The sequence below is a fragment of the Apium graveolens genome, chromosome 5, assembly GCF_009905375.1.
Source record: "Apium graveolens cultivar Ventura chromosome 5, ASM990537v1, whole genome shotgun sequence".
In the NCBI taxonomy this organism is placed as follows: domain Eukaryota; kingdom Viridiplantae; phylum Streptophyta; class Magnoliopsida; order Apiales; family Apiaceae; genus Apium; species Apium graveolens.
In genome coordinates, this window is record NC_133651.1 from 50,845,798 (window position 1) to 50,917,886 (window position 72,089).

The 72,089-nt window shown below is 37.7% G+C and overlaps 3 protein-coding genes across 4 annotated transcripts; all 3 read right to left on the reverse strand.

Moving 5' to 3' along the window:
* Nucleotides 1-26,181: 26,181 nt before the first annotated feature.
* LOC141723994 (FBD-associated F-box protein At4g10400-like) lies at nucleotides 26,182-31,658 on the reverse strand. The gene is made up of 3 exons (XM_074525978.1): nucleotides 30,431-31,658; nucleotides 29,828-29,996; nucleotides 26,182-26,316 (listed from the first exon to the last, which is right to left on the reverse strand). Exons 1-2 carry the CDS (start codon nucleotides 31,553-31,555, stop codon nucleotides 29,943-29,945), a joined length of 1,179 nt encoding a protein of 392 aa, XP_074382079.1. The 5' UTR covers nucleotides 31,556-31,658; the 3' UTR covers nucleotides 26,182-26,316; nucleotides 29,828-29,942.
* Nucleotides 31,659-37,564: 5,906 nt separating this feature from the next.
* Nucleotides 37,565-40,045, reverse strand: LOC141723995 (uncharacterized). Its single transcript, XM_074525979.1, has 2 exons — nucleotides 39,143-40,045; nucleotides 37,565-38,133 (listed from the first exon to the last, which is right to left on the reverse strand). Exons 1-2 carry the CDS (start codon nucleotides 39,968-39,970, stop codon nucleotides 37,720-37,722), a joined length of 1,242 nt encoding a protein of 413 aa, XP_074382080.1. The 5' UTR covers nucleotides 39,971-40,045; the 3' UTR covers nucleotides 37,565-37,719.
* Nucleotides 40,046-58,682: 18,637 nt separating this feature from the next.
* Nucleotides 58,683-63,662, reverse strand: LOC141723997 (telomere repeat-binding protein 4-like). Of its 2 annotated transcripts, none has more exons than XM_074525980.1 (10): nucleotides 63,449-63,662; nucleotides 62,576-62,718; nucleotides 61,642-62,494; nucleotides 61,320-61,541; nucleotides 61,172-61,237; nucleotides 61,009-61,088; nucleotides 60,229-60,470; nucleotides 59,783-60,091; nucleotides 59,507-59,570; nucleotides 58,683-59,204 (listed from the first exon to the last, which is right to left on the reverse strand). In XM_074525980.1, exons 2-10 carry the CDS (start codon nucleotides 62,654-62,656, stop codon nucleotides 59,019-59,021), a joined length of 2,103 nt encoding a protein of 700 aa, XP_074382081.1. In that variant the 5' UTR covers nucleotides 62,657-62,718; nucleotides 63,449-63,662; the 3' UTR covers nucleotides 58,683-59,018. The 2 variants fall into 2 exon arrangements, with proteins under 2 accessions (XP_074382081.1, XP_074382082.1); XM_074525981.1 differs by having other exon boundaries at nucleotides 61,175-61,237; nucleotides 63,449-63,660.
* Nucleotides 63,663-72,089: the final 8,427 nt, after the last annotated feature.

The following is a 72,089-nucleotide window of genomic DNA, read 5'->3' on the forward strand; positions in this document are numbered from 1 at the left end:
AGAGAAAAGCTCGGTCCGGAATGTTAAGCATAAGGCTCGCCGCCTCAAGGTCTCTCAACGTAGCTGGAAGGGCTATGGTCCTCAAAAAAGGTTGATTCACGAGTTTGATGACATAGCAACTGAGACCAAGCAGAAGAAAGAGGCATCACTAGAAGAGGAAGAGATACCTCAGGATCGGGTTGAGCAGGAAAGCCAGATCTCTAAGAGATCGGGGCAGAAGCCAACTTCATCCGAGGCAAGGTCGACTAGTGTGCTAGACCGTGTGGGTAAGAAGCTAAGTGAGCATGACCTCAGACTCAAGTTAGAGAATTGCAAGAAAGAGAGAGAAGAGAAGGAGCCTGAAGATCAGTAGAACCCCAAAAAAAGGGCGTGCAGCGACCCCTCCAGAAAGATATCAGCGCACCCCGCCCAGGAGGAAGGAGTGATGTAGACGCAGAGACAATCATGAAGAGGAGTCGCAATTGTGAGCTGAAGGAGGGGGATGCCATGAGCAACCTCAGGGCTCTCACCACTCGAGTAACATGAATGGTGATAGGGAAAGAGAAGTTGTTAGAGTGGGAGACCTAAGGATGAACTTAGACGAGATGGAGCGGGAGAAGAGGGGACCCCCAACCTCGAAGACCCCTTCTCCGTTCATAACTGCTATTCGATCATCCCCCCTACCTCGAGTATTCAAGCACAACCCTGATATTCTATTCAACGGTGAAGCTGACCCGGTGGAATATCTTATACAGTTTAACACTGAGATGGAAGTCTATCAGGTGTCGGAGCCAACCCGCTAAGACTCTTCGCATCGTCACTCAGAGGGAGCGCCCAAAAATGGTTCTCCAAGTTGGGACCTGCTAGCATAAGGACATGGCGGCAATTGGAGGACCTTTTCATCAGGAAATTTCAGTCCACCCTCCGATACTCACCTCATGTGGCTACGCTAGCCAATATAGAGCAAAGGGAGTAAGAGCCCCTGGCGGAATACTTTCGCAGGTTCAATACCGAAGTTCCTAAGGTGAGAGGCGTCAGCGATCATCAAGAAAGTCTTGATTGCAGGGTTGAAAGAAGGGTCAAAATTTTGGAAAGTCTCCAGGCTAGTGAGCCGAGAAACTTGACTGAATTCTATGAGCAATCTGAACCCTTTAAGAGGGTGGAGAAGTCGATGAGGGAGCTGAAAATCAGCGAGAACTATCGAGACAAGAGAGATCGGTCCTCGAGCCCTGATGAGAGGAGGAAGACGTATCGGCGTAGTTCAAGCCCCAAGAGGTCTTCCCGGAGCAAAGAGACAAATAAAGATTTGGGGAGGCCCTATACAAGCAAATGGAAGACACACACCCCTCTAGTAGCCTCCATCGACCACATATATGCTACCTATGCTAGGAAGGGGGTGTTCAGGAAGGCAGCCCCTCTCACAGACTACAACAAGAGGGATACTTCGAAGTATTGTGCATACCACTAGGCCACGGGGCATGATACAGCTGATTACAAAAAATTGAAGGATGAAATTGAGACGCTGATAAGACAAGGGAAGCTTATAGAGTAGGTTGTCAAGGAGGTTCGAAAACACAGGACGGATTATCATACCGTCCCTCCTCCTCCCCCAGAAGACAAAGAGAGGGTACCCCGGGCCGGCAGCATTCATATTATTATAGGCGGATCTCACATTGGTGGAGACAGCCAGAAGGCGATGGAAAGATATGCCCGGGAAGAAAAGGACAAGCCCCTCACCAACGTCAACCATATGAGTCAAAATCCCCTAGAGCTCTTTGAAAAGGAGGCTGATGACATTGTGTTTAGGGAGAATGATGCAAAATGGGTGCACTACCCCCATACTGATGCCCTGGTCATAAAAATGAAGATTGGGACAGTGAATGTCCATCGAGCATTGGTGGATACCGGGAGCTCGGTAGACTATCTAACCTATGATGCCTACAAAAAACTAGGGCTGCTGTATAGAGAGCTGACCTCGACAGGTGGGCACTTGTACGGGTTCATGGGAAACTCAATCGGAGTAAAAGGGACAATTCGGCTCCCGGTGACCTTAGGAGAAGAACCTTATGTGGCCACGCAGATCGTTATGTTTATAGTTGTAGATCAGCCTTCTGCCTATAATGTTATAGTGGGCAGGCCCCTTATGAGGGGAATGAGGATGGTGAGCTCGATCTATCACATGACAATAAAATTCCAAACCCCCACGGGGGTAGGCTTCTTGAAGAGATGTCAATACGAATCGAGGGTCTGTTACAACCAAGCACTCAGGGCAGCAGAGTTAGGAAATGCATCGAAAGAGACGGTCAAACCGGGTGAAGGTGATGTCCTCATGGAAGAGGCAGAGGGCAGGAAGAGAGTACGTCCTGAGGGACACGAGAATTGTTACATGATTTCAATCAAGGAATTGCCCGAGAACTATTTCGAGCACATGGGGATTCAGGTGGAACCACGCCCAGGGGCCCTGCTGATGGAGGCCTCTCAGCCCATCATGTTGGTACATGAGGGGATTGTAGAAGAGGCAAGTGATGAAGAAGAGAGCCCATAACAAATCGCTACAAGACTCAGGAAAGGGAAGTGGGCACGCGAAGAAACAACAACTACGGATCTGCCCAACGGAATCACTCGCACGGTCACCATGACCTCTGAACGCTTGGTAAATCCGGTTCGAGCTCACCAGCCCGAGCTCGAGGACACGAAAGGTAGGACAATCACGGAAGTGAGAGAAACCAATGAGGCTCGAGCAAACTTGGACCCGAGAATGCCCCCAATGGATGAGAGGGCTGGGGTCGCAGAGGACACAATCCCGATCTTGGTAGACCTAAATGATCCTTCTAAAATACTCAGAATAGGCTCTAACTTAAGCCCTGACCTAAGGGAAAACCTGGCCCAATTCTTGAGGAGAAATTTGGATGTCTTTACGTGGTGACACTGTGATATGATAGGGATTGACCAGAATGGCATATGCCACCGGCTCAACTTGGACCCAAAAAAGAAGGGGGTCAGACAGAAGAGGTGGTCGATTAGTGGAGAGAGAGCAGAGGCCCTCAAAGAAGAAGTGGATAGACTGATGGAGGCAGGGCTTGTAATAGAAGCCTTCTACCCATGTGGTTAGCCAACCCAGTGCTTGTCAAGAAACCAAATGGAAAATTGAGGACATGTGTGGACTTTACCTGTGATGCCCTCAATCTCGGGGTTAGGAAATGAGGACCCACACACCTTTAAACTATGAATTAAATAAGCATAAGCCCCGATTAGCTACTAACAGGATCAAACAAGATAAAGTATGAGACAAGATTACAACTACCAACCATAGAATATAATTTACAACCCAAAATATAATCAAATTTACATAGTCGATTCCGACTTGGAACCGACAGATAACCCATTGTATCTTAACAACCTTTCGGCTAAGCGCTTGCTCACTCAAAACCTGTACTACCTGCTCTGGCAACCGGAAGCCCTCAACACGATAGGGACCACTAGGTACGCTCTTACGAGCAATGCGCCTAAGCCTGGCCATCTTCTTGCTTAACTGCCATGGTTAGATTAAAACAAAACATATGAGTATAAAACTCAGCAAGTAACTATAAAACAGTTCTACGATACAAAATCCACAATATACCATTTCTGAACTCAGAGTATTCTACTTTATCATTTCTAGGTGGCTGATTTCTATCTTTTGGGCTATGAAAGGGTTACGAAGAAAAGCTTTGGGCTTTCAAGGAACAAGGCTCAAGATAGGGTGAAAGCCGACATTCATCACAAATCATTAATAGGATCACAAATGATCTTTCAAATGGAAAGCGATAATCTTTTCATCATTGGGAATCAATTATATGATTGTTAATATCAACAGAATCAAAAATCAGGGTTCACAAGATGTAAGTTATACAATATCACAGTCAACTCTTTACAAAACAATATAAGCCTTTTAATTTTTCAAAGAATCAATTACTGAATAGGAAATTCTATTCCTTTTTAAATAGTCATGGAACCCTTGATTGGATTTCTTTAACTTTCAATTCATAATAATACGGGTGATCAGCCCGTACCGACCTCCATCCGATCTTTAAGGTACCAATGGCATAATTTCAGCCTTAAACTGTACTAGCCCCGCTAGCCTCTTAACATGACTGGACTAGCCCCGCTAGTCTCTTACATCTCAATCCAATCCATCAGGAATTCATTTGGAAAACCTTGTGTTGGAAAAAGAAAGGTTTACAAAATCCATTTTATCATTACCAAGAATATGAAATAATTCAGACTCTTTCAAGTCGAAACTCATTGTTAAGTTCAATTTCAAGAATTCAAAGGAAGTGAGTAAACCAAAGGTAAGCAAGGTTCAATGCTAAAGATCTTGATAAAATGATAACAGGGTACGCAAGTTAGGGAATCAAAACTGTTTCAAGGATCAATAGGGTATAAGGTAAACAAAGGAGTAAAGGATTATTACACAAGAGGTTTGTAAAGGTTCTTATAGGGTTTGCAACAGTTCATGGTATTTACAAGTAATCAGGATAAGAAAAGATTACCCAAGGGTTTGAACAATAGTCTTATCAATAACAAATTCACAAGAACAAAAATAGGGTATCTCAAGAATCAATAACAGGGGTACATTACTATAAAGGTTCAATACTCTACATGGTATGAACAGTATCCTCTTTATACCCATTTACACAAGTAAGTAGAGTTACTTGCCTGAATTCGCTTTCCTGTTTCACAAAGGTTGAACTACTGCCACCTAGTATACTTTCCCCTTCCTAGCCTGAATTCCCTCACGCTCCGAATCTACAATCAAGAACCATAACCTTAATTAGATTCCCACTTGACGTTCCCAGAACGCTTAACATTTCCCTTAATCACAATACCCTAAGCATATATACATATACTCAATTATAATCACACATAACGTCTATACCATAACTCGTATACTTTAACCATATAGACTTTGAATCACGCATTACGATGCAAATATGACATATAGCACTTATCCTTGCATTTTTCACTCTATACTTGAGTCATCATATCAATTATATACCCTTGTAAGTAGACGACTCAATTCTTCATTTTTCAACACTTAATTTGAACCAAAACAATCAAACAAATCTAATATCTCTTAGAAATTGCACATACATTCACTTAGCATCAAATCAACCACTTTTATATCTATATTCCATTAGGCTATAACCACAAAACACAATCCAAGAATTCAACACTAACATGCAAGTATCAAAATCGTATAAAAACTTGATATCAAGTCACCACTATTCCTTTAAATCATCTTTTAGCCTAAACGCTTACATGCAAAACTCTATCTCGACATGCATCCAAATTTTCATGTCGATTCTTGCTAGTAACTAATGCAATTAGCACATAAACTCACAAAAATCCACTTAATCTATTTTAACTATAGGATTCATTCGGATTTTTTTAAAAGAAACACACATGCATAGATAAATTTTGACATGCACTTACTAGAACCAAATTGAAATCACACCTTTAGTTCGTTTAAACACATAAATCAACTTTAATCCCTTAAGATCAAACAAGAACACCCGAATTTCCAACAATAAAGACATGCATGCATCATTTGGAGTTCTTAAACCACAACTCAACCTACTTATTCAAGAATTTTTATAATCAATCAACAATAAATCATTTATATCATCAAAATCAACGTAATAAACAAGAACCACTCAGTTTTCAAGCAAAAAAACATATGCAACTCTTAATTTGATTCTTTAAACCATCAATTAATCAAATCTCTCAATTACTACTAAGAATATACATTAAAAAATCATTTTCATCAAAGAACAATAAATTTTATTTTGTCAAAATCAAGGACCCATTCGGGTATTTATGAAATCACCACATGCAAACTTTGAAAATAGGTTTTATGATTAGTAGAGTTCAGTTTACACATCATGATTCACCACCGGTTCATCGGAGTTCATCACCGGTAGCGGTGGTTCCACGGTGGTGCCCCCATTTGGGGGTTTCCAACCTTGAACCTCCGATTTCTCTCCAAAAATCACAGCAACAAATACATGCAAGATATAATCATCATAAATCACATCATCTCGAGTTTATTAAGACAAGAACTCGGAAAAACCTAACTCAAACACACACACATACTCGCATGCAAGTACAAACACACACATGCAAGTGAATCAAAGCTCATATATGGAACAAGGGTGAAGTTTCATGAAGGTTTCCAAAGAAATAGACAGGAAGAGAGATCATATACCGAGAGATAGGTAGCGAGAGAGAGAGAGAGAGAGAGAGAGAGAGAGAGAGAGAGCTTCGAGTGAGAGAGAGAAAGAGAGAGAAATGAGAGAATGTGAGAGAAGAGAGAGTGAGGCCGGGTGAATAAAAGAAAAGGGGGAGGGAAGGGAGTATTTATATTGACTTGGAAGGGTAGTGTGGTCATTGTACCACACTTTTACATTTCTTTTCTCTTTTCTCTTATTTTCAATCCAAAAACGAATTTAATCAAGAAATAGCTCTCTCGGAAAAGATGAGAATGAAACGAATAATAATTTTAGAGAATAGATCGCAAAATTAGCTTTTCGGCCATATTTTCAGAATAATTTTTGAGCGAGCGGTTGATTAAATACGGATTTTTCAAGATTATGCTGAAAATAGCATTTTAGCTCCATAAAATCATTTTAAAATGCAACGATCACGAAATAAATCCATCTATCACTTTTAGAAAGTCTTTAAGACTATTTTGAAGATAACATAACAAATCTCATGCCTTGACCTTACTTGAATAATTTTATAAAAAAAACATAAAGGTCCAATAATCCTTATTTTAAATCAAACAATTCCCTTAAATCTTTTTAAAAATTAACAGATCACGTAATCATGCATATAGACAAGCAAACACATATATCCACACATCACAACTCGTATTCAATCATAGATTTTCCCTTTTTTATTATTATTCCTCTTTTTGTGTATCGGGTCATGTTCCGCTTGACGGCCCAACGCTCAGCGTTTCAATTACGCTTCACAATCGATTATCTTTACTAACCGACACATTACTAGATCATAATTCTCACTTAAATATTTCATTCCACATAACAACACATATTTCACATTTAAACACTTCAACCCCTTTTTATGACGGGTTCCGTTCTACCTGGCGGCCCGACAACACAGCTTAACCTCTAAGCTGACTCCTTAGATTGAAACGCATCTATCTACGCTCCCAGATACTAATATACAACAAAGACAATTAACCATCACTTAATCACATAATTTATAATCACACCACAAAAATCATACTTTATCCACTTAATTACGTCGCGAAATTTCCAGTCGTTACAATCTACCCTCCTTAAAAGAATTATGTCCCCAGAATCTAGTCTAAGCAAATAGATGGGGATACTTTTCTTGCATTTCACTTTCTAATTCCCAAATTGACCCTTCCACTAATGGATTTCTCTATAATACTCTAACTAGAGGTACAACTTTATTTCTAAGTGTCCTCTCCTTTCGATCCAAGATTCGAACTAGTTGTTCCACATAAGACAAATCTGGTTGAATTTCCACTGGTTCCAATTCGATCACATGGCTTGCATCAGCATTATACTTATTTAGAAGAGATACATGGAATACATTGTGAAGATGTTGAATTTGCGGAGGTAGCGCTAATTCATAAGCCACATTTCCATATTATCGCAGTACTTCGAATGGTCCAATATACCTAGGACTCAACTTCCCTTTCTTTCCAAATCTGGTTAAATCTTTCCAAGGAGATATCTTTAACAAGACTTTGTCTCCAGGCTCGAATTACACATCTTTTTCTTCTCGATTCGCATACTTCATTTATCGATCTTGAGCAGCAATTAATCTTTTTCGAATCATTTCTAACTTTTCTTTCGTTTGTTGAACTAGCTCTGGGCCAATTAATTTGCGCTCACCAACTTCATCCCAATAAGTAGGGGATCTGCACTTTCTTCCGTACAACGCTTTATAAGGCGGCATGCCAATACTTGCGTGATAACTGTTGTTGTAGGAAAACTCAATCAATGGCAAGTGTTCGTCCCAATTTCCTTTGAAATCTATTGCACAGGTTCGCAACATATCCTCGATCGTTTGAATAGTCCTTTCACTTTGTCCGTTAGTCTGCGGATGATATGCCATACTCATTTTCAGCTTAGTTCCCAAATGATCATAAAATTGTCGCCAAAATCTTGAGTTAAACCTCAGGTTTCTATCAGATACGATAGATACTGGAACTCCGTGACGCATCACAATCTCGTCCAAATATAATTTGACCAATTTTTCTAATGAAAACCTTTCGTTTATCGGAAAGAAATGCGCTGATTTCATCAATCGATCGATTACTATCCAAATTGCATCATGATTAGACTTGGTCTTTGGTAATCCTACCACGAAATTTATCGCAATATGTTCCCATTTCCATTCTGGTATGTCCAGTGGTGAAGCAATCCACTTGGTCTCTGATGTTCCGCTTTTACTCGTTGACACGTATAACACTTACTTATCCATTCCGCAATTTCCTTTTTCATGTTTGGCCACCAATAACTCTCTTTTAAAATCTTGTATATTTTCAAACTTCCAGGGTGAATTGAAAATCTCGAGTTATGCGCTTCATGCAAAATCTCGTGTTTTAGTTCCACAATGTTAGGTATCCGGATACGTGAGTTAACACGATATATTCCCTTTTTATCCTTTTGAGCTTTGATTTCCTCTCCTGCCAACTTATCATTTTCGCAATTCATCACTTGCTCTTGACAACATTGAATCTTTTCCAAAATTTCAGGTTGAAATGACATTGCATATATTGCTTCACCTCCAAATTCTGAAGTCTACACTTCTATTTCCATCTTTTCGAAATCCTTGATCAATTTCTCTGATGACGTTAACATATTCAATCTTTCCTTGTGACTTAAAGCGTCTGCTACGACATTTGCCTTTCCAGGATGATAATTTATTTCACAGTCGTAATCTTTGATCAATTCTAACCATCTTCTTTGTCTCATATTCAACTCCTTCCGAGTGAAAACATACTTTAAACTCTTATGATCCATATAGATCTCACACTTTTCCCATCCAAATAATGCCACCAAATCTTAAGGGCAAACACAATTGCTACCAACTCCAAATCATGCGTGGGATACTTCTATTCATGCGGCTTGAGTTGCCTTGACGCATATGCTATTACCTTCCCGTGTTGCATTAACACACATCCAAGTCCTTTATATGAAGCATCGCTGAAAATCACAAATTCTCTTTTCTCATCTGGTAGCACCAACATTGGGGCGGTTACCAACTCTTCTTCAATACTTAAAAGCTTTCCTCGCACTTATCTGTCCACACAAACTTCTCGTTCTTCCTTGTCAACTTAGTCATTGGAACAGAAATCTTAGAGAAATCTTGCACAAACCTTCTATAATATCCGGCTAATCCCAGAAAACTTCTGACATCCGTAGGAGTCTTGGGCCTTTCCCAATTCATCACAACTTCTATCTTGGCTGGATCTACTTTGATTCCTTCTTTATTGACTACATGACCAAGAAATTGCACTTCCTTTAGCCAAAACTCACACTTCGAAAACTTGGCGTACAACTTTTTTTCTCAAAATTTCCAAGAAAATCCTCAAATGCTCCTTATGATCTTCTTCCATCTTGGAATATATCAATATATTATCGATAAACACTATAACGAACTTATCCAAATATTGTTTGAACACTCTGTTCATAAGATCCATAAATGTGGCTGGCGCGTTCGTCAAACCAAATGCCATTACCAAAAACTCGTAGTGTTCATATCTCATTTGAAACGCCATCTTGGGTATATCCTCTTTTTTAATCTTTAGCTGATGATACCCAGATCTTAATTCAATCTTGGAGAAACACGAAGCTCTGTTTAGATGATCAAATAAGTCATCGATTCACGGTAGCTTGTACTTATTCTTAATCGTCAACTTATTTAATTCGCGATAATTAATTTACAACCTCATATTTCCATTCTTCTTCTTTACAAACAATACCGGTGCACCCCACGGGGATACACTGGGGCGAATCACTCCTTTATCCAATAATTCTTACAACTACGCTGCCAATTCCTTCATCTCTATTGGCGCCATACGATAGGGAGCCTTCGATACTGGTTCCATTCCAGGAGCCAAATCAATCGTAAACTCGATCTCTCTATCTGGAGTTAGTCCAGGTAATTCATCTGGAAACACGTCAGGAAAATCTCTTACTACCGGAATATCTTTAATCGTTACGGATTCTTTCACCACGTTCTTGACATGAGCCAAATAAACTTTGCATCCTTGACGTAATAATCTCCTCGTCTCGATAGCCGTTAGAAATTTCTTCTCTTGTCTTTTCCCTTTGAATATCACTTCAACACCATCCTTGATTCTTAACTTCACCTTCTTACTGTTACACTCTATTTGCGTCTCGTGGTTTGACAACCAATCTATTCCTAATATAACATCGAATTCTCCTAACTTAAAAGGAATTAAGTCAGCAGAAAAGTGCCAACCTTCTATAATCACATCACAATCAGGACAAACCTTATTAACAATGACTTTCTCTTGATTTTCTACCTCTATAATTAAGACAAAAACTCGGCAAAATCAAACCCAAACATACACACATACTCGTATGCAAGTACAAACACACACATGCAAGTGAATCAAAGCTCATATATGGAACAAGGATGAAGTTTCATGAAGGTTTCCAAAGAAATAGAGAGGAAGAGAGATCATATACTGAGAGATAGGTAGAGAGAGAGAGAGAGAGCTTCGAGTGAGAGAGAGAAAGAGAGAAAAAGAGAAAAATGAGAGAATGTGAGATAAGAGAGAGTGATGTCGGGTGAAGAAAAGAAGAGGGAGAGGGAAGGGAGTATTTATATTGACTTAGAAGGGTAGTGTGGTCATTGTACCACACTTTAACATTTCTTTTCTCTTTTTTCTTATTTTCAATCCAAAAACGAATTTAATCAAGAAAGAGCTCTCTCGGAAAAGATGAGAATGAAACGAATAATAATTTTAGAGCATAGATCTCAAAATTAGCTTTTCGGCCATATTTTCGGAATAATTTTTGAGCGAGCGGTTGATTAAATACGGATTTTTTAAGATTATGCTGAAAATAGCATTTTAGCTCCATAAAATCATTTTAAAATGCAATGATCACGAAATAAATCCATCTATCACTTTTAGAAAGTCTCTAAGACTATTTTGAAGATAACACAACAAATCTCATGCCTTGACCTTACTCGAATAAATTTAGAAAAAAAAGCATAAAGGTCCAATAATCCTTATTTTAAATCAAATAATTCCCTTAAATCCTTTTAAAAATTAACAGATCACGTAATCATGCATATAGAAAAGCAAGCACATATATCCACATATCACAACTCATATTCAATCATAGATTTTCCCTTTTTTCATTATTATTCCTCTTTTTGCGTATCGGGTCACGTTCCACTTGACGACCCAACGCTCAGCGTTTCAATTACGCTTCACAATCGATTATCTTTACTAACTGACACATTACTAGATCATAATTCTCATTTAAACATTCCATTTCACATATCAACACATATTTCACATTTAAACATTTTAACCCCTTTTTAAGACGGGTTCCGTTTTACCTGACGGCCCGACAATACAGCTTAACCTCTAAGCTGACTTTTTAGATTGGAACGCATCTATCTACGCTCCCAGATACTAATATACAATAAAGACAATTAACCATCACTTAATCACATTATTTATAATCACACCACAGAAATTATACTTTATTCACTTAATTATGTCACGATATTCCCAGTCGTTACATCACCGACCTAAACAAAGCTTGCCCGAAGAATAGTTTTCCTCTACCCTGAATCGACCAACTGGTTGATTTCACAGCTGAGCACGCACTATTTAGCTTTATGGATGCTTATTCGGGATATAACCAAATCCCAATGTATGGGCTAGATCAGGAGCACACCTCCTTTATTACTTATCGGGGTCTCTATTGTTATATCGGGATGCCCCTCGGGCTCCTTAACGCCGGGGTAACCTATCAAAGGTTGGTGAACAAGATGTTCAAACATCAGTTGGGGAAAACCATGGAGTCCTATGTAGATGATATACTTGTAAAGTCAAAGGAAGCAAATGATCATGTCTGCCACCTATCAGAAATGTTCCAGATCCTAAGGGAGTATATGATGAAGCTCAACCCCCAGAAATGTGTGTTAGGGGTCGAATCGGGGAAGTTCTTGGGATTTATTGTCAACCATAGAGGCATTGAGGCCAACCCCGCCAAGATACGAGCCCTACTCGAGATGAGATCCCCACGACGGGTGAAGGATGTTCAAAGCTTAACGGGGCGAGTGGTTGCCTTAAACCGCTTCATCTCAAAGTCCTCCGATAAATGCCAGGAGTTCTTCAAAGCAATTAAAGGAGTGGGGAGGAATTTTGAGTGGAAAGAAAAGTGTGAGGAAGCCTTTCAGAACATAAAGAAGCATCTCAGCAGTCCTCCAATGTTGTCCAAACCAAAGGCAGCTGAGACTCTGGTCTCATACTTGGTCGTTTCGAACTTTGCAGTAAGTGCGGTATTGGTCCGAGAGAAGGATGGTATCCAGCTCCCAGTATACTATATGAGTAAAAGGCTAGTCGATGCAGAAACTCGGTACACAAGTCTCAAAAAATTAGCATATGCTCTGATCCTGGCCTCCCGAGTTAGGCCCTATTTTCAGGTGCACAAAATAGAAGTATGAACCTCCTATTCCCTCAGGAAAGTGATGCATAAACCGGAGTCTTCTGGTCGAATGCTGAATTGGACGGTTGTGCTCGGCCAGTTCGAGGTGGATTATAAACCAAGGACCGCAATCAAAGGCCAATCCCTGGCCGATTTTGTGCTGAAACTTCCTCCAGATCAAGAAGTGGAGTAGGGAGCCCTTGTTATCATACCTAGTGCGGAAGAAGTCGGGCAGGAAAGCCAAAATAGTGCCCCCATAGTGGAGCCTATTTGTGGATGGAGCATTTAATAGGGATGAGGAAGGAGCTGGAATTGAGCTAATCAGCCCAGAGGACCACAAGATCAGACGCGCGACCCATCTGGCCTTTCATGCAACCAACAACGATGCTGAGTATGAGGCCCTAACCAAGTCTCAAGCTAGCTTTGGAAATAAAGGTGGAAAATTTTAATGTGTTCAGTGACTCCATGATCGTGGTCTATCAGATAAACGGGGGGTACCAATCTAAGGGGCCAAGAACATAGGTTTACCTGAAGTGTGTGCAGAAGATAATTGCAAGGTTCAATGAGGTGAGATTGTAACTGATTCTGCGCGGGAAAAATGAAGGCGCGGATGAGCTGGCCAAGCCCGGCTCACGCTGTGAGGCCACTCTGTTAGGAGTCGTGCCCCTTGATATACAGAGGCATCCTAGTGTGCCCGAACACGAGGTGAGCATCATTGATAGTGACCTCAGTCCCACGTGGATGACACCTATTTTATCTTACATGGATCATTCCCAGATGAAAAGAACGAGGTGAGAAGAATAAAGTACAAGGCAGCCCGTTATGTGATATATGATGGGGTCTTATACAGAAGAGGGTTCAGTGTGCCCCTCCTCAAGTGTGTAGAGGGGGATGAATGCAATTATATCCTAAGGGAGGTGCACGAGGGCATTTGTGGCAATCACTTGGGGGTAACTCCCTAGCTTAGAAAATCCTCCGTCAGGGTTACTATTGGCCAACGCTGAAAAAAGATGCCTTTGAATTCTCTCAAGATTGTGATAAGTGTCAGTGATATGCCAATTATTACAACAGCCCCGTAGCTCCTCTCACATCCCTTATGAGCCCTTGGCCTTTTGCTATGTGGGGAATTGATCTGATTGGATAACTCCCGAAGGCCAAGGGGGGTGTCAAGTACGCAGTTATTGCGGTGGATTACTTCACTAAATGGGCAGAGGTCGAGCCTTTGGCCACCATCACGGTAAAGAAGCTCAAGGAATTTGTGTACGGAACCATTGTATGCCGCTATAGCATCCCTTACAAGTTGGTATCTGATAACGGGAAGCAGTTCGATAGCAAGAAGAAGCGGGAGTTCTGTGAGCAGCTGGGAATTCAGAAGAATTTTAGCGCCATTTGCCACCCCCAAAGCAATGGGCAAACGGAGGTTGTTAATAAAATCATTAAGCACACCTTGAAGACAAAGCTTGAGGAGAAGAAAGGAACATGGCCAGAGGAGCTCGCACAGGTCCTGTGGTCTTACAACACGACCCCTCGGACTACAACTGGAGAGACCTCTTTTTCTTTGGTGTATGGGTGTGAAGCCATGGTGCCCGTTGAAGTAGGGGCGGGATCTTTTCAAAGGGATAACTATGACTCATAGGTGAATGAGGTCAACCATCGACTCTACTTGGACATGATTGAAGAAACACGGAAAGATGCTCAGATCAGGATAGCAGTATATCAACGAAGGACAGCAAGGCACTACAACAGTAAGGTTCGAGCTCAAACTTTTAAGGTGGGAGATTTGGTTTTGCGCCGGGTCATGCCAAACACCAAGGTAGTGAGCCACGGAGTCTTTGAGGCAAATTGGGAAGACCCTACAAGATAAAATCAGTACTGTGGGAGGGAACCTACCACCTCAATGATATGCAGGACAAGTTAATCCCGAGAACCTGGAATGCGGAACACCTCCACAAGTATTCTGCAAGTATTATAAGTAATATTATTCTTCTCAGACTTAGTATTATCTTAATATATTCCTAAGTCTCGGGGGGTAGTGCCATATAGGTGCCTCCCTGAGACCACAAGCATGTAATCTTTTTACTTTCCATTATCTATGAATGAATGATTGATATTTATATGTGCCTTGATATCTTAACACCTGTTAATAGATTAAAATACCAGCAGGGGAGCCCATCCTTGGGAGCCCTTGTGAGGACAAAACAGTTGCTTCGTTAACATGTTAAAATCATAAGTTAAGCCGGGCCTCGGCCCGCTTTATAAACAAGTCTATAAACCGAGCTGGGCCTCAGTCCGCTTGGAAAAATAGTGAGCATGAAACGAATTAAAGATGAATATAATACTATAAAAGTAGAAGGAGGTGCCCACGAGATCACCTAGAAGCATGCCTTGTGAGTTTAGAACTGACTCTAAATCTAAGGATAGCCGCGAGGCGAGCCTGTATCCTTGACTTGCATCTTCTTTATTAAAGCATATAGTCCCAACCCGCTTCTAGGGAAACAAACCAGCCATACGTGTCCAGACAACAATAATAGGCCAGTAGGGATGCGAGTTTGTTTTTGAGTTTATTTCAAGTTTAAAAGGGCAACATGAGCTCGAGGGTGCGAGCCGAGAAGCCCAGCCCTCTACCAAATAAACATATTTGCCATAAGCGGCTAGGGTTGTGATAACCTTAGACCTGCAGTGGCAAAAGTTCATTTCTGACAAAGGAAGAAGGGGGCGAGCAAATCTTATTTGAATTGTATGGCTCGCAATATACGAAGAGAAGACACAGGAACGAGATGCGATCCCATGGGCCCGGCTCGCTAATGCAAGTATACGTGCAAAATCTGTGAGTTAGCATGGATGTGAGCCTATTTTACTTAAAATTATTATTGATTTTACTTATTTTACCCGAAAAGTAGACAATGATGCGAGCTGGTGAGCTCGGCTCGCTGTCAAGGTGTAGCACCCGCCATATGCGGCCAGGGTTATGATAACCCTTGGTCAATAGGGGCACATTAAGTTTACACAAAATAGAAAAAGTTAATAAGGAAAATCAGCTAGCACGATAAAAGTAAATACAGGCACAAAAGACTTGACAATTTATACAAACAAAGTTATAAATAGTTAAGCTCAAAGGCGAGAAATTTCAAATACATACGTGAGGCGAGTAGGGTGCCCTCTTACCCATTCAAAAGTCTATCTTCAAATTAAATTAAATTAAGGCTTGTCAGCCTCTGCCTCCTTTCGAGCTTGCTCATCTGCGAGCCGGGCCTGCTCTGCTGCGAGCCGGGCCTGCTCTGCTGCGAGCCGGGCCTCCTCAGCAATCTGAGCATCCCTCTCCTTCTCCAGCTTCCAGCATGCCTAGCTGTACCAGCATCCAGAGCACCCCAATCGAAGTCAGGAACCTTGTTGATAAAAACTTTCATGAAGTTCCTAGCCCCCAGGTTCCTGGCATCCGCAAGGGTGGCCTCACGGCCTGCGGTCAAGGCAGAAACTGACCCCTCCAGCTCGAGTACCTTCTCCTCAAAGGCCTCTTTCTCCTTCTTCCACTCATTTGCGGCCAGTTCATGGGCCTTCTTCTGGTCCCTTAGCGCCTTCTCATGGACAGAGGATAGATCGAGCATCTTCTGGTTGTAATTATTCACAAGCTTGACTATATCCTGCCCATGCTCGTTGACCTTGCTTTAAAGGGACTTTACCTTGGAGCCGAGCTTTATATTGGCCTGGTTGATGGCTCACATTTCTCGAGCCCTAGACAGCTAGCGGTAATACACCTCAGCCGCAGCCCTGGTCAGCGCATCATTGTTGGCCTCAAGAGAAAAAAAAGTCAAATTATTCACATCCTGGTCGCTGATATGAGCCTGAGCGAGCCGGCCAACTGTGGTCACGACCGCGTTAGAAGAAAAAGAAGTGGGGAGAGGGGCATCAGTTGGAGCAGCCTTTTTCGGGTCGGGCTCGCCGGTTTTTCCCTCCTTGGGGCCTCAATGCCTTTTTAGCCGAGGAGAGGGCCCTCCGCTCTTGAGGTGCTCAGTGAGAGTGGTCATGCGGGCTGGAGGATTAACTTGAGAGCGAGCCCCCATGGTCGCAGCTACGGGCTGAACTGGGCCCGAGGTCGCGGCTTGCTCAGCCTCCTCCATGAAAGGAATGGGCGAGATGGCCATTTCTGAAAGGCAACAATAAACAGTAGATTAGTCACAGCATGATACAATGGGTAGAAGATATGCGAGCAGATAATAGATGCAGGAAATTAAAATACAATATAAAGTGAGACGTGTGCAGAAAATATAAACATGTGAGCATACGGGCTCGCATGATCGGGCCCGATATTCTTACCCTTCCTGGCTCTTTTCTTTGACTTCTTCTTTTAAGGAGTCAACCTCACTCCTTCCTTCAAAAACCCACACGCGACCAGGTTCAAGGTCGTTATGAGTTTTTGGATATCCCTGTCTGCCTTGGGAAGTCCTAGAAGGCTTTTCGTGTTTATTTTTTCCTGTCCATTGAGGACAGTGCGAGGCGGGGTGGCTGGAGATGAGTAAAAAAGTTGATTATTAAAGAACTATTGTGAAGAAAAGAAGTACGGCCAGAAAGGACTTCTCTTAAATGTGTTATAGTAGAAGTGAGTCTGAACTCGAGGCACCTCGTGGATATAGAAGTAGGGGCTCTTTCACTTCCCTGAGTTACTCGACCCGTTGTGGATGAGGTTTTTCTTGTTGAAGTATGGCCAGACTGAGAGATAGAAATACCCAAAGTCGTTTGGCGAATGCTTTAAGTTGAGGAAATAACCTAGATGCCTCGCGGTTAGAGGAGGATACCCACACTTATGGTACATAATGTACAGTGCGAGGGTGGCGCGGTATTAATTCGGGTTGATCTGAAGGGGTGCGAGCTGGTAGTACTCACAAACGTCCTTAATGAAAGGGTGGAGGGGTGAAGAGATTCCTAGACTTAGCAAGAAGGTGGACAAAACCATGTGAGGTACCCTACCTCCATTCTCCTGGTAGTTGAACCTATAGTATCGCATGTACGGCAAGGGCAAGATAACGTGACCCTCAAGCTGGAATTGTTCGATGTGCTCAGCCAGATGCTTCTGAGTGAGCGAGATGGGCAGGTCGCGACAAGCGAGCACCTTTATCTACTCGGTTGTGGTAGAACTCTCATCCTCATCTGGGATGATCTGCTTTCTAAAAATGATTTCACCCTCAAGTTCGGGTTGGGCAGGAGGTGCGTAAGGATTAGGAGAGGCCGCAGGAATATAGTTATAGTTGCAGATTTTGAATTGGCTTGTCACATCTGCCACCTCCTCACTTTGAGGGGAATTATAAGACCAATGCAAGCCGTCTTCTTCACCCTCGATCCCCAAGATGGGATACTCTGCGGCAACAGGCTCCTTCCCTTTCTTAGTGTCATAGTAGGCACTCCCCAGGTCGCTGTCAGTAGACTCAGAGTCAAGATGAATGGGGTCGAGCTCATTGGATGCAACTTGCTTAAGGCGAGCCTCTCTCTCTTCATCCATTTCCTTCAGAATCTCCTCGGCCCGTTCTTTGTCTATAGGAGCGGGCTCGCGGCGTAAAAGTTTCTCCACCCCAAGAGATGTCGGTATCTTGGAGAGGTCCACGGGCCTATTTCTCCAGACGTAAATATTAGTCTCACTGGTGTAGTCATTAGGGTTAGGATCAAGGTGAATGTCCAGCGAGCCGGAGCCAGAGAGGGAGGTCAGCTCGCTTTACCCGCTCCTACGCATCGAGTTCTCAACTCTAGCAATATTCAGGGCCCCTTGAGGGGTGATGGAAGAGCTAGGAGAAATAGGTTGACTGAGACGGCCAGAGAGGGAGGTCAGCTCACGTTGAAAGTCCTTCGAGCCTCGCTGCTCAGGTGGGTATTGGTTTAATGGAGATGGAGTAACTGAAGAACGAGCTGGGCTGGCAGATGAACGAGCCGGGCTCGAAGAAGAGCGAGACGATCCGTAGGAGCGGGCTGAAAATGCACTCGGCATCTGTAAAAGATGGTAAATATTAGTGTGTGGCCCTAAAAAAATATAGAAAACAGGTATGGGGTCGCACCTAAGTGTCTTCACGTAACACACGAGATCGCGCCTAAGTATCTATGTGGGCAGACGGGCTCGCATCGCGTTTCGTGATTGTGTGTGGGCTCGCATCGAACAGGTGGTGTGTGCTCGCATGGTACATATGAACAAACACAAATGAATATTAATGACTGAAGATCAAAAGGATACCTGTAGGAGAATCGTAGGATGATCCTAATGAATCTGTTCCCGGAGAATATCGCCGCCGATAGACGGTTCTTGTGGTGATGATGGTTTTCGCCGTGGTAGATCCTTGAGCAAATTGGGCAGAGGTTTTTTAAGTGTTCTTGAAGTTGTGAGAAATGAAATGAGATTCTCACATATTTATAGGAAATAGGAGAGAGAAATGAGGAGCGCCATGTGTCATCATCTCAGAGGATGACACGCATCCCTACACCAGTTGTCCTACAACTGTCATGGGTTTCAAACTCATGGCTGGTGAAAGACATGCGAGGCGGCTGGGTGCGACCTCGTGGGCTCGCACACGCGGGGTCAAAAAATCTTATGCTAGAAAATTTCTAGCCTCAAGATGCGACCAGGAATTTTGGGGGTAGATGTTGTGCCCATTTTTGGTCATGGGCCCTAAACAGGTCCCCATGAGTGTACTGAAGAGGTGGGCTCTCATATGTGAGCTAGAATTGAAGATTCATGTGATTTGGGACAGCATATACGAGCTGGGCTCGTGACGTGCGAGTTGGGCTCGTAACATTTGAGCTGGGCTCAGGTGCCCACACACGAGCTGGGCTCACACATGTAAAATGGGTTCAGGTGTCCACACGCGAGCTGGGCTCAGATGTCCACACGCGAGCTGGGCTCAGGTGCCCACATGCGAGTTGGGTCCATGAGCCCACATCTTATGAAAACAAAGGAAACATCATATTTATTTATTGAGAGGAAAGGCAGTGCGGGCCGAGTTGACCAGGTCGGCCCGCATTAAAGGACTTTGTGTGTAATATGGAAAGTGACTCATAGATGACTGAGTTGCTCGTAAATTTTGGGGCCGACATGGGGTGTTCCTGCAATCACGGGAAGAAATGCGGAGATGCCGCAAGATAGGAAGCGTGTGGAGTCGGTCGACATTTACGTGACTAATTGGCTGAAGGCCTGACTTTATCATGGACTTGGGTTGCACAGGTTGAAGAACCATAACCCTAGCATATGTGACTTGTTCCCCAAGAACTACGTGAGGCTTGATCCCTATAAATAGGGTATGTAGGCACTTGTATGAGACATGAGTGGACACTTGATAGAGAATAATAAAAACTCTATTCTTTCTTGAGGAGTCAACATACAAGCTCAGCCACCACTATAAAACAACCTTCCTCCGCCTTCAAACACCATCCTTGATCATTGTTCCGTCCATCAACCTCCACAATACTGTTATACGAAATTCTCCCTATAACAATAACTAATCATTATTACTAACAATTTACTTTATATTATTTTAACTAATCATTGTATTAAATATGTCCTTGAAGATACTCTTAGTGACGAGTTTTTGCTGGTCAAGAAATTGAGAAAAAAAATATTAGATATTGTACAAGACTTAGCAAATTTGTTTATTAGATATTGTACTTGGTGTCCTTGAAAATGCTCCGTGTAGACTTAGAAAATATAAAAGATGTCTTTGAGCTATAATTGTTTATTTTTAGAAGAAGTCTGGTTAGTCTTGTATAATTTCTAAGGCCCTGTTTGGATTGGGGGTTAAGGGGGGTTGGACTGAGCCGGGTTGGAATAAGTATTAACAACCCATGTTTGGGAAATTTTTTTATTACGAGGGCTATCTGAGGGGGATTTATTGGGGGTTAAGGAGGGTTCATAACTTATAACAAAGCCTAACATTTTCAACACCCCAAATCGGGGTGTTAGATTTACTTATTTCTTTTTCTCAATTTCATTACGCATTCGCCTCCTCTCTCTGCTTCCGCTCGGATCCGCTCCTCCATCAACATCTCGGGAATGGAAATCTCAAAGGTACTCTCTCTCTCTCTCCCTCTCCCTCTCGTTTATCTTGCAAATATATAATGCTTAATTGAAAACAATGAGAAATCTTGATGTGTTGGTGGAAGTTATTTCTGTTGGGCAATAAGAGTGACAATCTTATTGAATTTGGCGGGTTAAAATATAGTACTCTCATGATTAAATGAGGATAAAAATGATATTGAAACAAATATTTTAGTGGAAGATATTAAGTTGCCAAGTTAATTAATCTTGTTTGATTAGTTAGTTCTGTTTACTTTGTTTTAGTCTACTGTAAAGGAGATTGGATTCAATTTACAACAAAGTTGTGTTATGCTACTTTGTGATTATCATATATTGCAACATTACTTTATTATTAATCGGGAATGACTCAACACTCAAAGGCCTGAGAGAAGTCTTGACTGAGTTAAAAAATAAGATTTGTCACGGAGAAATAGAATGAAATTCAGAAAGAGAAAGCTGTTTGTGATCGTAACTGATGAGGTTATGACGGTAGCATAACATTTTATTTATTGAATCGATCGTTGGTGACATTGTGTAATGCATCTGGTCAAAAACTCAAAGAACATGAATACTGCATATAGTAAATCTGATGTTATCAGTGCACGAGCACACCGCACACATGTTATGCTTTAACCCACCAGTTTTATACCACTTGATACAAATAATTTCCTTGAGTAGAATAAATTATATAAGTTGTATATGCTTCTTTTTTTTGTATATGCTTTTTTTGCTAATATTTTTTCTTGTTTCCTCGAGTAGAATAAATTGTAACGTGGGTAGCTTAGACTAATAATAACTTAGTATTTCTGAGTAAGAGAAACCTTGTCTCAATTGAATTGATTTGCTCTTGTTCTCAACTATTTTGTGGTACCTACATGAAACATGCTTTAATTTTTAATTATTTATTTATTGGTAATGTAGATGGGCGAACAAAGTAGAAGGAAAAAGTATAAGAAAATGGGAATATATGCATCGATACTTGTGGCGTGCTCAATTTCCAATCGGCGAAGACATAAAATTATTAGTCGTTCTTTGAGTCTTGAAAGCGAAAAGGTTAGAAATGATATTTTGGCTCATTTATTTTTGAATGCACATTATTGTCGAAGTATAATACGAATGAGTCCCGGAGCATTTCTAAATTTGTGTAAGATGTTAATTATAGAAGGTAATCTTCGACCAACAACTAGGGCAACAGTTGAGGAACAAGTTGTCAAGTCTCTGTATTTACTAGGGCATAATGTTACTGTCTGTGAGCTTTCAGTATTTTTTCATCGTACCGGTAAGACAGTGAGTCGTCATTTCCATAATGTACTGAATGCAATTATCGAGTTGGAGGATAAGTTTCTCATTCAACCAGATGGATCTCAAATTCCTTCGGAGATATTCACTGAGGCTAGGTTTTATCCATATTTTAAGGTAAATGACATATAATAAAATGTAGGGATAGAGTGACGTTTTTATGTTATAAATGATGTGATAATACAATTTTTATGTCAGGACTGTATTGGTGCAATTGATGGTACTCATGTCCGTGTAAAAGTTTCATCTTTAGAAGCTGTTAAATATCGTGGAAGAAAGGACTATCCAACACAAAATGTATTAGCAGCTTGTACATTTGACTTGAAATTCTCATATATTCTAGCTAGATGGGAAGGTACTGCTTCAGACTCCAGAATTATAAAAAATGCATTGACGAGGAACCATTGTCTCAAAATCCCAGAAGGTATTTATAATTTGATCTACCACGTATATATGCTACATGATTGATGCTCATCTAACCATTGTCTTATATAAATGTTTGTACATTGTTTAGGAAAGTACTACCTCATTGATGCTGGATTTATGTTGAAGAGTGGGCTTATTACGCCTTATAAAAAGGTTCGTTATCACTTAAAAGAGTACTCTGGAAATCCACCTGAAAAGGCACGCGAATTGTTCAACCATAGACATTCTTCTTTGCGTAACGCGATAGAGCGTGCATTTGGTATCCTAAAGAAGAGGTTTCCAATCATAGCAAGTGGAACTGAACCAAACTATAGCGTGAAGACACAAAATCTAATTATCTTGTCTTGTTTTATTCTGCACAATTATCTAATTAAAAAAGGTCCCGATCATATGATAATTGCTGAGGTTGATCGAGAAATTGAAAATGATGGTGCGAATGAACAACTACAACATAGAGATGAAGACGAAGATACTCAAAGAGGAGAGGATATTAGGGACTCTATAGCAGCCCAAATGTGGGTGCATTACTATTTATAGCTGGTAAATTTTCATTGTGTTTATTATTTAACATTCTTTGTAATGTGTGTATGTTTCTGGTGTGTTTGTATCATCTTGTTATTTTTCCATGCATCCCCCACTTAACAAGAGGTTCATCTGTTATTTTTATTTCCTCCCTTGGTGGCTACAATCCGGAACCTTCAATAGCCATGTACGGGGTGACAAAAACAGCCCTCCTAGGACTAACGAAAAGGTCCCAACAACACCCCAAATCAAGGCATTGACAAGGGCCATTAGAAAACCCATCTTGAATATATCAGGAGGTCTATATAGCCAGCTGTTGAAAAAAACAAAGAAATGATTACTAGTGTTCATAACAAATTCAAACATAGAATTTATTTGAGTAATCTAAACCAAATAAAAAAGATTATGTAAATTTCATAATCGAATAATAATGTGGTGGCTGCAAAATGGATTTTAGTAATCGAAACAACAAAACATGATTGTCACAATCAGTCCCTCAAGTAGATGTTCAGAAGGTGTACGTACTGCACGAATTTAGAGTGAAGGGAGTTAATTATGTTGCACCTGATTTTGTATCCCCACATATTTTGCTGATTTTATCGCCAAGAGTGAGTCTATGACAAGTGTTGCAAGTCAAAATAGTTCAGCCATTTAAGTTGAATGAACATTCTGAATCTTCTTATCCGATCCTTCTTTGGGGTTTGTTGTAGAAGAAAACCATCGAGGAAAAAACATTGCTAGTTTAGTTGCTAGTTTAGTTCGTTGAAGGTGTTCTTCGTTCGTCATCGAAAGTAGCCCTCGCTTTATACCGGGAGCTCTCAATTCGCACATACAGTGAGGGGCAAATATGTTTAACTCGGACAATTTCGCAGCTTTTTTCCCAACAATAAATTAGACAAGGATATGCTATGCCCACCTTTTTTCCCACTCTTTACTTACCTCTCCAGCTGTGTTTTCATTATTATTTTTTTTTTGCCAAGTTTTTAGAGTTTTCACAAATATTATTACTTAACTTGTTTTCATGATTCAATAATAATTATGCAAAAGAGTCTATTTGTTTGATTTGGTTTACATACTATACCTCGTCTCATCTGTATTTTCATGATTCAATAATGTGATTTTATGTAAAAGGTGTCTTTAATCAAAAGTGTTGTTATTCACTGTTGGATTCTTCTTTTTGTGTGGTGTCTTGGTGAAGAGTGAGACTACTCATTTATTATACCTAAAAAGACTTCATCTTTCTTTCTTATGTTTTTTGTATACTAGTTGCTTGTATAGTTCATGTAAGATTTGAGTAGGTTTGAGCAAAATTTTATGGTCAAATTATGAAGTGCATGTTTTTAAGTTGCTGATGTGATGCGAATAGAGATGCAAACTTTTGCGAAACTAAGGAGGGGCTAACAGAGGCTGAAGTCGCAAGATGAAATCTTTAAATACAGTAGGACTTACTTTAAGTGTCGTTTTTGGTTGTCTTTTGTTATCTCTAGTTGCTGAAATTTACTACTACTTGTTAGGGTGGAAGAGAAGATTTAGAAACAGAGATATAGAAGATGGTTATGACATTGATGGCAATGCTGGAAGTAGAAATTAGAAGAAGCAAGCACAATCAGTCATTACCATTGCTGAAATTATTCCCTGCTTGACAAAGAGCATTCATTTGATAACAGTATGGTGTATTCATTTTATATCTTAGTTAATCAGTACTATTTTTAAGAGTAATAAAGATTTACAAAAATGACATGTAGAAAACTGGTGACTAATTTATTGTTCCATTTTCAGCATTAAAAAATATTTTTTTATTTTGCAATATTCTTTTCAATAGATTTAAATGGTACACTCATGTTAATCATTATGAAAATTTACTTAATTTTATGATAAGGTTGTAATTTTATGAAAATTTAATTCTTTGATTTAATTATATAAGTTTTTCATTTTTTTTTTGAAAATTTTCTAATTTTTAAAAATTATTTTAAAGTTTAGTTTAATAATTTAGATAAAATTATTCACTAAATTTCAATACATATTTCAATTGTCAAATATGGTAAAAATCAACCTTATTATAACTTCTAAAGCAAACAAGGTAGGCCCTACTCATCTAACTCCTGCATCCAAATGAGTTGAGGATTCCACCAAACCTAACTCAGCCCAACTCAACCTAGTCTAACACAATCCAACACAACCCCTCCGTTCTCAATCCCCAATCCAAATAAGGCCTAAGGAGATGGATATGAAATAGCCAGAACACATATCACAATCAGATAAACTAGGAACTCGCTGGGGTGAAACAACATATGTATCAATTTAGTACAGGATACCCAACATGCATTTAGAAAATTCCATGACAAGTTGCTGGAAACCAAACACCAATTAGTTATGAACTAAACACCAAATACAGTTATAGCTCAAAGTACTAAAGACTTCAGGACTAGACAATATCAATAAGCATGATAGCTCAAGTACCAAAGAGTTCAAGACTAGACAATAGACAAGAGTTGCGAGATACTACACACCAATCTACTAAATTTAGGGACTAGATAGTAGATCATCTCCAATACAACCAACAGCAAGGTTAATACCCATAGTTCCAAATTCTTTCTGAATTTCAGTCATCTTCTCCGAGCGATGGGTCTGCAGAATTTGTAGTATATTTTTTGCATCATTAACTTGAGCCTGCAGATCTTGTATTTTACTTTTAGTATCATCAATGCGACAGTCAATTGCATGAAGCTCAGTAAGTAGGGGTTTTGAAAACCGGAGATGTTGAACATAGTTTAGGCGAGTCACAACCCAACTTAAGTTGAATCCCATATTCTGCAAGTACGCAAATGTATTCCTGTACTTAACGATACTCTCAGAATCAACCTCAGTCATAGACATTTTGGTAAAAGCATTCAGTGAGGAACACAACGTATTCAGCATCAAAGTGCATAATCTCTTGTTTTTTGTGGTGAAGTGCTCAAAGGTTTCCGGGTACTTATGCATAATGAGATCAAGTAAGCATACACACTCGGAATTAACCTCATGGCCTCGCCATAAACCGAATCCTCTATACCCCTTGGTAGAGCTCACCCGATCATTGCTTGTCCCTTCAACAGGAGAATCAACTTTTTTAACCCTGTCGGCATCTACTAGAGGATTCTCGAGCATATGCTGTTCTTGAACCCCCATGTCCACAGTGTGAACGCTCAAAGCTTTATTTCTATGTTGACAATCAACCAGCTCCTTTGTTGGAGCTGCCAAGGGATCTTGTAGCACTGCATTTTCAGCTGTTGCGGAAACTACTTCTGTTTGAGGAATCATGTTGTTCTGAAAAGAATTGAAAACTTCAGTAACATATCTCCAACTGACGTTAGAATTGGCTATCTTTATGTGACACTTCTAGTTTTAACGAAAAGCTTGGACTAACAACTAATGCAGTGCACAGTATAACCATGGTAAATGATAGTATTAGTTTTGCAAAAAAAAAAGGTAAAACTAGCCTCTGAACTTAAAATTTTGGTGTTCGAAATTAAGACATGTGGATGTACATGTGTCCTAGTTTGCGCGCGAGCATGTGACGAACATGCATATACGAGTACCTCCTAAAAATCTATGGTTTCAATCAGCATCTATGGTAAGGGTAGTTATTCATTCTCTTGGGTGTGTATGGATTCAATTAATTTTAGATTTAATGAATTTTGGATTATACACTATCACAAGCTCTCTTTCAGTGAGAGTTAACTCCAGAACTTAGAGAGAAAATAAAAATAAAAAAGAAAAGGGAAGAAACTAAAGGAGATTATTATGCATCATATCTGCTGTGTACAATTCTTTTGATATATATATATATAGCAACATAAAGTTTACTTGTTTAGGTTGCATAATCCATAAGCCAGGTTGGTTGGTTTCCTGATCCAAGTTGGGCTTTTGGGAAATTAGACTAAAGGTTGCTGTTTAGGGGGGCCCATATCTGAAGGAAACTCCCTGGTGCTTAGTTCTGTATCTCCTGATGTAGGCATGTGTAACACAACATAGATTTAGATCAATATAATTGGATTATAATGGCATCTGGCATTTGAATTGCACGCTTGGATCTTTTTTCTTTTTCCTTTCTTGAAAATCAGACCAAGTGACAACTCAGACCCCAATATGTTAACCAGCAAACACATTGATGATCGAAACTTAACATTAATACAACTATACAAGTATGCTGTAATATTAAACTTAGATATTTCATCCCCTAACCAGCTATTAAACTCAACAGGAAACATATCAATAGCCACAATTGGGATCCAAACATTCAAAAAGTTAATTTTAAAATCTAAGGGGTCATTTGTTTAATCTGAACAGTCATCTCTGGATGATACAAATTTCTGGATGATAAGATTTCTGAAAATTTGAATGAATGATGTTGTTTGTTAAAAGAATATATACATTATCTGAACGATGATAATTTCTTTTAATATTGATTTTGTTTAACAATTTTTTTCTAAGATCGATATCACTATTAAGATTAAGATTAGAATCAATATATTAAATTAAATGAGTACAGGAATAACACATGTCAATCTTAACAATTACTATAATCTCTAAAAGCACGTGAATTAAAAATTTCTATCTTGCGTCCATCCTCTTCTTTTGTGATTTTAGAGAAACTATACTATTATTCTAATTTATTGAGCTTGGTCATTTTTTGTCATTCGATTTACCTATAAAAAATTTAATTTTAATAAAATAGATACAATTAAATACATGATACAATAACTTCATTGCACAACCAAAAAGCAGCCAAGAGAAGAGACCAAGAGGTGAATACAAATCATGTGCTTTGCTTGGATACCAATATTGTAAGGATAGCAGTATTATTTTGGAATATAATAAGTAAAAGAGTATCTAGACGACAGAGGTGAGAAATTGGTGAGTGGATCATCCAGAAGTTTTTTCCCTTCATCCAGATTATATAAAAATTAACAAACAATCTTATCGACATCATATTCTGAACGAGCCTTTAAAATTTCTCATTCAGTTATTATCAAATGAGCCCTAAGTCAAATAATATAAATATAGGGGTTTTATTTTGTTTATAAGTGTAATCATCAGGGCTCAAGTCATCATTCCCATTGTTTCCGTGGTTAAAAGAGATAATGCCTTATATAACATAAATTCAGTGTCATGTGTCTGAAATAGCAATTTTTAATCCACATACGCAACATGCTTATACTAGTTCAATCTGCTTTTTTTAATCTAAATTAAACCTCATCCGCAGACGCATCACTCTCTCCGCTTCAATTCACGATAAGGGGAGACCTATTTTCCACTTCATCTACCCATATATACTAATATACACAAGTTTGTATAGTTATGTTTTATCCTGAATTCTTGATCTTTTAGAATATGATGCCCACATAATTTGTTATGATCCCATATTATCATACACTATAGAATTAGTGAAAGCAAAAGGCTTGAAGATGATAGTTAGTTAATTGCGATGCTTCTAGGTGATTCTGACGGGCTTCTGAACATCGTGGAAACAGGGCTTCCTCAGTTAGGGCTACATAAGAAGACTGAAAGCATGGTAGCGGCCAAAGAGTTTCAAAAAAAAAGAATTTATAAAGTGACATGCACATTGTGCATATGTGTCTACTTAGCCACTGCATCCTTGGGATGCGTATGCAGCATTAAGTAAAACAACAAAAAGCACATTCACATTTCCATTATGCATTTTCGAAACCTTCGCATCCACATGATGCGTATAAAATTTGTTATTCTGGGCAGCTTTCAAGACAAGTGATATTTTAGGCATTTATGACTAGAAAATTTGAAATGTAGGGCCTTCACCCGTAGATAGAATCATGAACAAAATTAGATGCATATAATCTTAATGTTTAGACTTTTATTAATAATATGTGTTATTATTAGAGATAATTGGAAATGATCTAGAAATAAATACTCTTGAGACTGGTATCTGCTTTCTTAGTATAGGCTGTTTTGCTCATTTTTTCCTAGTATAACTTCATCAGTACCTAAGAAGCTGGGAAGCAGGTGTGGCGGTGCGGGTGCATACATGAAGATGAACGGATCCAACATCTGAAAACATGGAGATCTATGGAATATATAATAAATAACTTTTCATATATAATTAATGTTAATCAGATTAAACCTCTTAATAAAATTAAATATTTTTTTTGCAAATTCAGTTAAGTGCATGGATTTTTTATTTTCGAAAAAAACAAGAAATTAAGTTAGAATTTTCAATTTAGCAAACTTGAATATAAATATAGTCAACAGTTCTGTTTTGCAAATAAAAAACATCGATCCTTTTTTGTTGAAATAGTTAACATCAATTTTGACTACAGTTTGTGAAAAATAAAATTTAAGGGATTGTTCGAGTATCCCTTGTCCAGTATCAGGATACAGTTATCCTGACATGGGGATACTATCCCTGCTTTCTAGGTCTATACACTATACTAAATAAAATCTCACAAGTCAATTCTCATTCACATGGATGCTAGAACTCCTGTTATAAATAACATTAGCATCTTATTTATGAGATAACAAACCAATTCTTAGTATAAAGTGTTTTGCAGATTAGTCACAAGTATAACTCTGCCTCTACTAATATTAAACCATACACCAATCACGTTTCATTCAATTAGAAGCTAAAAATCCTAATATCAATCACACTGGCATCAAACTTGATACACATCCCACTTTATCCCCACACTTCCCCGTCACAATTCCATAATTAATAGAAATAACTACCTAATTATATATTTCCTACAAAACAAGAAAAAGACTTCATTCAGTTATTGAGAAGAATAATAGATTAATTAAATACCTGAAGCAATGATGCGACAATGGTAGCTTTTGGAGAGCCCCCAAGTAAGTAACTTCTAACGGCACTAGATATACTTGATTTTTTATATTCTTCCGGTAGCTTCACATACTTCACCTTACAGAATGGAGAAGGAACACTTGCAAAGAAAGTCAGAAATTGCAGAAAGTACCTACAAAATAATTAAGTAAGATTGAGAAAATACAACAAAACTCAATTAAAATAAACTGTAATTTGGATGAGCATCTCAAAATGCACCGGGAAATAATTAACAGGCCAACTGCTTATGTATTTATTTTATGAGTTATCAGATTTTGCAGGAGGCAAGATCTCATTAACCTCAAGAGAAGTGACATAATTACAAACTGATACGTCATTATTTGCAATGACTATCCACAAGAAAAGTTTAAAAGGTACTATAAGATTCGGTCAAGTTTGGAAATTGAATTGATATTAATGCTCAAGGTTAAAAGCGCAATAGATATTTAGCAAAATAAAGCGCAATAGATGCTCTAGGTTAAAACAGCCAAAAGAAGCATAAACTGAGATCTGATTATAAAAAATTCACTGAAGAGGAAAACATCATAATAATTTTTATTAAGTTACCTCAATGCTGTCAGAGTCAAAAGAAATATTCTTGGCACTACCAAATCCTAGAAGCATATTTGTAAACCGCAGATAATATTTTTCCCTATCTTCGCGTTTCATGTCCTGAAACCAGTCCTGTAACTTTATATTTACATTCTGTAACTGAATAACTCCGAAAGTGATTGAAAAAATTCCAGAAGAAGTGAAACTGCAGAGTTTAGGTGCCAAAACTGCAATACTATAAGTAGGAGGAACGGAGGAGCAAATCGTAAGATTTAGGTTCAGCAACTGAGGGCAAGATATGAAAAGATCAGGTTTCCAGAACATCTCTCTTAAAACTATTGTAAGATTTTGTAGATTAACAAATGTAGATAATACGTGATTAATATTTCTGGGAAGATCTACAGCCAGTTCTAGACTTAATAAACACGGGAAGTTCCAAACTGTTTCAGGCAATCTATCAGGCCCGGATAAACAGAGAGTCGTTAATTTGGAAAAAGTGAAAGAAAAGTATGAAGTAAAATCCCAATCTTCAAGACACAAAGTTGTTAAGGCAGGCAAGCATGTCAAACACGAATAAGGCAAGTCTGGACAATCATTGGGATCCGCCTTGAGGTGAAGAGTGGTTAAAACAGGCAAATCCCAACAATCTGATTCCACTGACTCGTCATCTAGTACCAATTGCAAAGTGAGTTTCCTTAACGATTTTGAACTAAAGGTGGACAGCTTAAAAGGCTTATAATTATTATATGCCAAGCGAATACCTAAATTCTCAACACTGTGCGAGATTGCGTACTCAATAAACCTTTTAAGTAAACTTCTCTCATTAGGCACCTTAACACAAAACTTGTCGGAAACACTCAAATTCAATTGATAAACATTAGAATGATGGTCACGATTCAACAAAACATGGCGGAGAAACATGTAGGTTTTGTGAAATGAACAATTGGTATATATGCCAAAATTAAGAAAAGGGAGAGTAAGCCATATAGGTTTCCATCGTTTCGAGAGAACGCTGGTTCGAACCGCTTCTTTTGCGTCTGTAAATGACAGGATTTTATGAACTAGCTCGTTTGGCAAGCTGCTGATTCTGTCTTCTTCATCTTGGTATTCTTGTCTAATTTTCTTAGCTGCAGATTCCATTTCTAATTTTATGGAATCTGATTCTTGAACCCCTAGACGCCTTGTAGAACATGTAACATTTGATCTTCCCCAATTTTATATATCGAACCTGGACTGGACTGGAGTAATGAAAAATGGTAATACTGGAAAACGAATGATTTTTTTTTATCGTATTTTTTTTTTATCATAGCTAACCTGAATGATTTTTTTTTATCGTATTTTTTTTTTATCATAGCTAACCTGTACCGGTAAAAGAATGATTTGTATCAAGTTCACTCCAATTTTTTTAAAAAAATGAGATGACTTTGAGAAAAAAGAAGATTAATTAGAGTTATAATTATGTGGAATATTTCAACAAATTTTTACTTCCTCTTCTTTTCTTCGAAAATTTAGGGATATAGGAAAGAAAATTACGTACTAAATCTTATCTTTTCTTTTCTGCAAAATTTAGTCCAATTTTTTCTTTTCTTTATCTAAAAAACTGGTGAACATGGTGTAAATTCGGCATTTGAATAATTGTGGAATACAGCTCATAAACTTTCAGCTCCTGTTACTCAACAACACGCGCCCCTTCGTGGAGTTATGCCCACACGTTTCCAATTTCCCATTAGTTCATTTCACTTAATATTTTAATTTTATTTTCATAATATATAATAAACTGAAATTTGAAATAAGTTTTTTATAAAAAAAAATATAAAAAACATCAAAAAGGCTTATATTTTAAGTTAAAATTATAAAGTTTTATTACTAGATATTATAAAATAGAAAATTCATTATAAGTAAAATTATTCTAAAATAAATATAAAGATTAACTTTGACTTTGACCGGACCGGGCTTTCCGGAAATATCAAAGCCCGTTTGGGCCCTCGAGGCGGACCTAATCGGACTTTTTTTCGAGCCGGATCGGATCGGGCCGGGCTTTTTTCTAATTTAAATCGGATCGAGTATTGTTAGAATTCCGAAAAATACATGTGTTATCAACTATATCATCGTAAAAATGTATTAGTTTACATGAAATATTTTATGAAAACATTACTTCGTTGAAAATATTTAAGTTTGGAAAAAAATAAACATGTTTATATAATATATTTTATCATTGTTATGATAACAATGATATCATTGTTATTGTTATGATAACAATGATATCCAAATATTCATAACAATGATATTCAAATATATATAGTGTACTTATTATATCTTTTTTCATTATTTATGCAACGAAGTATATAAATAATATTATTAATCACAAATATGTAAATATATATGTGTTTAAAGTATTATTTATATTTATAGTAAATGTGAATTTATAAATATATAAGAAAATATATTTGAATAATCAGATTATAACCAGGCTTTTTCGGGCTTTTAATCGGGCCGGGCCGGGCCGAAGCCCGAGTTTTTAACCGGGTCGGGTTTTGCCTAAAAATATAGGGCCCGTCGAGGCCCGAAGCCCGGGCCGGGATCAGGCCGGACTTGACCGAATTTTGACCGGATCGGGTCGGACCAGATTTTCGGGCCCGGACTTTTTGTGCATCTCTAATTCTATCTAGCGTTTTAAACATGTAACTTTTTTAAAAAAGTAAATCAAAATAAAAAATTATTAAATCCTAAAATACAAAAAAAATATTTAAATTATTTTTAAAATTCAAAAGAGATTGGTGAATCTGAATATTAAAAATTATAAAATTAAGTTATACTTTTAAATTTTAAAATTATTTAATATAAAATTTATATTTTTTATTCCTAAAATTTATGCGTAATGTCCCTAAACCCTAGCTTAAACTAGGGTATAGTCTCTAGGGTATCCTAAACCCTACATCAATATAATATTTATTAATTTTTTTAAAAAAAGACGCTAAAATTTAAAAGACATTTGGTGAACCCTAAAATCTTAAAAAATGTTAAATTATGATATACTTTTAAATTTTAAAAATATTAAATAAAAAAATATCAAAAACATAATATTAAATGGTATTTTCGGACACCTAAACAATACACCAAAAGAAGTAAAAAATAAGAAAAAAACATTTTTTAATGTTACATGAAGTAACGTTATGGCCTTAAAAGTTTAAAAAAATAAAAACACAAAATGCTACATTGTGTTATCTTTTTGGGTTGTTTCTCTCACGTTACACGATATAACGTGATGAAGTGACATTTTGAGATATAATTTTGAGATATAATTTTCAGAAATGATATTTTGTATCATTTTACATCGCAAAGTGACATGTTGATCCATTTTTTCAAATATATATTTTTATTTTAAAATTAGTATGAAAAAATACCTAAATATACTACTTTCCAAATTTAAATGTCAAAAATATCCATTGCATGAACAACTGTCTAAAATATCCACGAATTTGAGGAATGTATATTCAAAATTTAAAAATCTGCAAAAAAACACCTGTTAAGCATGGTTATTTCGTTTTTCTTTTTAATGAAATACGAATTGCACAAATGCGTATTTATAAGAGACAAAAAAGTTATACGCATGCAAATAATGCGTAATATTTGATAAAATTTTAAATACTGAATTCGCGAGGATATTTATTTATTGCTACTTTGTATGGAAATTCCCGACAATTTATATTTTGGGCAATTATTTCCTTCTGATTGGTATTTTAATTTTTAACCCAACTAGCATGTTCTAGCGTACAAATATTTTTCCAAAACTATTATGAATCAATAGCTAATATTTAAAGTACAATCACCTTGGTGATAAAAAAAAGTACAATCACCTTTTTTTACACCAATTTAATTTTCAATGATAAAAATTAAAGTAGTTAAGTAATTTAATTTAGCATACTATAGTAAATTAGTTGCTAAGATTCTAAAAACAATTAAAATAAGCATGTAGCACTACAAGTAATAAATTGAAAATTATGTAGATAAATTAAGGCTAACTTCTTCTGTTTTTTTATATTTTTCATTTGACTTTTCTACACGTATTTTATAGTGATTTATTATACATGTAGTTATATTTTATTATACATGTAGTTATATTTTAAAAAAAAATTGTACATTTTAATATAAATTAAATATTTTTATTAAAAAAAGAAAATTTTAAAAATAATTATTTCTACTATCCGGTAGAACCACTTTTGAGAGCGTATCATCTTGCCTGTCAACTAAAAAAGTTGGAATTTGCTCATTTATTTCACCGGAACCAATCTCTTCTATATATAATAGCCCAACAAGATTATAATTTCATGAGATTAAAAACTCTCATTTAAAAGACTAAATTACCCCTGTTTTTAATATTTATATAAAAAATGTGATTTGTGGGAATCGAACTCAGTTATTTCATTCAACTATATAACCTCTTACCACTGCAAATTATTCTCACATGTGTTTTTTATCATACACATAATATGTAAGTCTACTAAATAAATATTTTATTTAACTTTAAAGATACTTACTTGAATTACGCAAAAAAAAGATAGTTAGTTGAATATTTGTACAGTTAATTTTAAAGAATTGAATTCTAGATATAAAATTAGGCATAGTACATAAATGGATTATTATCTTATTTATTAATCATTTTTTAGTTTGAAAATATATCTCATATATTTTTAACATATTTTTTTATTATAAAAAGTAATTAAAATGTACATATATAATTTTTTTTAAAAATATTGACAATAGAATCGCTTATATATAAATAATTTATATTTGCTATTACATATTTAGATAAGCTCGAATTATATTTCATGGATTAAAAAGTCTCATTTAAAAGACTAAATTACCACTGTTTTTAATATTTATATAAAAAATGTGGTTTGTGGGAATTGAACTCAGGTTATTTCATTCAACTATACAACCTCTTACCACTACACCATATTCTCACATGTGATTTTTATCATACACATAATATGTAAGTGTGCTAAATAAATATTTTATTTAACTTTAAAGATACTTACTTGAATTACGCAAAAAAAAAAATAGTTATTTGAATATTTGTACAGTTAATTTTAAAGAATTGAATTCTAAATATAAAATTAGGCATAGTACATAAATGGATTATTATCTTATTTATTAATCATTTTTTAGTTTGAAAATATATCTCATATATTTTTAACATATTTTTTATTATAAAAAGTAATTAAAATGTACATTATATAATTTTTTTTTAAAATATTGAAAATAGAATCGCTTATAAATAAATAATTTATATTTGGTATTACATATTTTGATAATCTCGAATTATAATGAGTCAGTGCATTTTAGAACTTGGTCCATTGTTCAAAAAATACTCGAAATTTGACTACATGACCCGGCCGAAAAACATCGTCACATTTTACGTTTAGTAAATTTAAATTACAAGCTCGGCGCTTACCAATAATGTGAAATTTTTTAATATCTTGTGTTAATATAAATTAATGTGTTTGAGGTCTTTATAAGATCAGGTCAATTGATTATTTATATTAAAATTACTAATTTCACTGGTAACGTATTATTATTTTTGGGATTTGTCCCGATTTTAAGAATATTTGAAATTTGAAATGAGATCTCACGAGATTTGTTAAAACTACAATTATATACTAAATCGATTTATTTTTCATTTTTCACTTTAAAAAACTAGCTTTTAATAAATAATTCTTTTAGATCAACAATATTCATTGATCAAAATAATATTGTACAAATATTTTGAATTATTTTAATATTTTGAATTATTAAAATAAAAGTTATATCTATACTATATTGTAGCATTTGATTCAATGCATTTTATATTATTTAAGAAAAAAAACATATATTGTTCAATAATTTGAAGGAATTAACCAGTTCAACTGATATTTATAAAACTTCATCGAACTGAAAATTTTTAATTTTAGGAGAATAGTATAAAATGTTATCAAATTATTATATGAAGAAATATTAGAGTCATAATGAAAGAAATTTAAAAACAGTTTAAATAACGATATAATTACAATTTTTCTTTCGAATTCTTGAAAAAAATTCATGAATATCAATAATAAGTCTTAAAAATATATAATTCATTTTTATGTTACAACCATGATTGATACCCGGTTGCGTAAAAAATAGATATGGATTGTTTGTCAGTGATAATGTGAATATCATATATAAATAATAACAATTTATTTATTACATAATTTTAATTTTTGAATAATTATAAATGCATGTTAGTTAAGTAATCAATTATCTCACTAAATGTTAATAATGATTATATATGTACATAAATCAGATATTTAGCATATAAATAATTGAAATCATCATAATCTTAGATAATTGAAATCATCATAATTTACTAAGATATATAACATACAATAATTTACATGCTAACACACACACATACATATAACTTAATCTTACTTTCTTAACAGTAGTGTAAATAAAAAACTAACATTTTCCCATACATATATGATACATACATACGTTGAATTTCAAAAACTAATATTTTTCATTAAAATCAATTTTAATATTAACAATAATGTAAATTTTATATTATTATATATTATGATTGCAAGACATTCTGACTTCAATTATGCATTTTTTATATTTTTAAATTGAGTATGTCAATCGTAAGTTAGTAGTGAACTTAGTAATAATATAGAACGGTACATATAGTTTATTTAAATAAAATTCAAGATTTTGGTCAACTCAGTATTCAACATGTATGTTAATTTTTAATTTTTTATTTGTAAACATACTAACGACATTCTACCGCTTAAGTTTAATCGTTTCGTTTTAAACGTACACTTACTACCCTGTTTATATTCATTCATTAAATATAAAATAACGGGTAAGAAAAATATAATATAATAATAGTTAATGGGATATTAACTCCTAAAAGTGAGGAAACATTCGAAACTTTTAATGTTATAGAGGGGTGAAGCTTGTTGGAGAAAAATTTTATCTCCATTTCTTCAAAATTTGACTAAGAGCCTATATAAGGGTATTGTTGAAATTGCCCTAAAAACATTATAATTGTATAGTATATAAAAAAACTCTAGAAAAGACCCGTGCCTCTACGGGTTATTATGCTAGTTCTAGAGTAAAACACCAACCACAAAACAAGAAAGAATACATTCACATTAAACGTACATCATACATAAAACATCTATGCATTCTTCCAGCATCATGTTACAGAGTTGTGCAATTATATCATAAAATTGCATTACAGAGAATCAAAATCAAGTGAGCAACAAAGAACTGCCTAAAATTATTTAGTTCTCACTTGGAGGAGCCATCAGCCGAAGCCTTTCCTCATCAGGTTCACTACCTACGTCGCCTCTCTCCTCTGCTAACAAAGATTGCAGGTCACTGCCATTTGCCAAGCTGTTGAACTCAACTGCTTTAGAAGGCATCGTAGGATATCGCCGCTGACAGAATGTCATCAATCTTTTTACTGACTGCAAATACTTGCGCGTAGTCTCATCATTCATAATGTGTGCTACACTATTGGTGTGAATCTTTTCACGAGCTGAACGCTCGTGAATACCAACCATAGTAACACCGATAGGCCAAGGTGCATTTCCAATGGCCATTCTGATATAATGATCCATTGCAGCTAGGTAGTCCCGCTTCTTGCAGCAGTTGACCATCAACATCAATGCTTGCCGGATATCATCCTGAAGAATCTATTAAAAAACATAGATTGTCACGTGTTAAACAACAAATTAGCTTGGCTCAACTATTGTTGAGCCGATTTGAATAGCCTGCAGATAGTTTGACTTGTTTACACCCCAGTTGCAAACCTAAATGGATCTGACACAATTGTCCTAATTTGCATTGATCTTTAAAATCTCATATTCAAGCTATAATAAGTTCAACTTTTGGTTCTATTTGGCTAGAGTAATTGGTTCAAATTAACTTTTGTTATACCATATAGAATTCACCATTTTACATTTAAGACTATTTTCCTATTTACAATATGATTCCATAATGTAAACGCGGTATGGATAAAGGAGACTAAACCTATCTTCGTGTCAACTCATATTCAAACTTATTATTAATTAAAAACACAATGGTTTATACAGAAATCTAACAATTGAAATACAAGTGTTATCCAAAATAAATATAATTGACACATTTTACTAATAAAATCCACTACCAAATGAACTGAAGCAAATAGCTCCTTCTACAAGTCTACTGTCATACTCTGAGATGTCTACTGTCATACTCTGAGATGTCTACTGTCATACTCTAAGATATTGGTAATAATCTACCTATCCAACAAAAACTGAACCACATAATAAATCACATACCAAATGTAGTCCAAGTACAGACCCTCCCTCTCATACTTAGAGCTACTCAAATTAGCTGATATCTAAGTTTTCCTTGCTATAACTTAAAAACCAAAGTTGATATGACAGTATGTTCAGTAATCAGATAGCATTACAGTATTCAAAGCCATGTTTACCAGACTAACGCATAATGTGCTTTTTCCATTAAATTTTTCAAAAGAACTATGGTATCACACAACACTTATAGTGGCATTACAGGGCATCCGTAATTTTCAACTTATGACAAATTATTTCACTAATCACCTTCTTAAGACCTTAGCAACCGGTTCACTTTAAAAAATAAAAATAAAATATAACATGATAAAAAACTAACATTTCATATAAACTGGTAAGAAAAACTCACCTTCTTCCGACAGAACTTAAACAACGGGTTCAAATACCGCGCACACTGCTGAAACGTAGCAACTGTACTCTTCCCTTTGGCCGTCCTCTTCTCCATATCAGTCATCGCCTGCAACTCCTGTTTCCACTCAATCAACAACCTCTTAAAAAACACGAGAATCTTATCCTCATCACACAACTCCTCAAACTCACTCCTCATCCTCTTCAAATCCCGATCATTATCCTCATCATCACCGCCACTCAAATCCTCCTCATCATCCCCACCTCCACCATCATTATCCTCACTCCGCTCCTCTCTCGACATTTTCCTCTTCCTATCCCCCATATTCCCCATCTTCTGCCTTTTCTTCAATTCGACAATATCACGTAAAAAATCATTCGTCTGTCCCTCCGTCATATCGTCATCCACCTCAAACAATCCAGCTTTCAACACATACTTCATCCGACTCAGCCTCGCCTCATCGTCTTCGCCAAATAACGTGATCGGCTGTTTGAGAAATCGAAGCCGTCGAATCACCTCCGGTTTGGGTAAATTGAGAATATCGATCTTTTCCTCATCGGTGAGGGGCTTGGAAGTGGAGGTGGAGTCGGGTCGGGTTTTGGACGGGTCGGATATGGAATTAGGGTTTGAAGAAGAGGAATTAGGGTTTAAAATGGGGAGAGAAGGGTTTTGACGGAGGAGTTTTTGCTCGGCGTCGCGACGCTCTTCGAGACGGAGCTGTTGGATCTTTTTTTGTTCGAGTTCGGAGCGTTTGAAGATCCGTTTGCCTCCGGTTTGCTCCGATAGGGCCTTGCGCTGCCTTTGTAACTCTTCTTTTAAGATGTCCATTGATTCCGTTCAGCCTCTCTCTCTCTATCGATCTCCCTGTATCTCTCTAGGGTTTCACAGCGTTTTGTTATTACTTGTCACTTTTGTGTTTATATCGCGTGCGGTAAATACGAGCTGTCAAAATCAATGTTTTAATATAATTGACTGATTAACCCCACAAGTTTTTGTTAGAAATTGTAATAATTTGATTTTATGTGTCATTTAATTTGATTTTAACAGACTTTAACCTAATTAAAATTTGGTTATGGGGTTGGTCAGTTAGAATTTACTTCGATTTGATTCCCGGGCAGAGTATAAAAATTGGTAATTTCTCGTCAATCTATCTATCTATATACAGGAAAAACACACAAGCGCTACTAAAATCTCCTATTCTCATATTCTGAATTTTTCAAATTCTGTCTTTTTTTAAAAATAAATAATTAATCAATAAGCAAACTTTGATTTGATTTTTGATTACATATAGGCCGAATCTTTCGGCCTCCGTACGAGCTCTAAATAAAGAGCAATTAAGACAACGTCGGTTACAACCCCTCATATGTCCGACAATCACTATATACGTTGTGGCGTCATGCCGGATTTTTCTGATTATTTCACGAGACTATCTCATACAAAAGGTAATATTCTGCTTATATTTTCGTATACTGTTCACCCGTGATCGTACTCTATCATTTGTTGCAATTTGTAATGTAATTTTAATGTATTGTAATTCTATTTGTTCTTATATTTCTTAATTTCTAAATGTTGCCTATTTGTAATGATTATGCTTTATCATCATTTTATTGTATTGTATATCTAATTTTTGACTCGACTCTTCTCACCATGGATGAATTCAGTTATTTCAATATTGTAATGTATCTCCCTGGTAGTAATATTTAGTTTTGTTGTATATTTGACTTTGTTATAAACTGATAAAGTCATGGAACTAATATCATTTATCTCATTTATCGTGATTTTGTTAGTTCACATATATGTCTTTGTTTTTAATCTCACTCCTCTATCATTTGTCTTGGTTTGTTGTGAATAATGTTTGTATGGTTTGTATATATTGATGTATTGAGGGTTTCAAGTTGTTAGGAGTTTGTGTAGTTAGTGAGATATCAACCGATGGTAGGGCTGTAAATGAATTGAGTTATTCGTTAAACTCGCTCGAGTTCGCTCAAGTTCGAGTTTGATAAGTTCGGTTCGACAGTGTAACGAACTCGAGTTCGAACAAGTTTTCTTGTTTCTTAAACTTAACGAACGAACATATGTTTGACTCGTGTTCGACTAGAGTTCGCTCGAGTTTGACTCGAGTTCATTAAACTCGAGTTCTTTCGAGAAAAGGTAAAAAAAATCATAATTCAAAAATTATATATTAACTTAACAATTTAAACCTAAGTACTGAAACCGGAATAAGTACATGCTAAATTAAAGTTATCCATCAACATAACTGATTTCATTAGTCAACACAAAATCTAAAATGAGGACTTAAGGTCTTGATTTTTGAATCTTGATCAAAATTAACTAGTTAAACAAATTTAGAATTTAGAGGATCCGATGGATTTGATCATGGCTTGGGATTTTTCTATATCTATCTAATTTTTAAATATTCAAAATTAAAGTAAGCTCGCCTGCTACTATTAATTATGGTTCTAACGAGAATAAGTCATTCGTCACTCTCTTCTACCCATCTCAAATTCTAGATACCCTTTCTCAAGCCAAACACCACCTCTTTTTATCACTTCAATTTTCCTTCACCCATAACGATCTTTCTGATTTTTTTCTTAAATTTCTTTCAATATACATTCTCTTTATGTGATATTTGCTGTCGTACCCATCATTTTGGGTTATTATTTATCCTCATTTTTTTGGGTGTTTATGTTGTATTACGTAATGGTCGATTGTTATATTGTTTTGAGAATTATTTATATGGTATACTTGAAATATTTTGAAGCCCGCTTTAAAAATATCACAAGATCTCACATTTAACAACCTACGGGGGCATTTGTCCACCAACCTCATTGGGTGAAAATGATGATTCTGAATACCGAATTATCACTGATTTTTATGTGCGAAGGTCGATTGTGATACTACTAATTTCAAGAAAGTTGGTGTCGTTTGGATTGCTTTATGAACCTTTGTAAATATTTTTAGTGTCAGGAATATTTATATTCAATTTGCTAAGCAATCCGGAAATAATGCGGCTATTTATTTAACTTGTTTATCTCTTCGGTTGTTTTAATAAAACTATCTAAATCGTTTGTCGAAATAGTAAGCTTATATGCCAATTTTAACTAAATAAAAGTTTGGTCATATATCATGTTGTGTTTATACTCAACTTTTACGAAAATTCACCTACTATAACGACATTAATTATATTTCGGCAGGTCGAACATAAAAAATAAACTATAAATTTTATAAACAAAAATTTAATTAAGGTTCAGGAAATTATTTTGAAATTTTATATAATCGAAATAATGTAGAATGTACATGCAAAATACTTATAGAAGTATAAAATAAGAAAGGCCAGTAGTAGAATGGGGAGGACGGGTCCCTAATTCAACCCATTTAATTCAGTTTTATTTATTTTTAAATCAGCTGATATTTAGTTAAATTTTTCAGGTTGGTTCAGAGTTGGTTTGATTGGTTATTAGATCGGGTTTGGAACCCACGAGCACCCCCACAAATGGTATTAGCCAGGGGTATTTATGAATTCGTCAATCCCATCAACCGACTCAACTCGCCCTTCTTTCGACTGATTAAATGATTTAAAAAACCTGACACTTGATTGGGTTAACAAACTTTCATACCGAATTAAATGGGTTAAATATGGGTTCAAAAAAATTTCGACCAATCCTAGACTGAATTCATTTTCAAAAACTTGATCCATAATTTAAATAATCTATATATTATAGGTAATTATACATTATTCAATATAACATATTTTCATTTATAATTGTGTGTAGATTTAATACATGATATATATTACTAAAAAATTTGATGTTCATCAAATTTAAATAAAATACTATAATTGTAATATAAATTCATTTTAATTTATTTAAAATAAGCGATGACATATAATTTGAAACCTTTATAAAAAAATCGTTAACCCGTTCAAAAGGACCCAACCCAACCCAAACTTATATACGAAAGGTAGAGTTTGGTTACAAATTTATATTTGTGGGTTGGTTTAAAAATATTTAAAATAAATTTAACTGGGTTTTATTATAATAATATTTTCGACCCGGACAACTGAATACATGACCTCCACGAATATTAGCTATATTAGTTGGCCTAAATATAAACTAAACCCAATATATTCGATTAATCCTACTTAGAACGGTGTCTGAGAAGGATAAGATATATGTAGATCATGTCCCCACTTCGAAAAGTATAGACACTGTTTTCGTGAAAATCCCGACTTAGTACTTAATGACAAAAATAGTGTATGATAAACATAAATATGAATAAAATAATAGAATACTGATAAAATAATAAAAGTAAAATAAATACCCCGGAACCCATATTTATATTCACATGTGACATATTTACATGTTTGTGACGTAATTTGTGACGATGAGGTTCATGGATTAACAACTTTGCTACAGGATCCAAATTTATTGATGATCGTCTCATTGTTTATGAGTATTGGTCGTCCTTCCTGAAGGGGTGACAATGGATGTTTATCAAATTTCTGGGCAGTTTTAACACCAGAAAGATTATAACAAACATGAACTTTAACCAAATAATTTTTAATCTTTCCCCAATTTTTACCATCCACCACATATTTACGCAACCAATTCAAGTAATTTCCGAATCTATTCTCTTTGTACCCTTTTCAGAAAAAAACATGCAACATCTTTATTCATTATGATTACGCTAAAAATAATGAATCTCGTCAATCCCGACACCAAAACAAACATTATTTTGATCAATTCCGGCACCAAAACAAACATTAAAATCACGTACAAACATAAAAATACCTGAATACCATAATAAAAAACAATTATACTCATTGAAAAACCATAAATGTAATATAATTGTGATAAATATCCTAAAAGATGCGAAAAGAGATGCACAGTTAGCTATATTTATTTTAACTAAAAGAAATCACACATGGTCAATGATCATAGGTATAATACTAATCAGGTATAATTATAATTATATATAGGTAATGAGGTATCGTCATCTAGGTTGACCTATATCTTTTTTTCTAATTCATGGCATACAAATGTATAAAAAATACTACTCATGAATATCTTTAAGTTACATGTTAATAAATGACCATTTTCATTTACATCTACTATATCTATCCCATACTATAATAATTGTAATGAGATATACTTTGATATGTCTTTTTTGGTTAATTTGGTTATTGATAACTCCGGTGAGCGGGCGGCTCCGTCCGACAGCGTTCCTGGATCTTCTGTGCGGGGGTGAGGTGTAGCTGCTGGTTGGGCACCTGCAAAACAACACCGGAAGGGGGGTTTGGCTCCCACGGCGCCTCCGGTGTGAGAATAAGAACAGGCTTTGGAGAAGATGAGGGTATATATGTTTATGTAATTTAGAGGCTGCTCTGTATGTGTGTCTATATGTGATGGATGCTGTGTGTTTTGAGTGTATGAGAATGTGTGAGTGTAAGAGAAATTATTTTCCAACCCCTTAACCCTTCAGCCTTGGGGGTATATATAGCCCCAAGGTAGGGTTTAGGGGTAGTTACCTCTAAATCTGGGTCGTTGGATCTTGGGAGCGGAGGATGCCTGGCTTGGGCAGATTGCTTACACGTGTCCATGGGAGGACCACCTCCAGAGTGTCATAACGGCCTCTGACACGCGCCGTGCTTGTCTGGGGTGTTGGTTGTTGATAGTTGTCATAGTCACGTGCCCACGTACCCCTCCTTGGCGGGTTGTGGGATGTGATGTGTCTGCTGAGACCTCCCTAACTGTGGTTTTGGCCTCGATCCGGATCCGGGTATGCAGACAGATCCGGATCCGGGAGGCAGGGTAGACCCGGACCTGGGCTCCTATGCTTGATTGGCCTGGGAGAGGGGGGTTTTAGCAGATCGGTTGAACATGTCTCCCTTTAGTCCAGGTCGACGCCTATCCGGGTATCTTGTACCCTATAATTTGCCCCCCACTCCCTTATGCAGAATTTCTGGATGAGGGAGTAGAGTTGGGTTGCATGTTTGGCTTAGTAAAGAAAAATTTCCGCTCTTGGTTGCCACCCAATCCGGATCTGGTGTAGTGGATACCAATCCGGATTTAGGTAGAAAAGTTGCTTCAGAAAAATTTCCGCTCCTGGTTGCTCCCCAATCCGGATCTGGTGTAGTAGATGCCAATCCGGATTAAGGTAGAATAGTTGATGCCTTAGAAAAATTTCCGCTCCTGGTTGCCCCCCAATCCGGATCTGGTATAGTAGATGCCAATCCGGATTAAGGTAGAATAGTTGATGCCTTAGAAAAATTTCCGCTCCTGGTTGCCCCCCAATCCGGATCTGGTATAGTAGAGATATCCGGATTGATCTCAGGTAATTTTCTCTTCCAAATCTGTATCCGGCTGACAATGATCCAGATTAGGGCTCTTGATCCGGGTAAAGAGCCGTGGAATTTGAAAAGGCGAGGAGTTGTAACGTCTTTCAGTTTATTCCCTCCCACGAATTTGAATTTTTGGGCAGTTATTACCTAAAAACTCGGCCCATAATGATTATGGGTTTTAAATTGCATTTATATGTGTGTAATTATACATATATATGTATTGTAACTGCTCTGTTGGCTAATCATTGGTTGCCACGTGGCAGGGGAGTAACTCCCTCCTACCCCTATAAAAAGCTGCCTCCGCCCTCTCTTTTCTTTTTTATTCTCCCCCAAAAACGAAAAGTCACATCTTCCGTCTTCTTTCTCTCTAAATTTTCTTGGATTGTTTTGGAGCTTCTGGGTTTTCGGTGCTCAGTTTTTCACCGTCGTTCCGCCATTTCTTGCTCTCGCTCCCAGTCAAATTGTAAGTCTCTCTCCTTTCGTCTTTGTATTTACCGTATTTCTCTTAGAGTTATTTCGGTTTTCACCGAATTCTAAGTGCCTCGATTTGTATTCTTCTTCGTGGATAAGTGTTTTTGTTGTTTTTTGTTTTTGATATGACTTTTTTTTTCACTATGCATGTTTAGATCTGAGGGTTTTTGGGCATTTTTGGTTTGATTTTGGTTGTTTTTGTTTGGATTTTTCTGGGTTTTGCACTACATGTTCTTGATGTTCTTCGGTTGAATAGGTGTATATATGTGTAAAAAGGGGGGATTTTGCTTGCTAATTCTTGGGTTAACTGTTTGTGGGTTAGGGTTTTGATTTTGATCCGGGTTGGGTGTGTAGGATCCGGATTTGGGGGTGGTTTATGGTAGGATTGTATGACTTAGGTTTTTTGATCTGTTTTTGGTTGCTTTTGATCCGGGCATGGTTGTTTGTCATTGGGATCCGGGTATACGGGCTTTGCTTTAAGTTTTTTGTTGTTATGGATCCGGATCTGGGTATTTGCCATCAAGATCCGGGTCCATGGTGGTTTGCTTTTGTGGATTGTAGTTAACATGATCCGGATCGTTGATGTTTTTACGGGTTGGACTTGCATTGGTGGTCCGGATCATTAGGTTATGATAAAATAACGTACCTGATCCGGACCACTTAGGAAGACAAATAAAATCTGTAGGGCCCAGACTAACTGACCTTCATTTTAATAGGTATATGGTCCGGATCAAAGAGTGAGCTAGGAAAGTATACAACTGCTATCCCAACTTTTCTGACGAGGAGAGTGATCCGGATTCGTCTGGTAGAGAACAGATCCGGGGCGAGATGGTTAGAAAGGGGTCCGGGTCCGTGGGAACAATTACGAGCTTCCGGTTCAAGAGGCTTCCAGAAAACTCTGTTATTTTCACCCCGGATGGCCGCTGGTCCGATATTAAATATCACTTTGTTAGAAAGCCACCCGGGTTTAAAGATAGCATATACTATACCCGAGTCAGATACGAGAGGCACGAGGATGGCCACCCGGGCGTTTATGATCAGGGCGCCCTGAAGGCAACTTTTGCTTCATTTGGGATCAGCCGGGATCATTACCAGCTGAAGGATTTTTATGCTGAAGCTGAACCGGGTGATATGGAAAAGGCAATTCGGGCTGCTTTTCAGTTGACTCCTGATATCGCTTGGAGGTGGTCCGAGCCGTATGAGAGGATCTTTCATCGTCCTGCGGATGGTTTTGTCCCGGTCTGGCTGGAGCATTTAAGGTCCGGGTGGAGCCCACGCTGCCATATTTTTCTCAAGCACCTGTGTAAGTATGTCTATAGGATATCCCCCATGCAGATAACTCCAAATGGAATAAAGTCTATGACTTGGTTCATAGCTTGCTGCAACAAGGCCGGGCTCATGCCTACCTTCAAATTGTTTTACCAGATATTTTATCTTTCTAGGTCAAGCCAGAAACCTTTTTACGAGCTGAGATTCCGGGCAGCAGAGTGTGGATTTGGTCCGGGTAGGTCCAAACCGGTTATGCACCAAACTTCTTTGAAACATTGGAATGGGGAGATATTGATGTTGAAGGGGTACGATTTGGAGTATCTTCCTTATTTCACAGCTGGGGAGGTTAAGACGAAGTTCAACCCAGAGATCTTAGAGGGGGAGGCTGTAGATCAAGTTAGAAAATTTTGTGGTAGTCTCGGGTTCCAGCCAACCCGGGATACGTTCATGAACCATAAACTCCTGTTCCAACTTGGCTGTAAGTTCTTGTTTAATGTTTTTTTTTATCCGGGTCCCCATCCCAGCTTGGAGAACCGGATTACCTTCCTTTTGCTTGCATCTTGTAATTTTTGGTCCGGATCAAAGTCTATTTTGGTCTTTGATCCGGGTCCCTCTGCTTTTCCGTATCTTTTGGTTTTTTACTTGTAGCTAATTTGCATAAAACGTCTTGACATGGTCCGGGCTTACTGCAGTATTCTATTTCCGGATTTGGTAGTCTTTGCATTTTTATCAATCCTATGGTGATAGTTTTCCTTTTCCATTTTGCAGGTTTGCCGTATTACAACCCCGCATCCCGGTCCATAATGTCTTCTTCAGCTTATGCAGCAGCTTTTAACTCATTGGGATTGGCATACAAGACAACAAAGGGGGCCCCTGGTACCAGATCCGGATCTGCGGATGCAGAGGGTGGTGCCGAATCTTCTGCCCCCCGGAATGTGGCTGATCCGGGTAATGCTCCCCTGGCTAAGGACCCAGATGTCCAGGAAATCTCTGATGAGGAACCTCCTTCGAAGAAGAGGAAATCCGCCCCGGGAAAGCCTCCTCGCGGAAAAACTGTTGTTGCTGACCGGGTCATATGCGACTCGGAAGGGAAGGGACCGGATGGGGAGGCCGTGAAGATAGGAACCAAAACTCTAATCGACCTAGCCGGGTTCATGTCCAGTATTCCCTCCGAGGAAGATTGGGAGGAGGTTGAGGGTTATAATATGACTGCTGCCTTGAAAAGGGTCACAGGTCAATGGGGGCAGGTAACTTCTGAATTTTTAATCCCGTAGTTCCGGATTATGCCCCCCAATCCACTTTTTGCTTATAATCTCTTTTTTTTTGTTTCTCAGCTCGGGAGTGCGATATCTATCTGCTCCGATGTTGCCTTCACTGAGCTCAAGGAGGCTAACAACCGGACTAAAGCTGAGAAGATGCTTTCTGATTCCCTAAGGGGTGAGCTGGAGGAGGCCCGGGAGGGGTTCCGGGTTGTGGAGGCCGGGTTGAACGAGAAACTGAAGAATTCGGAGACCCGGGCCGAGGGGCTGGCCCAGGAAGTTGAGAGGCTCAAGGCCGAGCTTGCTGCTAAAGAGAATCTGAACAAGGAGGGCATCATTGCTGAGTTCAAGGACAGCGATGTTTATGACTTCGAGGTTGCTCAGGTCGGGGTTCCCGAGGTGCGCAGGTCCTGGGTAGTTGCCTAGCGCCATATCAAAACTGACCCCTTTGCTTCCTGGGAGAGCTTTATTCAGGAGTTCCTTGCTGCAAAGGTTGCGGTTGAGCAGGGTCAAGGTGAACCGGAACCCTACGATGGTCCGAGCCCCAGCTTCCTCTAGATTCGGACCAGCTTTGCAAAGCTTGTCGGGCCCAGCCCATGTAATTTCATTTCTAGGATTTCTTGATTTCGTACTTGGATTTGAACTATATGTAATATTTGGATTTGTTCCGGATTGATGTCAATCCGGATCCTTCTTTGAAATTTTCTTTCGTCGTAGAAAATGTTTGCTTTTCTTATCTGTTGTTTTTCCTTTTTGAGCAATCCGGATCCTTGTTATTGCCCCTAATCCGGACTGGGTTCATATCGGGTTTGGTCTGGGTATGGGACAGTGTCCGGGTTGATGCTTACTTTTTTACTTTATGTACTTGCTTTTAATTTTGCTTTCAATCCGGGTATGTTGAACCCGGATTGATGTTTGCTTTTTTGCTTTATATACTTGGAGAATTTAAGTACATAATGTTTGTTTGCATCCCGGATTTGAATGCTAATCCGGGTTATTTTTTGCTTTTCTGCTTTATGTACTTGGAAAATTTAAGTACATATTGGTTGTTTGCAACCCGGATTTGAATGCTAATCCGGGTTGTTTTTTGCTTTGAAATTTGTTTTCAATCCGGGTATGTCTAACCCGGATTGGTGATTTCTCCATTTACTTAGAATTTTTCTAAGCGAATAGTGGTTGCTTTCGTTTTTTTTTTGCTTCTAACCCGGGTATGAGAAGGTACCCGGGTTGTTTTTTTCCTTCCATAACTGGTAATTTAAAAGTAATAACTTTCTGAGAAAGGAAATTTCTTTTCATTGATTTGCACATTTTTTCATAGAAAATATAGGATCTTAGATTGGTTGCTTGCCATTGGCTACAAGTTTTGGTTGCTTTTGGTTGCTTTTTCTACTGGTAAAACTTTCTGAGCCTGAGTCCATGCCATGTATTTGGTACTTCAGACTCATCCATGTTCATGAGCTTGTATGTCCCTGGCCTTAGAACTTCCTTGACTTTGTATGGGCCTTCCCACTTCGGCATTAGCTTTCCAGTATTGGTGGGGTCTGAAGCTTCCGTGTCTCGAAGTACCAGGTCTCCAACTTGAAAGTTTTTGACCCGGGACTTCTTGCTGAAGTGCTCTCTTGTTTTCTGCTTATATTTTTCCATTCTTGCCACTGCCTGGTCTCGGACTTCATCAATTAGCTCAATATTCATTCTGAGCCCCTCCTCATTTGCTATCTCATCAAAGTTGATTGCTCGATGGGAGGGGGATCCTACTTCAATTGGTAGCATGGCTTCAGTTCCATAAGCCAGCTTGAAGGGGGTTTCTCCTGTGCTTGTTCTGGGGCTTGTTCTGTATGCCCAAAGTACATTAAGCAATTCTTCTGGCCATTTGGTTTTGCTTTCCCTGAGTCTCTTCTCTATCCCCCTGAGAAGTATTCGATTTGTTACTTCAACTTGGCCGTTTCCTTGAGGGTAGGCTACTGATGACTTCTTGTGCCGGATGCCCCTTTCTTGAAGGTAGGATTCGAATTCTGAACCAACGAACTGTGGACCATTATCTGAGACCAGTACCCTCGGGATCCCGAACCTCATCAATATGTTGTCCATGAACTTGATGCAGTCTTGTTGGTTTATTGTTCTCATTGCCTTTGTCTCTACCCATTTTGTCATATAATCGATTGAGACTAGTAAGTACCTGAGGTCTCCTCTGGCCCTGGGAAAGGGTCCCATGATATCAATGCCCCATACGGCAAATGGGATTGGTGACAAGACTGAAGAAGGTAGGACTGGGCTTATCCGTGTCACATTGCTGAAGAGTTGGCATTCCTTGCATTTTTTCACAAAGTCTATTGAATCCTGATGGATAGTAGGCCAGTAGTACCCCTGCCTTATGATTTTATGAGCTAGTGCTTTTGCGGACATGTGGTCCCCGCAGATTCCTTCGTGAACTTCCATGAGGCAGTACTGTGCCTCTCCTGGGCCTATGCACTTGAGGATGGGGGAGGAGAAGGTCCGGCGATAGAGTATTCCCTCTTCCATGAAGAATTTTGAAGCTTTTGCCTTTAACCTTTGCGCCTTCCCTTTATCCTCCGGGAGCTCTCCCTTCTCTAAGTAGTTAATGAATGGGGTCATCCAATTTGGACTGTTGTCTATTTCCATGACTTCCTTAGAATCTGTGCTTGGTTTCTACAATTCTTCGAAGTAGACGGAACAATCCAGGTCTGATGAATTTTGAACAAGCTTAGATAGTGTATCAACTTCTGAATTTTGCTCTCTGCAGATTTGGATGACTTGTATTTTTGGTATCAAGGCGAGGTAGCTTTGGACCAGAGCCTGGTACTTGGCTAGAACTGGATCCTTGGCTATGTACTCGCCATTTGTTTGCTTTACGATGATCTGGGAGTCGCTGTAGATTTTGAGATTCTGGATCCTGAGTGTTCTTGCTAGCTTCAGTCCTGCGATCAAGGCCTCGTACTCTGCTTGGTTGTTTGTTGCTGAGAATGCAAAGGAGATTGCTGTTTGGATTGTGAACCCTTCTGGGCTCTTTAGGATGAGCCCAGCTCCCGATCTTTCATTGGTTGAAGAACCATCAACTTTGAGAGTCCAGGCTTCTGTTTCTTGATCTGTGTTTCTCTCAGGGTCAATGCACATGGGCACGGGCTCTTCTTCTGGGAAATTGCATTCTATGATGAAATCAGCTAGAGCCTGGGCTTTGATTGCTGTTCTAGGAAAGAAACTTAGATTGAACTGACTTAGCTCAACTGCCCAATTTACCAACCTCCCTGAGACATCTGGCTTGTGTATTATCTTCCTTAATGGTTGATTTGTTACAACTCGTATCTCCCTTCCCTGGAAGTAGTGTCTGAGTTTCCTGGATGCTGTGACTAAGGCATAAGCAAACTTTTATAGCCTCGGGTACCGGGTCTCTGCATCTTTTAGCGCTTGGCTCACATAATAAACTGGTTGCTGTTTGCCATTCTCTTCCCTGATCAAGGCTGCTCCAACTGTCAGGGCCCCTGCTGACAGGTAAAGGGATAGGGGTTCCTCGGGTTGAGCTTTTGTTAACACAGGGGGTTGAGAAAGGTACCTTTTGATTTCTTCAAATGCGCTTTGGCATTCCGGGCTCCAATTAACTTCTCTCATGTTAGTTGCTCCTTTTAACAGGTCAAAGAAGGGTAGGCATCTTTCAGCTAGCTTGGAGATGAATCTTCTGAGTGCTGCTAGTGATCCTGCTAGCTTCTGCACATCTTTTTGTGTTCTGGGAGCCTTCATATCTTGAATTGCCTTTATCTTTTCTGGGTTGGCTTCAATTCCTCGGTTGCTTATCATGAATCCAAGGAATTTTCCTGCCCCTACTCCAAATATGCATTTTTCCGGATTGAGCCTGAGTGAGTATTTTCTCAAGTTGTCGAAGCATTCTCTCAGGTCTCCTATATGCCCGGGGACGCTTGTGGATTTTGCAATCATATCGTCCACATAGGATTCCAGGTTCCTTCCAATCTGGTCCTTGAAGATTTTATTCATTGCCCTTTGATATGTTGTTCCCGCATTAGTCAATCCGAACGACATCATTACATAGGCATAGACCGCCCTGTGGGTGATGAAGGCTGTCTTTAGAATGTCTCTGGGATTCATCTTGATCTGGTTGTACCCTGAGTAGGCGTCCATGAAACTTAGCATCACGTGCCCAGAGGTTGCATCGATCAATTGATCAATATTTGGCAAGGGGTAGGGGTCTTTGGGGCATGCACTGTTCAAGTCTGTGTAATCGATACACATTCTCCACTTTCCGTTTGGTTTTTTCACCATCACTACATTTGCCAGCCATTCTGGGTATTTGACTTCGTATATTATTCCAGCTTTCAGTAGTTTCTCAATTTCTTCATCGATTGCTTTCTGCCTTTCCGGGGCAAAATTTCTTCTCTTTTGCTTGACTGGCTTCCTCTCTGGGTTGACGTCCAAGCTATGCATTGCTATGGATTCATCCAACCCGGGAATTTCTTTCGGGGTCCAAGCGAATATATCAGGGTACCCTTGGAGTAGTGACACCAGGTCTTTTCTGAAATTAGCCTCGAGCTCAGATCCTATCTTTATCTTTTTTGAAGGATCGCTTGTGCTGATCAGAATTGTTTCTGTTTCAACAATGGCCTCTATCTTGGATTGATCCGTATCTGATACCATCTTTTGGATCCGAGCCTCTGTGTTCTTTTTCATATAAATCTGAGCCTGGGCTGTCATCTCTTTATTGTTTCTTTCTTTAGTCATTTCTGGGTTGGTTGCTTGCACAGTAGGGTTGGTTTGGTCAATGCCTAGGCCCAATTCAATCCCTTTCGTGACTTGGTTGCTTTCTTGCTCTTCTGAGCCTTGTTTGGTTGCTTTTGGATCTGAAAGGGTCTCTATGACCTGAACTTCTTTTCTCCCATCATCCCTTGATTGTTGGCGATGTTTCTTAATGCTTTGCTGTTTCCGGAGCACGACATCCTTTCTCTTGTTGTCTTGGTGGGTCTCAGCCATTACCAGAGCCTGGCTATAACATCTTTCAGCTACCTCATAGTCTCCCTTGATTTCTCCTACCCCGGTTGGAGTTGGGAATTTGATTTTCAAATGTGATATCGAGGTGATTTCTTGGATCATGGTCAAGGCCGAGCGCCCGATTATGCCGTTGTAAGATGAGGGAGTATTGATCACGTAGAACTTAATCACATGGGTAACTTGGTTTGGGGCCGATCCAAACATCACCGGCAAGTACAAAGTTCCTTGGATCGGGACCAAGTTGTTCCCGAACCCATACAGAGGGTCCTCTCGGCATTCATTTGAGCGCACGCTCCCTAGCTTCATCCGGTCCACAGTATGCTTGAAGAGTATGTTTACTGCAGATCCATTATCAATCAGCATCCTTCTCACTTCGTTGTCAAAGATATCAAGTGTTACCACCAAGGCTTCGTTGTGATTTGAGTTGACCCCTTCATAATCCTTGCTGCTGAATGAGATCATCATCTTCGGGTAGGATTGGATTGAGAATACCTCATCTCCTGAGCCCGGGCTCCTAGGGGGAGAGTGTGAGCCTCCCAGGACCATATTTACCACATTCTTACCTTTTCTTTGCCTTTCCTCTCTCTGATTTTTCTCCCTTGAGATGTATTGATTCAGGTTGCCTTTCTTGACTTGATCTTCAATGAAGTATTTTAAAGAGAGACAATTCTCAGTCTTGTGCCCATGGGTTTCATGATAGTCGCACTGTCTGTTGTAAGGCCTGCTCTCTGGGGGAGTCTGCATTGGCTTTGGAGGATAGTATAATGGCTTTCCCTTGATCTCCTTCAATATCTCTTCCCGGGTCCTGTTTAGTTGTGTCCACTCTGGCTCTTGCCTAGGCTCCCTTTGCTGCCTAGGGGGACCGGGATCACTTTTGGATTCTGTTTTAGGACCCAATCTTTGGAATATTGGGGTGTTTTGTACAACGTTTGTTTGCTGGGTTTGGTTGCTTTGTTTGAACTTTTTCTCCTGATGGTAACCCCCTTTCGGTCGGTCATCGGAAGATTTGTTCCTATTCCCTCAATTCCGAGTCATTCTCATTGCCTGGAGAACATCCATTTCTTTTATGAACCGGGCTGCCATAGAATATATCTCTATTCTATGGCAGCCCGGTTCATATACCAGGCTTTGGGGTTCCTTCTTTATCAATTCCACAATATATCTCTCGTTGTGTTCTGGATCCAGGTTTCTTCGAAATATGCTTAGAGCCTCCCTTTCATCGAGATTCGAAACTTTGTTGATGGCTTCCTGGAACCTCCGCATGTAGGCTGAGAGTGCTTCGTTATCGTACTGGCGGATTGTCTCCAGGTGGCACATGTGCATTTCATGTGTTTTATTAGCTCTGAATCTTCTAAAGAAGGCTTCTCTGAATTCTTTCCAGGAGTGGATGCTTCTTGATGGGATTCTGCTGAACCATCTTTGAGCCCCCCTTTGAGGGTCGAGGCGAAGAATCTGGATTTCGTCAAGTCATTGTAACAATATATCTGAGCTATCTGTTCGAAATAGTTGAGGTGCTCTTCCGGATCCCCCAGCCCATCGAAAGAATCGAAGTTGTAGTGTTTGAGATTTTTCTGTCGGGGGATGGCTTCTAGGGAGTGGCTGAAGGGCGTGAGGGTTTCCCCAACTTCCACCCCGGATTCTTTCTCCATTTTTCTCTGGAGCTCGTAGATCATTTCCTTGAGGTCTTTCTGACCCTCCTCTTCGTCATCGGAAATGAGTTCGGGGGTAGGGTCCCTCCGTGTTCTTTTTCCTTTTGTTTTAGCTAGGAGTCTCTCCTCCTCCATCTGCATTCTTTTCTGAATTTTTTGCTCCAGCTTTTCCTCCTCCTCTTTTCTTATCTTTTCTCTGATTTCTTCTAGCTTTTTCTTTCTGGTTGCTTCTGTCTCCTTCTTGCTAGGCTCCTTTTGATTCTTTTTTGCCTTAGCCCCAATTCGGTCGAAGACAGATCTCCTGGATTGCTGAGAGTCCCCGGACTCTTCTTGCTCATCATCTTGCTCAAATTCCATCTGAGCCCGGGCTTGTTCATCTCTGTAGAGCCTGATTGCTTCAGCAAGTTCATGGCTTGTTAAGTTAGCCATATGCTTCTCTGCAACTGGAACATTGGTGTACTTGTACTGATTTAGCTCTATGACATTTCTAGCATCCCTGATTGGAGTATGCTGTGTCAGTGGTTGCTCCTGGAAGGTCTCCCTGTCTCCCCCAGGTTCTTGAACTTGAGAGGGGTCTTGATCCTGAATGTGGGTACTGGCGGAGGGCCTACCAGCTGTACTTTTTCCTGCTCTTGCCATTACCACAATTGTACAAACAACTGACCAAGATTTGAGGCTACAAATGTGGATCTGAGGTTGCTTTTTTGAATATTACAAAAAATTTCCAGAATAACAGCAAGCAAACTTTCTGGGTTTTGCTAAAAATAATACCAAACAAGAACAGCAGGCTCTTGAACACAAAAGAAAATACGCAAGCTAAAACAGTTCTGGGTTTTAAACCACCAAGACTATTAAACCCCAGGCTTCGAGATTACCAAGATTATCAAACCCTAAACAACTAAAACTTAACAAACAAGAGCGGGCTCACACAAACACGACCTAAAGCAAGAAGCTCATACAAACGTGGTTAAAATGAAAACTTATATTCAAGAAAGGGTTTGGTTGTTTATGTTCTTACAGGTTTGAAAGTGGACTCTCTCAAGAGTTTGCTGATGAAGATGAATCCAGAGGCACCGAGACCCAAGGATGGAGCCCCCTCCTTCTAGCGCCAAATGATAACTCCGGTGAGCGGGCGGCTCCGTCCGACGGCGTTCCTGGATCTTCTGTGCGGGGGTGAGGTGTAGCTGCTGGTTGGGCGCCTGCAAAACAACACCGGAAGGGGGGTTTGGCTCCCACGGCGCCTCCGGTGTGAGAATAAGAACAGACTTTGGAGAAGATGAGGGTATATATGTTTATGTAATTTAGAGGCTGCTCTGTATGTGTGTCTATATGTGATGGCTTTTGTGTGTTTTGAGTGTATGAGAATGTGTGAGTGCAAGAGAAATTATTTTCCAACCCCTAAACCCTTCAGCCTTGGGGGTATATATAGCCCCAAGGTAGGGTTTAGGGGTAGTTACCTCTAAATCTGGGTCGTTGGATCTTGGGAGCGGAGGACGCCTGGCTTGGGCAGATTGCTTACACGTGTCCATGGGAGGACCACCTCCAGAGTGTCCTAACGGCCTCTGACACGCACCGTGCTTGTCTGGGGTGTTGGTTGTTGATAGCTGTCATAGTCACGTGCCCACGTACCCCTCCTTGGCGGGTTGTGGGATGTGATGTGTGTGCTGAGACCTCCCTAACTGTGGTTTTGGCCCCGATCCGGATCCGGGTATGCGGGCAGATCCGGACCCGGATCCGGGAGGCAGGATAGACCCGGGCCTGGGCTCCTATGCTTGATTGGCCTGGGAGAGGGGGGTCTTAGCAGATCGGTTGAGCATGTCTCCCTTTAGTCCAGGTCGACGCCTATCCGGGTATCTTGTACCCTATCAGTTATCCCATTTATGACCGTTTGATCTTTTTAATCAACTGATCAGGAATGTTAGATTCAAATTTTAAAAGAATATACACTACTCAAACTCCATGTTCGAACCCCGCAAATAACAAATATTTATAATACTATTTATACACTAATAAAACTCGAACCACACCAACAACAAATAATTATATTATTATTTATACACTAATCAAGATTCATGTTCGAATCCCGCCAACAACAAATGTTTATATTATAATTTATAAATATACTAATAAAGTAATGATCCAAAAAAAATATTATAATTTTAAATAATATAAAATTATTAATAAAGACCCGTGAGCTAATATATATTATAGAGTAATTAGGGTTGATTGAGACAATTTATTCAATTAAAATTATTAAATTATCCCTGATGTATATATATATTAGTAAATAATAAATTTAATACCATATATTGAGTATGTCTCACCCATTAATTACTAATAATTTTATACTCCATTACTACTTCATTATTGACAATTAACAATTTAGATTATTAATGATTTCACAACACATATTTATGTCAAATTAACTATAATTAAGTCAAATTAACCATGATATAACTCATTTACACAAATTTAACATTCAAATACATTATATATATACACATACATACCCACACATAGACATATATTAAAAAAATTAAAATGTATTCATATATAGAGTATAACCGTCAAAACATAATTTTAAAATATTATCTAAATAATATTTGTATTATACTTTGATACATTGATATACCGTTTATTTCGAAATAAATAAACCTACGTCAAAAAATTCCGGTTAGCTAAAATAGTCACTATCGTGAGTATTGCAAAACCCACATAGGAAATAGAGGAAACAAAATACAAATAAATTTAATTTCTTCCTAATCGATCAACATGATCTTAGCCACTACCATAAATAATAAAGATAACTAATACATATGGACTCAATTTCTCCTTAATCGATTAACATGATATTGTCAAATTATGAATATTCATGCTTAATGATAACAATCGCAGAATTCAAAAATTTTTAAAACTTCCAAGTACGTCTTTTACAAATACTATCCGTTATTAACATACGTGAGTTGAATTTTTTTTGTGCCTCGCATGATTTATAAATTACACAAATCGAAAAAATTAATCCTCGCAACAGAGGTCATTATATGCAGACAAAAATAACTACTCATAACATGATATATATTTTATTTAAGAAATATATATTAATTTTAACAAGTATGTGTATAAATTTTATAATAGTCTAGATTAAAGTATGTGCGGGATATAAAGTTAGTTTTATAATAATAAATTTTTAAAGTTCATGATTTTTATCTCCTTGTATTTTATTATCAAGTACTGTTGTTGACAAGAATACTCCATTTCTCGTTTTTCTGTTTATCAGTTACTAAAGAATAGTTTTTTTTTTATCTTACACATCTTAACTCTCAGTTCATTGGAGGTGCTTTTTATGGCTTTTAGACTACAAATTTATTGAACCGCTTTGTGAGATGCATCTATTCTATCATATAATATTCATGAAACTAAAGCATAGATGTCTATCCATTTCATGGAAAGTAATGATCGGCAAGAAAGATGATCTACGACAATACAAAGTAGCAGTAATTTTAAATTATGCACGGCAAACTGCATACAATCTACAGAAGTACAAAACGAAAGTTCTCATTAATATTCATTGAGAATGTGAGTAATTTACAGAGTACATCTGGATAGAAAAAAGTAACTAAATTTACAATTTTAAACTATGTGCACCAATAAAATCAGCTAATCCTGAATTACAATGAAATATTGTTGGAATGCTGTTTATTCAATCAATTCATCTACAAGTGCTGCCCTCTCCTGTTCTAGGAGAGGCCTGGCAATGAATCGTAACCAACTGTTAATAATACAAGGAGACTGAATGAAATTTGCACAGTTTTCTGTCTATCTACATTCCTAAATCACACATTTTTGTACAAATGTAATGTTAGCCATCCAACCTTTCAGACTCCAACCTCTCCAGCTAATTTAAGAGGCTCAATTTGATGTTTACCATGTTGCTTGGATTGATGCTGAGACCAGTAGGCATGTGCAGCTAAGACCCTGTCCAAAAGCTCTTGGGGAACGGGCTGTCCCCGACGCTGCTGGGGGGCAATACTTGCTGTATGGACTAACGTCTTCCATTTGTCCTGTATTAATCAAACTTCACACAATTTATACCTCAGCCATGTTCTGTACAGATTAAACTAATCTAAAGCTGCTTTAGTGGATCTTTAATATTTTACATAATATTCTAGATATCATTAAAGACTCGGTTATACATCTTAAAAATGGGTTCTGTCCTATTCAAGTAAACTTTTATGGACACACTTAAGCTTTCTATAACAACTAGCATTTCTTCCAGTTTGGTAGTAACATCTCAGAATCAATACTATTGACAAGAAATTGCATCTAACTCTTTATAAAAATATATAAAGTGCTGCCTCTATACCTTCAAATCCACATACGTACGATGATTTACATCATCAAAGGAACGCATTTTAACATCACGCCACCTGCATAACAAGACAAAATATAATAGTTAAATTTCAGAAGCAAGTTGCCCAACCGATGTAGCTACTGAAAAATAAAGTTTATTTTGACAGGTCCCTTTAACTTTGAGCATTATGTTAAATACTGTAGGGCAGGTTGGCATGTATGTACACAAAATTTTAACAACTCTTGTAACATTACTATCAAGAAAAATAAAAATACAGAAATCGCACACCTTCCAGTGCCAAGTTTCTCAACTGCTTCAACTAGTGCCTCTACTTCTGAAACAGAGAAAGGTCTCCTAGTTCTGCGCTGTGACAGATCTGATCGCTTAGCTTTCTGGTTCAGTGGGACAATTGCGAGCGCCTTCAGATTCATTGGGGGCATAGGAACCCGTGCTTTAGGCACTGATACATCTGTATATACATCAGTAAGGTAAGGAACTATTTCCTGATTGTTTTCTACATGACTTTCCAAATTAGCGACCGGAACTTGATCATATGAGGACTTAGGAAATCCTGATTCCAGAGGGAGAACCGGGGACCTGCAAATGGAGAGTAAATGTTAGTGTTGGTATGCTTTGTTGCAAGTGCCCAATGCTAGCAACTCTACAGAATAAAAAATCAAACAAAACCGTAAATCCCACCACATTAATATCTTGCTATAGCAATCCTGCCTAACCTGGATAATTCTTGATGTTTGTCGCATGGTAGCAGAAGTGCGGGATCTTTATGAGATATAGGTGAAGTAGCTTGCACAAAATTAGGCTCCAAAGTAAAACCTAGGGTGTCAAGGTCCTCGCTGTGGGAGATACCAATTTGCCGAAGGGTTCTATTGTCATCTTTAACCCTCTGCCCTTGAAGAACTACCCCCACGTGTAATCCACCTTCAAGTATAGCAGTCACAGCCTCCATAACAGTCATCTGCGAGAAAACAATAGCAAATAAGACTCCATTAAGCTTAGCCTTGCAAAACTTTTCAAACAGTCTCTTGTTAGATAAAATTTCGGGCAGACCTCCTACATATAATGCCAATATTTAAAAGGCATAAATTCACCATGTTATGGCCTTCAGCAATAACTTCAACAACTGAAATTATCAGTTTTAGTGACACATTTCTCAATAAAAGAAAAACGGATAGCCCAGGATAGAGATAAAATGTAATAAAATAAAATAAATCTTATACTGAAAGTTGATTATCGCTAGATAGACCCTGGTTCACAGCATTTCTGGTATAAAACCAGGTTCTCGTATAAATTAGAATACTAGCAGGTACAGGAAAGGAGAAAAATAATAGGCTAACGGTCAAAGAGTAGACCAATCTCAGGATCAATTAGATCTAAAGTAACATGTCAGTAGTGAGAATAACAATATCCTAGGATTTTTCATACAAGAACATCAGTCCACATGCTTATGCTGAGAAAAACAGAAGAACCCCACTAGAGAATACGGTAAGACCTACCTTCAGTGAACCTACAGTTGCAGTTTCTGGCACCTCAATATAAAGTTCCGGTACCTTAAAGGATTTGATGCTAAACTTCACTGAAATCAAAAAAACAATGAACATAAGTATGCATTTACAGTAAAACAGCAAAATTTTAAAGGGTATGGTGGAGAAAAACTACTACCACGAGGATCCTTGGCATGGAAAGGTGTGTTATGCCCTACATCTGGAGATGAGACTCCAGTTTCTGCACAGATAAAAGTATAGTCAGTTATGACTTTTTCTGATCATCTACCACAACTCTGATTGGAAGAAACATGAGTACAGACCTCTAAGCAAAGGTTTCCTGCTCTTGTCACCCTTCATGGCTTTCTCAGGGGAGTTTGAAATACTTTCACTACTTGCCTGCTGGTCAAATGAAACTGTTGATCTATAATGACTTATTTGTCTACGGTCATGCAACCGCCTCCTTTTAGAGTGCAGCTCGCGTTGATATCCTTCACATGCATTATTGGTTTTTCTTTTGTGATAGATAGGCCTATCTCCCCTACCTTTGGTAAAAAATTTTGCAAATTAACAGCTAGACCTAGAAATGCAGTAGAATATTCTGAAATAAAATATAGACCACAACTTGATAAAGCCTACACTTACCAGTGTTAATGAATTCATAATCTATCAATTTTGGTGTTGTTCTCCAATTTCTAGATGTCATCAACTTCTTCATTCGTCGATATCCGATGCGTGATTGTGGCCTTGAGGCCTTCATCTTGATGTTAAGGTTGTTACTCCTAAAGTAATTTTCATCATCATCTCTATTAACTAATTTTAAATTGTTCCCGTGCTTGTGAAAAGAAGCAGCTGGAACACGATCCTTGTATGGAGGAAACTTTATGCTACCCTCTGATTTGATCGGCTTATGAGTACCATGCACATAATAGTTCCCTCGATCCTTTGGACCACTGCAGTTGGCCATATTCAATTGTCCATTCTGTTTCTGTACACTCTCCAACATTCTTTGAGCTTTATCACCTATATTAACATCACATAATTTCCCAATATCCAGAAAGTTCTCTTCCGATTTACCGGGGAAGCTTCCAGCTGCATTGTTACTTGTACATTTCTTAAGTTTCTCATCACCGCTAACTTTGTCCAAGAAATTAGAATTTGTTACAGCAGATATATGTTCAGAAACAGAAATATTCCCAAAATGCGGAAGTTCCTTTAAAGTAGAATTAGTATTGTGCTCTGGTGCTGCAGATTCCGGGATAATCACACTCTCTATACAGCTTTCCTGATCAAAGCACTCTGGTCCGGCAATTCTTTCTTCTCCGACTTGTTCCTTTTTAATACCATCCTTGTGAATACCAAGCTTCACCTTTCTATCTGCTACGTTACTAGAAGTAGAGCTCTCGCTCTCCTGCAACAACTTTCCAGCTACAGCAGCCAGCAACTCAAATGCACAAAGTTGGCCGTCATCTAATGATTCCTTTTTGAAACTCCTCCTCTACAAGAAACATACAGAACAGATTAATGGGAAATTACAAAAACTGAATAATACAGTGGTTTGATTGAAGTGTACACTTACCCTTATAGATCTCGGTGCTCTGGGTACAACAGGGACTTGGTATCCATAAAACCCATAGTCTTGCCTCTTCATTAAAACCATATCTTAAGCACACATGCTAATATAAGATAACAAAATGTAGACAGTGCTGCGGTATTCCAGAACTACAGAAAATATCAATACAACACTCAATAACATATGAGACAAATAAAAAACATGTATTCGGTCTTACTAGAAAAGCACTTCAAAATATATATATCCGGGTGTAAAAAACATGAAAAAACCAAACAACTACTGGAGTCATCTAGTAAATTATGCATCATCATTCTTCTAAAATCAAAAAAATTTTAAGTATCAACAAATCTAGTTTCTGTATTTGCACAATTGGACCAATCTCTCCTCTTCCGAGGCAATAGATCTCAACAACAACCGAAAATCTTCAGCCAAATAATGCAAATAACAAACCTACAATCAATTTGATCCTAAAGTCATCGGCACAACACGAAGATCCTAAAGTCATCGGCACAACACGAAAACAGTGAGATCCCACATAATTAGATGACTAGGCTTAAAATAATTTCTAGTTTGACCACAATGAAAGAATGATCAAATATTATTCAGCAACATAAATACATATAGCAAGCACTAAATCACACATACCGATGACTTTCAAATTTAACATGACAGATCGCAAAAAATTCAAGCAATAATTTACTACGCGATCACACGAAATCTGATCCGATCAAGCACAATTCAACAACACGAAATGAATTTACACACCAAGATCAAAACAAATAATCAAAATATGTAACTAAATGAAACAATAACAAACAAAAACCAGACGATCCGTACATAAGGAAAATTAAATACACGAAGCATGATCTGAATTATTACCTCGAAAGTGAATTAATGTAGAGTTGGTAAATTTGTGTAGAGATTTACAGTTGAAATGCGTTATTTTAAGTTGAGAGAGGGAGAGAGAGGGGAGAGAGATTTGGAGTTGTGGACAAGAAGAGAAGGGGGAGAGAGGAGAGTTTTGGATTTAAAACAAGAACATAAAATTTAAAGTGCTTAAACCCCCACGAAATGATTGTTAGAATTATGTTACTGTATGTGCAAACACGTGTGCTGGTAAGAGAAAAGGGAGGGGGGGTGTAGAATTTACCGCAGTGAAAGTGGGGGATTAAAAGAAGTAAAAATGTCGAGGATAGATAAAGGGTGGGATAAGGGGAGTTAAAGAGGGGTCAAAAAGTGTGTGTGTGTGTAAATGTAATGTAATCTGTTGGGAGTTGAGGACATGCTTACGGTTGGACCACGTCCTTTCCCTCCTTTCTCTCTCCACCACTCCCCTCCTCCTCTCTATCCTCTCTCGCTATAGATAACTTTTTGCCACCTCATCATTTCTTATTTTCTTTTCCAACTATAGATATCCCTTATTTTATTTTATTTTTTTTTCCTGTAGGACTTTTATAACTTTTTTTTGTATCTTATGGATATTATTTCTATTTTTCTTATTTTCTTTTTTAATTATTAAAACATTTTTATCATACGTTAGTATCTTATGGATATTCCACAGTATCCTGTTGATATTTTTCACGTTTCTTATTTTCATCTTCCAAAGTTTTTTTTCGTTGCACACATATGATCTTATCGGGACAGTTAGTTGACAATTTGACCATTATTTGTTCGACCTAGGGGTGTAATCGAGTCGAGCCCAGTCGAATACTATCAGGCTCGGCTCGAACTCGATTAAAATAGTTTGGACTTGACCGGATCTTTAATTTCAAGTGCGAAACTCGGCTCGTAAAAGGTTCGGTAGGTTCGAGTTCGGCTCGAAAACTCGAATTAATTCACTAAATATTAACAAAAAATTAAAATATGATCGGTTCGACTCGAGTTCGGCTTGAGTTCAGCTCGAATTCTACTAGATATAAATAAATAATATATAAAAAATATTAAATATTTACATAAACATATATTTATAATAAAAAAATTAAAAAATAATAGAGGCTCGATAATACTCGCGAACCTTACGAGTCGAATAATTTGAAGCTCGAGTTCGGCTCAGTTAAAAAGTAGAAATTCAATAAGTAGTATTGCATGACCGACAAATTGAAGGAAGGGCGCACTGCAGGGAGCTCGAGCTCGAGTTCAGCTCGATTATTTTCGAGCCGAATTCGAATTTTTTACGAGTCGAGCTCGAGTAGCTTACGAACAGTTTGGCTCGTGTAGGCTCGTTTACAACCCTAGTTAGACCAAAGTATTCAATTTGGATTTCATAGGAGATATGATAATTTAGGGATATTATATGATTGTTGTAAATTTTAATAATACTCGGATTTTAGTGGAGTTAATTAAATTTTTTGTATAGTCTTGAGAATTTAAATTGGGATTTTCGCAAATTATTTCAGAAAACATAAAATATATTGTAGAATTCATCAAAATCTATCACTTCATTAAATACAAAAATAAAATTATAGATTTTTTAATACTGTGAGGATTTAATGATTTTTTTTAAATTTAAATTAAATATCATCAAATTTTAGTGATCTTTTAAGAATCTAAATCGCAAACCCCTAATTTTAAAAGACTTTTTACAATCATTATCGAATATTACAAGATTTTAATAATTTTTTAAAATCCAAGTTTAACCCACTATGAATTCAAAAAAAATAAAAATCCTTTAAAATTTCGCATTTAATACACCCCTTTGCATATGTGTAAGGCTAAACGTACTTGGGTAATTTCTCTTTGAGGGTGCTCAATGCGGGTTAAATAATAATATAAATTTTGAACCAATTTTTATATAGAAATCAGATTTTATATGATATTAAAAATTATTCTTATACAACTGCATCAAAATTTTATGAACTATACAAAATTTTATTTTATTTTAAAATGCTGAAATTGTATCTGGTTTTAATGATGGTGATGACAATAGTTCGGTTAATTATGTAAATTTTAAATGCAAATTTGTAGAGTTTCAAACTGCACCAAAAAAATTTGGATATTTAATACAAGTAAAAGAATGGGGTAAATATTAAATTGTTCATTGAAGTGAAAATAATACATCCCTTCGTTTATTGTTCTTAATGGGATATAAATTTGATCACTATGGTAATATAAATGGAAGATAACTACAGATCATTCAGTTCTTTAGCAAAAAAATATCATTCGGTTCTTGAAATTTTAGATATCAAAGAACTTCCGGTTAAAAGATGATCAATTGTATGTCGGAAAAACATGAATAGTAGTCTCACATTGTCAAGTTAATTTGAGTAGATAAATATTGAATGCGCGCAACGAGTGACACTTGGAATGCGTTCTCTTCTGAGAGAGTTTTTCGAGACACTTTGAATCACTCAAAATGAATAAGAGATGGATAAGATATGATCATCCAAAATTAGTCTCTTAGTAGTGGAATTTTGTGGAAGAAAAGAAAGTTCCACGTTGATTTTACAAAGGAACATATATAATTTTATATAAAAAAACACTTATGTAGTGTTCAAATGTGTTACTTATCTATTACTACAACACCTACGTGCGCACTCAGGGGTGCAAATCTTGGGCTTTCGAGGGACAACCCGAGGCTTCAAAGCCTTCAAGCTTGCCTGCGTGTGCGACGTGCAGACATAATGTAGCAGAAAATTGGTCCGAATAATTACAGACTAGTTTTGCTAATTTAATTTCCACTATGCTTGGACTTTTAAAATTTTAATTCGTTTTGATTACAGATTATTATAATTGATTTGACGTAATAATAATCAGATTTGATTTATTAACCGACTGATTAATTAACACGATTTAATTAATTAAGTGTGTAGTAGCGCACACGTTTCCCCGAACCTATAATATCGTATTAGGCTTAGAGTTATTCATTTATTCGAAATACCCCACACAGACGCCTCCTAACCACAAACCCTACTCTCTCTCTCTCTCTGTGTTCCGATAATAGTTTCTTACTCCGTTCTATTTTGCCGAAGGTGCTGTGTTCTGATGATAGTTTCTTGCTCCGTTCTATTTCGCCGAAGGTGCTGTTCGCGTAACATCGCCATCTTCTCGTTTTATCCTGGGAGGCTAACGACTCGCATATACGGTGAGTGCCGTAATAGCTTTAAGAAGGCAGTTATACGACATAACTAGAGAACTTCTCATTCATATCCTTTTTGTTGGGTTATGTTATTCACACAAACTAGATTATATGTACTAATCGCAGATTGTGTTCACAATCTTAAAGCTATTATTATTTATTATTTGTGACTAATACATCTGTCACTACCTTTTTGTTAAGTAACAGATCTATGGAGAATAACACTGTGAACAATACGATGAACGCGACGGCTAATCCCAACGCACAGATCGCTGCATCTGATGAGGTTCACTAGCAGGCGCCTAACCCTAACGCACAGATCGTAGTATCTGATGGGGGTTGGATACCAGTTGGACACGTGCTTTCGGGACATGTGCATGTTGGACACACTGTCATTGGACAGTTTAGTGTGCCTCTTGGACATGCGTCGACATGATTCGTTCCTCCAATTGTACATTCAGTGCCTATTGGTGTACATACACCTGTAGTATAGACGCACGTACCGACTGCCACACCTGCGATGCCTGTTGCACCTATTATGCCAACTGTGCCTTGTGCACACGCTGATAAACCCGAGAAGTTCAACGGAATGAACTTTAAACGTTGATAACAAAAGATGCACTTTTATCTAACCACGTTGCATCTCGATCGCTTCCTGAAGGAAGATGTACCATTGCTCACTGGCGAGAGCAACGCGCATACTCTGTATATTGTGGATGCTTGGAAGCATTCTGATTACATATGTTGTAATTATGTGCTGAACTGCTTGGCTGACTCGTTGTATAACGTGTATAGCTCAAAGCCAACGGCTAAGGCCTTATGGGAGTCACTTGACCGTAAGTAAAAAACCGAGGACGCTGCGACAAATAAGTGGATTGTTGGCCGCTTTCTTGACTATAAGATGGCAGATTCTAAGATCGTGGTCAGTTAGATGCAAGAACTGTATGTGATGATTCATGAAATTCATACTGAGGGATTGGTCATTAGTGAATCTTTCCAAGTTGCTGCTGTTATTGAAAAGCTGGTACCTGCATGGAAAATGTTCAAGAACTACCTTAAGCACAAGTGAAATGAGATGACCATGGAGGATTTGATTCTCAGACTTCATATTGAAGAAGATAATAGAGGATCTGAGAAGAAAATGAATGTTGCTACTAAGAATACCACTTCTTAGTAAAGGGACAAAACTGGCACCCAATGGAGGGATTTCGAAGTCGAAATTTCAAGGGAAGTGCTACAACTGTGATAAAGTGAGTCATAAGTCTTCTGATTGCAAGAAGCCCAGAAAGGCCAACAAGAAGAAAGAAGCAAACATGGTCGATCATATCTCCAAGGAGATGGGTGACATAGACCTCTGTGCTACAGTCTTTGAAGTGAATCTGGTCGGTTCTAATCCGCGTGAGTGGTTGATTGATACTGGTGCTACTAGGCATGTTTGCTCGGACAAGGCAATTTTATGTAGCCTCAAAGCTTTCGATGCTGGTGAGAAGCTTGACATAGGAAATTCAACGACTTTTACCATTGAGGGTGAAGGTACAATGATTCTGAAGCTGACCTTTGGGAATAATCTGACTTTGAAGAAAGTATTATATGTGCCTAATATTCGCAAGAACCTTGTGTCTGGTTCTTTGTTGAATAAACATGGATTTCATATTGTAATTGAGTCAGATTAGGTTATTTTGTCTAAGAGTGGTATGTTTGTAGGCAAGGGCTATGTAACTGATGGGATTATTAAGCTCAATGTTATGTCCATTAAGGATGATAATGAAATAAAAATTTCTTCTGCTTACTTGCTTGAGTCTCCTAATTTACGGCATGCAAGATTAGGACATGTTAATTATGACACTTTACGAAAGTTAAGTGTAAAAGAATACATACCAAAATTAACAATTGATTCCGAACTTAAGTGTTAGACTTGTGTTGATGCAAAATTAACAAGATCATCATTTAAACGTGTGGAAAGAAACACCAAAGTGCTAGACCTAATACATAGCGATATATATGCTTTAAAATTTTCTCCAACAAGAGGAGAAAACAAGTATTTTATTACATTTATTGATGACTGTACAAAATACTACTATGTATATTTGCTGAAAAATAAAGACGAAGCTATAGATAAATTTAAAATCTATAAAGAAGAATTTGAAACACAACAAACTGAGAAAATTATAACGATATGAAGTGATCATGGAGGGGAATACGTTGAACCCTTTGGGGAATTCTGTTCACAACATGGTATAATCCATGAGGTCACTGCACCATACTCCCCTCAGTCAAATGGAGTGTCTGAGAGGAAGAATCGCACTCTCAAAGAAATGATGAATGCGATGTTTATAAGCTCTGTACTTCCGCAGTCGATGTGGGGGGAAGCCATCTTAAGCATGAATAATATTTTAAATATTACTATGCGCAAGAATAAGGATGTAAGTTCTTATGAAATGTGGAAGAAATACACCACACGGCCGCCTCCTAAACACAAATCCTACTCTCTCTCTCTCTCTCCCTCTCTCACTCTCACTCTCTCTCTCTGTTCCGGTGATAGTTTCTTGCTCTGTTCTAGTTCTTCGAAGAAGCTGTTCGCGTAATATCGCCGTCTTCTCATTTTATCCGGAGAGGCTAACAGCTCGCACATACGGTGAGGGCCGTAATTGCTTTAAGGAGACATTTATAAGACTAGAGTCGAGAACTTCTCCTTCATATTGTTGGTTTCTGTTATTCACACACACTTAGATTATATGTATTAATCGCAGATTGTGTTCACAATATATTCATGGACACCAGCAAATGGGGAGTACACAACCAAAAAAATTGGCTTCATGCTTCAGTCTGAAAGCACATTCTTGCGTACTTCATGATTTTAGGGGGCTTGTTCACTAGCCAAGTTGACTGCATTTACGACTAAAGACTTCGGCTTTTTTCAAACTCATGATTGGGACTTGACCTGATTTTTAAAAAAAAACTCATGATTTGACCACAGTTGTCACATATGATATTAAAGCCGACTCTCGAAAGTTTGATTCGTCAAGTTTCCGGAGGTAGGGATTGTTGTGCAAGACATGCCTATACATAACAAGGCTAAGTCATCTTGACAACCCTAAGGATAAGTTGTTTGATAGTCTAATTTTGTAATTATATTACTTGAGTCTGTAAAAATATTAAGTAAATTAGACTGGAGGATTTTTCTATGAACATCCATCAAGATAATGAATAAACTCTGGAAGAAGATCAAATCTTGATCATGCCTCAAATTAAAGTGTAACAGCTTGGGTTTGAATAATATTGTTCTAGGAAAAATGTTCTAAGTCAGATATCGAAAAGTCATATATTAAGGAATATCGAGAAGTCCAAAATGACTTGTAGAGGAGTCCCAAGATATATCGATAAGTCAATATGCATGTAGAGATCTCAGATATTGACAAGTAAAAAAGAACATGTAGAGAACTGGAGATATCGACAAGTAATTTATTCATGCAGAGGTATAGAAATATCGACAAGCCAAATCTTTATGTAGAAAACAAGAGATATCAACAAGTCAAAAGCCTATGTAGAGAACTGGAGATATCGACAAGTCATTCTACATATAGAGAACTGGAGACCTCGACAAGTCATTAACACATGTGGAGAACTTAAGATATCGATAAGTCATTATACTTATCGATATGTGATATCTCTACAGAACAAAAGAGATCTCGACAAACCATCTCATTAATTCAGAATGCAAACAAATTGAAGATTCAAGATTATCAATCAACAAACAATTCTATCACTGAATTGGAAAGACTACAAATGCAGCTTGAAGAATTCAAGATCAAGGGCCAAGATTCACTGGACAAAGAAGGGTCACAGAGCAATTAGATTTTGCACATATTTGCTAACATTGGAAATGGAAAATAAATAAAGTAATTTTAGAAATCGTGTTAGTACATTTTAGTGCAAGTTTTGTAATCCCGTACATGTTGATCTATACAGCATTGACGGGTCCTTTGTTTAGAAGTAACAAACAGATTTAGAAAATATCTTAAATTCTCTCTCAAGAATTGTAGTTGAGTTCTTATCTTTAAGAACACATATTTGTCGCAAAACAAATTTGATTTTAATAAATCAAGTGAGTTTTTGATATTTGCTTGTGTGTTTTATATTAGTACATTAGCTCTGCAAATTCATACATCTGTCTTGTTCTAAATAGCCAAACATTGTGTTGTATTTCATACATAACAAGGCCACAAAGGCTGGTGCTATTATCCCACAATGGATAGAAATTAAGAGGCGGGGACACGTACCAGCTAGTATTTTCCCACAATAGCTAGAACGAAACGATCCAGACCTATGGGCTGCATATCCAGGCATGACTAGGACGTTAGAAGTTTAAGTGAAGGAGTTTGTAACACCTCATTTCCATGTCGAGTATATAATTTACAACTATGTGCACCAATAATTGATGATCTTTTGGGGGCCTATGGTGGGGTTATGAAGTATTTAAGTTGACTGCATTTGAGAAAATAGAATTTGGCTTTTTCAAATTCGGAATTGGTACTTGAACATATTTTTTTTAAAAAAAAACTAGGGATTTGACTCGAGTTGTCACAAGAGTCCTCCCAACATGAGCCTTCATGAATTTAGTATTGAGTGTCTAAATTGATCTTTGTGGCTGGTGCAATTTTGGAATAAAATACTTTAATCATTTAATCTGGGATTTTGAGATTAGAAAGTGAGCTTGGGACTTTCTTTTATCTTTGTGGAGTTTAAAATCTCAAACTTTCAGTTTTCATCAACTCTAATTGATATGTCTTTTAAATGTGGTAACTATTTTTTTACTTTGGACCGTATGGTTAACAAGAAACGAAGCCATTCTTGCTACTCACAAAATGGCTAGAGTTACTTTCCAAACTCTAATATTATAAAGAGTGAAATAATTGGGTAAGACACCACGAATAATTTCTTGTGTTGATGATCCCATCTAGAGGATTAATCTACCAGGGGCTCTTCACATAAATTACCATAAAGTGAATTCAGATTTTTGGAAATTCAAACATCTATCGTTTGATTTATTTTAAGCGGTTGATGGAGCCTTATGATTAAACAACGAGAGTGTTCTTACTGGTGGAATTGGAGGTTATATCAAAAACAAAGAAGGTAAAATGATCTACTCATTTTGGTCCTTTAGATGTAAAAAATGTAGTGAAAACAGAAATTGAAGCACTCTTACATGTTGTTCAATTAATCATCTCAAAAATAATCACTTGTGGCCAAATTGTAATTTTTTTCAGACTCAAAAGAAGCACTTAATCATGTGCGAGATGGTTGCTGCTACTTCTCTCCAATTAATCCGACCTGTGACGGACCCACACTACTAACTAGCAGAAATATGCATAATATTAATTAAACAGTAAAGTACTACAAAAGATAGAATATTAAGGCTACAACCCTTAACCACAATCCCCGAAT

Bases quoted from the DNA above. Each gene is read 5' to 3' on its own strand.
- LOC141723995 (XM_074525979.1), bottom strand. From the start codon at position 39,970: ATGGACATCTTAAAAGAAGAGTTACAAAGGCAGCGCAAGGCCCTATCG. The intron at 38,134-39,142 runs GTGAGTTTTTCT...GTTTTTTAATAG, and splicing joins TTAAGTTCTGTCGGAAGAAG to ATTCTTCAGGATGATATCCG.
- LOC141723997 (XM_074525980.1), bottom strand. From the start codon at position 62,656: ATGGTTTTAATGAAGAGGCAAGACTATGGGTTTTATGGATACCAAGTC. The intron at 62,495-62,575 runs GTAAGTGTACAC...TGTTTCTTGTAG, and splicing joins GAGCACCGAGATCTATAAGG to AGGAGGAGTTTCAAAAAGGA. The intron at 59,571-59,782 runs GTGTGCGATTTC...CTTGTTATGCAG, and splicing joins GAGAAACTTGGCACTGGAAG to GTGGCGTGATGTTAAAATGC.
- LOC141723994 (XM_074525978.1), bottom strand. From the start codon at position 31,555: ATGGAATCTGCAGCTAAGAAAATTAGACAAGAATACCAAGATGAAGAA. The intron at 29,997-30,430 runs GTAACTTAATAA...ATTATTTTGTAG, and splicing joins TTGACTCTGACAGCATTGAG to GTACTTTCTGCAATTTCTGA.